The sequence below is a fragment of the Apium graveolens genome, chromosome 7 (assembly GCF_009905375.1).
Source record: "Apium graveolens cultivar Ventura chromosome 7, ASM990537v1, whole genome shotgun sequence".
Lineage (NCBI taxonomy): Eukaryota > Viridiplantae > Streptophyta > Magnoliopsida > Apiales > Apiaceae > Apium > Apium graveolens.
This window is the reverse complement of record NC_133653.1, coordinates 109,693,897-109,765,985: the sequence shown is the minus strand read 5'-3', so window position 1 is coordinate 109,765,985 and position 72,089 is coordinate 109,693,897.

Here is a 72,089-nt window from a genome sequence, read left to right as displayed (position 1 = left end):
CCCAGAATTAAGGGAACAATTCCTGGGAATTAAGAATAAATCCCAGAATTAAGGGAAAAATCCAGAAAATTAAGGAAAAATCCCAGAATTAAGGGGAAAATTTCTGGAAATTAAGGATAAATCCCAGAATTGAGGGAAAAATTCTGGAATTAAGGGAAAAATCCAAAAAATTAAGGGAAAAATCCAGATTATCAAGGAAAAAATCCTAGAATTTAGGGAAAATTCCTGGAAATTAAGATAATTCCTAAATAAAAGGGATAAAAGTAAATCGTTGTAAATGTGTAGGTCCCTCCACACTTTACGCAAAAACGATACCATGTAAGGGAACGAATCAACGTAACTTCTGCGAAACCTAGTCACTGTTTCCCAAAAGTTGGGGGGCAAATGATAGGGAGGAAAATAAATCCTGATTACATAGTTAATATTGCATTAATTACACATGATTTGGGCTACAAGGCCCAATGAGAAGATGTATGACATTCAGACCAAAAAGGTTAACACATTGATCAGGCCTGATGGAACAAAAAAGGCCCAAAACCCTGAATATTAATTAATTTTGTAATTAATTAATAAGGGAGAAAAACAGTTATTAAGATAAGTCCTAATGGGGATATAAATCATTGTAGATTGGCATCCAAGGAACCTCATGGGATAAGGAATCAGCTTCCTACTTCCTAGGACTCCAAAGTCCATTCTAATTTAGAGACTTGTCCACCAAGTCTCCAAACCCAAGTCCAATTCAAGGACTCCCAACATCTATATAAGGGGCCTCAACCCACAAATCAGAACTACGTTTTTTGACTTGATCCTTGGCAATCAGCAAGGTACGTAGGCATCTTGTTAAGGCAGATTGAGTCACGAAATACAAGAGCAGTCAAATCGAGTCTCGAAGCTCACATTCCTTAGTAATAAATACAGCAGTTATATACCTTAGTTTTACATCCATAACAGTTTTGAATCACTTGTTATGTGGTTCGGAGCTTTGATGTGGGCTGATCACCCCTCATTGCTCATAGTGCCATGAATATTTCCAATTCCATTCACTTATTAAAGACTTGAGCTTTTATTTGAGATTTCATATTGTTGATTTACCTTCTGATATTGTTATCAATCATATAATTGATTCCCAGGGTTGAATAGATTCTTGTTTTCCACTTGAAAGATCCTTTGAGACCCAGTTAATGATTTGTGATAAATATCGACTTTCACCCTATCTTGAGCCTTGATTCCTGAAATTCCAAACCTTTTATCATAACCCTTTCATAGCCCAAGACAGAAATATGCCACCTAGAGATTTAAAAGTAGAATGCCTCAGATTTTTGCTATTGTTATTATTATTGCTTTATAGAACTGTTATGTAGTTACTTACTGAGCTTTCGACTCGTATATATTTGCTTTGATCAAACCATGGCAGTTAAGCAAGAGATGGCCAGACTTAAGCGTTCAGCTCGCATGAGTGTTCCTGGCAGTCCTTACCGTGTCATAGGGTTCTAGATGCCAGAGCAGGTAGCAGTGTGTGCGAGTAAGCTTAGTAGTTGAAAGGATTCTTTAAGTTGGTTCAGATACAGTGGGTTATCTGTCGATTCCATTTCAGAATCGAATAAATAAATTCATTAATATTTTGGGTTGTAAATTATTTATTTTGGTTGGTAGTTGTAATCTTATCTCAAACTTAATCCTGTTTGGATCCTGTTAGTATTTAATCGGGGTTTATTATATATGTTGATATTATTAGTTTACTGGTGCGTGTGTCCTCATTTCCTAACCCCGAGATTGAGGTCGTCACAGGTTTGGTATTGGAGCTACAGGATCTAGCCCCTAAGGCAAGTTAGGATAAAGGGTATTTGGGAAATTATATTTCGAGAGTGTTCAACTCATATAGAGTTGAGTTAGACTATTAGGTATAGTCTAAGTGAATAGGATAAGAGCGTGAATAGAGTTAGGGCTTTGAGTCAGTTGGAGGTTTATTTAACCCTAATGTTGTTTCGTGGCTGCTATTTTATGTCTTCTCTCAGGACCCTAGTTCAGATGATAGCAGTTCTAATTCAGTTTCTGATTGATGTTGATACTTAGGTTGCTATTAAATATCAAAAGTGGTATTAATATAGATGATTGATGTTGACTTCAGTATGGGATGTTGTGAGTATCAAAGTTCATATTGATATCTACTTTGATATGACATCAAAATGAGTATTAATATCAAGAGTTGAGAGCTTTGGTGGATAGATTAGCTCGTAAGTCTAGGCAGCAGACTTCAGTGTTGGACAGAAAGTGGATAGTTCGTGTTAAGATGGTGGAGCAGTTTACCGGAGGAGATTGGACGAGTGACCGTCCACTAGTGATGTAGATGCTGAGGCCCGAAGGGTTTATAAGATCATTCGTTGGATGTAGTCCGTATTGAGAGAGATCTTGGATAGTTAGATGGTGATGACCATATAGGACCTTTGGTGGAGCAGTAGTTGTCAATGTTGTTGTATTATGTTTGGTTTTCTATGGTTGTTGTCAGTAGAGGCTAGGTAGAAGTTGAGGGTAGGAAGGGGGATGTTTTCCAGTTTTTCCTCTATTTTATCCTACTGTATCATTGTACCTTACGCCCGAACTTATTATACCTAAATTTCTTTATTATGCATTGTTGAAGCCTTCTATAAATCTTTGCCTTGTAAACCCTGGAAATCTTTATCAACTCTTTTACACACCATCTTTCTAAATACCTTGTAAATCATATCTTTTACCATGTGGGGATAATAATTGAGGAGCGAATTATGTAGTAAAAGGATTGCATGTGTAAGTGGGAAAAGCTTAAAATAAAATATGGTTTTAAAAAGAATCTTTATTGTTATGTATGCCATGCTATCGTATTACCAAATAATTGCTCAATCAGGATTGTAAAGAATGGTCACATCACCAAACCACCAATCAAAAACTCAAACCCAAGACCAAGAACTAAACCAAGATACTCCTATGATGAACCGACTTGTTCAACTTTTGTAACAACATGTAGCCCTTAAAGTCAGAAATTTCAAACATTTTAAGTCTGTGCATCCCCCATAGTTTGCAGGATTGCCAGAACCGATTAAAGCTCAGTCGTGGTTGAGAGAAATGGAAAAATGTTTGAGTTAGCGGAAGTTAAGGATGAGAAAAAGGCGCAGTACGCAAGTTATTACCTTTAGGTTGAGGCAAGTTATAGGTAGAAATCTTCAAAGGCGCTGCTTGAAGGAAAAGTTATAATCTGGGAGAAGTTTATGGAGATTTTTTAGAGAAGTATTTTCCAAATTATATGGAGGACCAGTTGGAGATGAGGTTTCTAAATCTGAGACAAGAAGACGTGATTTATTTTAAGTACAATCAAGAAGGTCACTATTCGACGGAATGCCCAAGTGAAGCAGGGAAGCTGAAATTGAATTATTTTAAATATGGAAAGCTGGGCCATATGGCAAGGAACTGTGAGGAGCCTGTTCAGAAGGCGAATGTGTTTAGGATTACTGGACCAGCGCTCTCTGCAGCACCAGCAGCTCAACCAAGGGCAAGAATGTTCTATATGACAATAAAAGATGTTGTGCAGAATGCGAATGTGGAGGCAGGTATGCTTGATATAAACTTAGTAGAAGTTAAAGTGTTAATGGATTCTGGAGCAACTAGATCCTTTATTGTTGAAAGTGTTATTGCTAGATTAAAGTGTATTGCATACCCTCTCGAACTTAATTTGATTAGAGAAGTAGCGAATCAAGAAAGAGTTACTTCCAAGAGAATCTGTCCCATTTGCGATAGGATTATGGAAGGTCGGCAGTTTTCTGCTGACTTAATTCTTTTTAAGTTAGGAGAATTCGACGTTCTATTAGGGATGGATTGTTTTCAAACCACTATGTGCAAATTGAATGTAGAAGCAAGAAATTGAATTTAGAGACCAAGGATGGTATTGAAGTGATATTCAAAGGAAAGAAGCAAGAGAAAAAGTTTTTAATAGCTATCCAAATGAAGAGACTGTTACGACATGGGTTTGAAGCGTATTTAACACATCTGAAGGATGTAGAAAAGGAGTCCTTAAGGATTGAAGATATTCCAGTAGTTAAATATTTTCCCGATGAGTTTCCAGATGAATTACCTGGACTACCTCCAGATCGAGAGGTCGAGTTTACGATTGATTTGGCTCCTGGAACGGAATCAATATCGAAAGCTCCTGATCGAATGGCGCTTGTTGATATAAAAGAGTTAGCAACATAGTTGCAAGAATTGCTGGACAAAGGAGTTATTTTCCTGAGTGTATCCCTAAGGGGTGCACCAGTTCTATTTATAAATAAGAAAGATGAAAGTATCAGGTTGTGTATCAATTATCGCGAATTGAATGAGTTGAGGAATAAGAATAAGTATCCTCTACTGTGAATCGATGACCTGCTTTGATAAATTAGAAGGAGCTACTTGTTTCTCAAATATTGAATTATGATCTGGGTATCATCACATAAAGATTAAGTGGACGATATGCCCAAGATGGCGTTTCGAACAAGATATGGACATTATGAGTTCCTGCAATAGCGTTTGGATTGACAAATGCGCCAGCTGCATTTATGGATCTCAGGAATAGAGAATTCAAGGAATATTTGGATAAGTTCATGGTCATATTATTTATTGACGATATCTTGATATACTCCAAGACGGAGGAAGAATACATGGAACATTTGAGGATTTCTTTGGAGATTTTGAGGAAAGAGAAGTTATATGCAAAGTTCTGAAGTGTGACTTTTGGTTAAAGAAAGTTCAATTTCTTGGACATGTAGTTAACAGTGAAGGTATTAAAAGTAGATCCAGCCAAAATAGAAGCTGTGACGAATTGGGATAGGCCTAAGACTCCCATAGAAGTCATAAGCTCTCTTGGATTAGTAGGGTATTACAAGAGATAGTACAAGATTTTTCTAAGATTGTTATCCCATTGAGTAAGTTGATAAGGAAGAATGAAAAGTTTATTTGGACGGATAAGTGCGAAGGAAGCTTTCAAAAGTTAAAAAAAGGTTGGTAACCGCATCAGTGTAGGTTTCACCCGACGAAAAGGTAAGTTTGTGATCTACAATGATCCTTTGTATAAAGGTCTAGGTTGTGTGTTGATGCAACACGGGAAAGTGATAGTATCTGTGACAAGGAAATTAAAGCCACACGAGCAGAAATATCTTACACATGATCTAGAATTAGCAGCGATTATATTTACCCTTAAGATTTGGAGGCATTATTCGTATGGTGTAAAGTGTGAGATTTATACGGACCACAAAACCTTAAAGTATATTATTATGTAGAAATAATTTACTATATGGCGAAGGAGATGGTTAGAATTGATCAAAGATTATGACAGTATTATCAGTTATCCTCCCAGACAGGCGAATGTTGTAGAAGATACGCTAAGCCGTAAAGAAGGGTTGAATGTGTTAAACTTCATCTGAGGAATTAATCAAGGATTTTGAGAAGTTGGAAATAGAAGTGCGAATTCCAGAAGTGGGAAGTGAGGTAATGTATGCAATGACTTTTCAGCCGGAAATTTTAGAAAAGATTTGACGTCATAAAGACCAAATGATGAACCACGAGAAGGATAAGTTGTCTGGAAAAGAAATTAAGGCTCAAAAGGATAATAAAGGAATATACCAAGTTGTTCGCGTATCTAAAATTTTTTGTGTTATGGAATTGAAACACGAGATTCTTTATGAAGCGCATAACTCAAGATTATCGATACACCATGGAAGTACAAGAATGTAAAAGGATTTAAAAGAAAGTTATTGGTGGCCAAATAAAATAAAGAAAGAAGGAAGATTGCAAAATGGATAAGTAAATGTTATACGTGCCAGAAAGTAAAAGCAGAACATCAGCGACCGAGCGGATTGCTTCAACCACTAGACATACCTGAACGGAAATGAGAGCTTATAGCGATGAATTTCGTGGTAAGATGACCAAAGACTAAGTATAATTATGATGCAATATGGGTAATAATTGATTGATTGACAAAGTCAGCACGTTTCTTGCATATCAGTGAAAGATTCTCATTGGAAAATTTTAGTTAAGATGTATGTAGATGAAATCGTTATGCGTCATGGAGTTCCAGTGTCTATCGTATCCAGTAGAGATCCGAAATTTAACTCGAGAGCTTGGCGATAATTTCATGATCATTTGGAAGCTAAATTGAAAAATGTGTACGGCATATCATCCGCAGAACATCGGACAAAGCGAAAGGACTATTCAAACAATCAAAGGTACGTTGCGAACTTGTGCATTGGATTTCAAAGGGAATTGAGATGGCCTTTTTCCTTTGGTTGAATTTTCTTATAACAATAGTTATCACGCAATTATCGACATGCCACCTTACGAGGCATTATATGGAAGAAAGTGCAGATCCCCTACCTACTGGGACAAAGTCGGCGAACGCAAATTATTAGCCCATAGTTATTGCAACGGATGAAAGAGAAAATGGATGTGATTCGCAAATGGATGATTGCTGCTCAAGATCAACAGAAGAATGATATAGATCAAAACAAGAAAGGATGTGATGTTCGCACCCGCAATCAAAGTATTTTTAAAGATCCCTCCATGGAAAGGTCTATCCGGATTCGGGAAGAACGGCAAGCTTAGTCCTAAATATACTGGACCATTCGAAGTGCTAAGGAAAATTGGAAAAGTAGCATATAAGTTAGCGTTACCTCTGCAGATGCAACATCTTCATAACGTGTTTCACGTTTCTCTTCTGAAGAAGTATAATGCTGATACTAGTCATGTGATTGAGCTAGGACCGGTGGAAATTCAATGAGATCTATCATATGTGGAGCATCCAGTGTAAATTCTAGATCGTAAAGAAAAAGCACTTCGAAATAAAGTGGTGCCTTTAGTAAAAGTTTTGTGGAGAAATCCCAGGATAGAAGAGTCAGCTTGGAAATTTGAAAGTAAATTGCGGGAGAAATATCCCCATTCTATTTGTTTAAATTAGATTCTGAGGACAAAATCCTTTTAAAGGGGGTAGAATGTAACGACTGGAAATTTTCGTGAATTAATTATGCGATTAAAGTGTAATTATATGAATTATGTGAGAATATTTAAATAAATATTATATTCCAGTTTGACGTGACAGCTGGTATAAAGAGAATGATTATGAAGCGTAGTTGAAAATGTTCAACATCGGGTCGTCAGTCAGGACGCGACCCGTTACGCGAAGAATGAATATTAGTAAAAAGGAAAATTTTATGGTTAAGAATATATCATTACGGTGCGTGATATGTGAATCTATGTTAAGGTGCATGATTATGTGATTATATGCTTGTATGATATTATTTGGAATTTTAAAAGATAAGAAGTGCATTAATTGCTATTTATATAGGTTATAAATGCATTTTTATTCTTTAAGAAAAATAGTTTTTTAAATTATTTTATTTATAAATTTCGAATTTGATTTTATTAAATTCTTAAAATTCTAAGTTATTTTATGATGTCACTCTTGTAATTTATAGATTTATGGTTTTATTTATAAAATATATTCTTTGTAATTAATTGGATTAATAATTATTAGATTACCTGATAGGGAATAAAATAAGGCATGAGTATGTAATTAATGTTGCATTAAATTTTATCAGAGTTAGGCTGAAAGTTAGGCCCATTTGAAAAGGCCCAAAACCCTGAATATTAATTAATTTCATAATTAATTAATAAGGGGTAAGTCAGCTGATAAGATGAGTCCTAGTGGGGAAATAAATCATTGTAGATTGGCCTCCAAGGAACCTCGTGGGATAAGGAATCAGTTTCCTACCTTTTAGGACTCCAAAGTCCATTCTAATTCCGAGACTTGCCCACCAAGTCTCCTAACCCAAGTCCAGTTCGAGGACTCCCAACATCTATATAAGGGGCCTCACCCCACAAATTAGAACTACATTTTTTGACTTGATCTTTGGTGGCATACAGCAAGGTACATAGGCATCTTGTTAAGGCAGATCGAGTCACGAAACACAAGAGTATTCAAATCGAGCCTCGAAGCTCACGTTCCCTAGTAATCAACACAACAATTATTATACCTTGGTTTTTGATCCATAACATTACCTAATTGCCCTTGTATGCATTTTTACTCACAATATAAGAGAAGGGTAGTTGTGTCATTAACCACCCCACTATCTCATTTCAACTTAGCCAAATTACCACTCTATCATTGCATGCATTTTGTGCTAGTAGTAGGAGAAGGATAGATTGGTAAATTCCAAAATCCACAAACTTTGCACATGGGAGAATCAATTTAAAAGCTTGTCATTTCACTCACCACTTCACTCTTCTCATTTCTTTTCCTTTTCTCTCTCTCTCGGCTCTCTCCCTCTCTTCTTTTATCTCTCACCCGAACTCTCTCTCTCTTTCTCTATCCTACATGCAACACCAAAATCTACTTGGAATTCAAAGATCTTGCTATTAATCTTTATCATTTTCAATTCTCTATCCATATACTCTTTTCATGTAAGCGTTTAAGGAAGTTTTTGCATCAAAATCTCTTGGTTATATCTAAGAAAATATAATTTCTTAGTGTATGACCTTAAGAGAGAGTATACAGTACACCATAAAATCCCTACTGTAACACCAAAAAACGTTGTATTAGGGGGTAAATATGTTGCTCTTGCCCCACTTTTAAGCTAAGGTAACATTTTCTTAAAGATAGGTTTTTTAATGTTGCCTTAGGGGTCTAAGGTAACATATGATCCCGCTTCTGTAACATATATATTTATGTTACCCTAGACCCCTAAGGTAACATAAAACATGTCTATTGTAACTTAAATATATGTTACCTTGAGTGGCACAATTTTTTTTTAAAAATAGGACCCAATGTGGGCCCCACACTGTAGTGACGTGACATTATGACATGGCATGCTGACGTGGCATTTATGGGGCCCACAATGCTGACTTGGCTTGCAGCCTCTGTACTGACATGGCATGTGGGCCCACAGTGGTAATGTGGCATGTGAGTCCCACTTTTTGTTTATATCAATTATGTACTAGGGTAACACTTTAGTAGCTTTTATAACATATGTGCCTTGGCTATTGAAACATTTTAACAAGCTATTGTAACACTTTAATAAACTACTGTAACATTTTACAAGAAACAAAATGAAAAACTGTTATCTAAAAGTATGAAACGACAACCACAATATTCTTATCTAAACAAACTAATTCACGTTCTTTACATTACATTAGCATAATATTATAAACTTAAAAAATAATACTAGAAGCTACTGCTCATCAACTTATGCTTGGATTTGCTGCACTTTCTCATCAAATTCAACATCAAGGCTTTCCCTTATTTGTCTATGTCCCCGTCTTTTCTGTTCCCTGAAAAATATCCACAACATGCTCAGACTACTTCTAGCTTTAGACAATATCCAGAGAACAATTTAAATGCAAGCAAAAGAGTGTAGCATTTTAAAAAATTAAGATCATAAACACTTCTGTGCGCAGAACATTTTTAGACAAGAGCATATATATACCATTAATTTCTCAAGAAATGCAAGATAGATAATACTGGTGACACAATCACTTAGTTGCACAAGTATAAGACAAGACAAACCATCAAAATAGATCAGAGGCTTGTAATCCTGAATATACAAATGAAATAACAGCCACATGATGAGCAACGAGCGTCAAGGGAAATTATACATTAACAAGTATATAAGAACAGATACTTGAAATCTTTAAAAGATTCAAGAAGAAACTTTCAAGATTGCCTACATTGGACAAATCCCTAATACAGTGTACACAAGTTGGAGCTGGAGGCCCTGCTTCAATATTGATATAAATCAATGAAGGTGCAACCATGAGAACAAACGCGTATTCTATTTACACACAAGGAAACTGACTTGGTCGACCATCACCTAATTTAAGCAATTGACAGATTAAAAAAAAGTAACGTTGGCCTCCCAATCTGCCTAAAAAGCGACACTGCATTCACATGAATATATTTACAAAAACTGTTTCTTTTATCTTTTACCTTCCTACAAAAGACCCTTAGTAAATCAAATTCCTCGCACATGGATACCACAAACCAAAGCATAATTTTGAACCCGTTGAAGAAAGAAGTCAGGTTAAACTTCTGGCAATTGATTAAAAGTAAGTTCACAACAAAAAGAACAATGATATACCACCATGCCATCAGATGTTCATAGCTAAACATCAGTTTCAACTTTCAACTAAGTCTGATTCTATAACTATTTTAAAGGACAATATTGACCAATATCTCTGCAAGATTCAAATAACTTAATAAGCTTCTAAACATTTGAAGTTACATGTGTTCTTTCTCTCATTTGGGTTCACTATAAGGACTGTCTAGATCCCAACCTCCATACACAAAGGAACAAAGGACAGACTCTATTCTTTGCTTCTGGTCTAAAAATTTATACTTTAAACTAATGTGATCTTCTAACTCCTTGGTCTATACCTATAAATTAAGTTTTAACTAAATAAATATTAAGTTTGATGCATGGCATGTCCATCAGTTGACATCTAACAGAGTCATAAAACTAGGATTTAACCAGGTGTTGTCAAGCACAAACTTGTGTATATAAACTGGACATCGTGTGAATGCATACCAACATCCTTTTAGTGTAAAACATATTGTGAATACTCCCTTCTTCTGCCATTTTTTCTTCCAGCTTATGAACTCTAAAAAATTTGTGTTGCCTCCCAGCTTTTCAACTCTACCAACTTACCCGTGAAATAGTTTTGGAATATGTAGCAACAGCCACCAGGAGACACATGAACTACATGCATTAAGACTTTTAGTAATCAATCTTAATGTTGTGTGTACTACTGTGCTTCCTCTCTCATAAGCATCAAAAGAATTGCAAGCATTATTTACAGGATATTTACATGATATTGTATAACAAGTACTTCTAATATCAGTATTCATGACCAAAATAACTATTTGCATTATCGTTTAACATGATTTAAAAGAGTGGTTCCTACAGATAATTATGTTGTTATTCCGCACAGGTGGATTTAAATCAGTGAAATTGTTGTAGAAATATAAGGTGATAAAGTGTAGAAGATAAAGTGTACTATCTAATAGGCCAAGTCTTATGAGGTCTAAGAACTGCTTCTCATTTGATATCTTTGTTAACTTATTTACATATATCTTAAAAGTGATTCAAAATTAAAGAAAGAGAACATTGCACATATGCAAATATCTATTGGTTTACCTTCAAATGGATACAACCAACTTTGTGAGCATAGCAGGGCTTCTATTTCCTCTATATTCTCTGGAGTAATTAAGTTGTAGTACTTGTTAATAGTCTGTTCTCCAGAGCCAAAAGTTATTCTGAAGTCCTTCAGACCTACAAGTGAGTAAATCAAAGTACTTTAATTACCTAGGAGTTTCACAAGGATGCAGTGCTTAAAGAATGTACCAGTTTACAGAGTATTGTGTGCATGTAATCGATAAAGCTGCCTAGATATCTTCAGCAACAAACAAAAAATCTTCAGCACACCGAACTAAAAAGCAATAAAAATTCCCAGGCCAACAAACATTGTTGTCTGTGACTATAGTTGTGTCTGAAAATGCCCGAACTAAACTAAAGTCTTCAAATGTAACTATTCTCACATCACACTGGAAGATGGTATGCTTTCTAACAAATCAACATACCAGAGTATTACACACAGTTCACAACCGAACTATATGAACTTAAACCAGGACAAAAAAACTCCCTCACATTTGTTAACAGTTGATAGATCTGCTCAGTTCAATCTATTAAGTGACTACATCAAAAGCTCCAAACACATAATAAAATAATCATCAGATATTATATAGCAATCATCACCACAGCCCGCTTGGTTCTATCACTTATATAACAAAAGAAAATCGATATAAAGATGCTAATTCTACCATTCCTAATGAAGCAGTTAACATTGACACAAATTAATAGGAAAAAAAATTAAGAGCCTGACTAAAACATCACAAAATCAACACACCATCATCACTAAAATTCAGCACAATTCATCACAACTATCCAAAAAGCTACAACCCTTACCTCAAAATTAGCATCAGAAGCATCACCCAATCAATCCTCATCCCCACTCTCATCACAAAAATACGCAACCTTCTTCCACTTCCCCATCTTCCCAATCCCCCTCTCCTCTTCATTTCTCAACAACCTCTCATCCGCATCCGTATCCACAACTGACGCCCAATTGTTGGATTTGCTTTCCTAGAGGTACTACCTCGACCTGTCATTCATTTCAATAACCAATTCGATATTAGTAAATTAAAAACAAGATCTAAATTAAAAAATAAACAAAACAAATACTTGTTGACATATCTCCCGAGTAGGAACAACAATAAAAGAAGCCGGAAACTTCGGAAAAAAGACCCAGTAGAACATAAACATAAAAATAAAGCCCAAAAATCGAAATCACCTTAAATCTAAGCCTTCAAAGCCTCAAAATACAAGCCCTAATTTGAAGAACATCTGAAATTAAAAAAGAGAAAGAGATTAGATGAGGTTTAATGGAACATAAATATTAACAAAATAAAGAACTGAAACCATAAAGTCTTCACCCCTCAAATCGATTGAGCCCTAACTTAACATGTAGATCAATTGAGCCCTAAATAGAAATTTAAATCCTAATTACGTACTGAGACTGAAAATGGTGTGTGAGAGAGTCAGAGTGATAGTGAGAGAGATTAGGTGGAGACAATAGAGAGCATGAAAGACAGAAGAGAGAAAGTAAAAGTGCCGAGAGTGAAAGTCGATTGAGGTGGTGTAAAGAGGGAGAGAAAGTGGTCGAGAGAGGTTATACGAAATTTTTTAAACCGGTTGAAAATTTGGGCGGCATTAGCCCCGAAAAGTGCCCGCTCTGGCCCAAAAAAATTTATGGGTTTGTCCAAAATTGCTATAAATATTTATCTTTTTTTAAAAATCTTAAAATTATTATTATATAATAAAATTTATTTTTTAATATATGTATTATATTTTTTTATAAATTACTATATTTACATTTTTACACATCTTTATTTTTATAAGTTTAATATCATTTTACTCATATTAATATGAGGATTTGTACTATTTATTTTGTTATTAGTTTTAATATTTTATTTTAAATTTTTAAATTTATTATTTTATATAATTATTTTATTTTATTTTTAAATTTTGTTATGTATAAAGTTCTTATTTCATCATGTATCTTATGTATTCCATTAGTAAGTTATCTTAGATTCATGAAAAAAAATTAAAGTAAAATTTAATTACAAAAATTATTATATTTATGTTTTAATACTCTAATGTAACACTTTGACAAGAATGTTGCAAGCTGTAACACTTTCTACCTATTGCAACATCACATTTTTGGCTAACGTAACACAAAAAACACAATGTTAACATATTAGGTAACATTCTTTAGGAGGGCCGTTGCGATAGGCCATCTATGGTGTAGTGATAGTACATAAGTTATATGATTTTTTTGGTTTGTTTTGGAGATAGATTCGACTTTTGCTATTTTAAAGGTGGGTTTTGATTTTGATTCAAAGTTTACAAAGGGTTTTGGTTCAAAGATTTGGTTTTTGGTTCGAATGAATAAGTTTTGCAAATGGGTTTTAATGTTCGATTAGTTTTGATGATATATATATAAACCTTTGTTTTTTATTTCTTTTCCTTGTATGCATGTAAAGTCCTAAGTATAATCAAGTTATATTATGTTTGGTTTGGAAAGCAGATGGGTTAAATGATTAGATCATGGGTTTAATTAAGTTGGATTTGTGATTTAGAGTATTGCATATTGAGTTGATTGATTGCATGTCGATTCTACAAGTTGTTTTGTTGTTAATTGGGTTATTGTTTAATTCGTAAATAGAATTTGGTTTATATTGGATATGTGAGTAAATAAGTATGAATAGGTTAAATTTTTATTATTAAAAGCATGGATTTCATTCGATTTTTGATTTAAAAGAAATGATTTCAAGAAGTGTTCTTGTTTAGAATGGATTTAAATAGGTTTAAATTGTAAATGGAACCTTGCATGTCAATATTTGATAAATTGTTTGTGTTTTATTGAAAAAGCCGAATGGTATATGGTGGTAAAAAGTGTTAATTCAAGTTGTTTGGTCAATTTGATTTTAGAGTTTAATTATTTGGTTTGTGTAAGATTGATTTGGTGTTTAAAAGATGTTTGGTTAGTTGCATGTCAAGTTAAGTGCTTGCATGTTGATTTCTTGGCTTGGTACCATTTGTTTTGGTTCGGATTTTATAGTTAAAAATGAAAGAATAGTTGTTTGGTTGTCGAGTTATTTAGATCGTGATTATTTTGTTAAGATAGAGATTTAAGTATACAAGTGTATACTTGCTATGTGTTATATGACTACTCTATGATTAGGCTTGAATATACGAGTTAAGTATATAAGTATATACTACTAAGTGCTATGTGAAAATTCTGTGATAATACTCGTGCATATAAGTTAAGCTTTAATGCGAGTTGGGATAATCATTAGACGTTCAGGGAACGTTGAGTGCGAATAAGTATCTAATTAAGGATTATGTTTTGGATTGTAGATTCAGATAGCAGAGGCATTCAGGATTGTAGATTTAAATAGTGGAGGCATTCAGGCTAGAAAAGGGAAAGGAAACTTGGGTGGCAATAGTTCAGCTTTAGTAGTTCAATTTCAATTTCAGTAAAGCAGGAAAGCGATTTAAGGCAAGTAACTATGCCTTGTCTTATGAATTGATATTGCTAATGTCATGATAAAGTAGTGATTCTTTCTTTTTATACTTGTGATAAACCTGTTATTGATTTTTGAGAAACCCTAATATTGATTCTTGTGATAACTTCTTCTTGAATCCTGCTCGACCGTTTACAACCACTTGATTGATTCATACCCGATTACACCGCTTGTTTCCTTTGTCGCCCTATGATCTCGTAAATCCTAAGAGAACCTTTATGAATTCCCTTACAAAATGTCTTGAGTAACCTGAATTCATTAACATGAATTCCCTGCAATAGTCCTTTAATATATCAAATAAATCCTAAACCCCTCATAAATTTGAATTATTTCTTTTGGGAACCCTAATCTTAATAACATTCCTTCATTTTAGACAACCTGTCACTTGAACATTGACAATGCATACACTTGTTATCTTATCCTTGATCAAGAACTCTTTGAATTAAAATGAATTGATTAAAAAGGAATTGGATGGTATTTTTCTAATAAGACTGAGGCGCCAGTCACAGTGATGATTTTTAAACCTCAGTAGCGGGCAGCCTGATGATTTTATATGGCCAATGTGTGCCGAGGATCCTCAAAGGTTATGAATCACTTGTTATGTGGTTCGGAGCTTGGATGTGAGCTGATCACCCCTTATTGCTCATAGCGTCGTGCAGATTTCCAATTCCATTCACTTATTAAAGACTTGAGCTTTTATTTGAGATTTCATATTGTTGATTTACCTTCTGATATTGTTATCAATCATATAATTGATTCCCATAGTTGAATAGATTCTTGTTTTCCACTTGAAATATCCTTTGAGACCCAATTAATGATTTGTAATGAATGTCGGCTTTAACCCTATCTTGAGCCTTGATTCCTGAAAGCCCAAACCTTTCCTCATAACCCTTTCATAGCCCAAAGAGAGAAATCTGCCACCTAAAGATTTAAAAGTAGAATGCCTCAAATTTTTGCTATTTTTATTATTATTGCTTAATAGAACTGTTATGTAGTTACTTGCTGAGTTTTAGGCTCATATATATTTGCTTTGATCTAACCATGGCAGTTAAGCAAGAGATAGCCAGACTTAGGCGTTCAGCTCGCATGAGTGTTGCTGGCAGTCCCTACTATGTCATAGGGTTCCAGATGCCAGAGCAGGTAGCAGTGTGTATGAGCAAGCGTAGTAGTTGGAAGGATTTTTTAAGTTGGTTCAGATACAGTGGGTTATCTGTCGATTCCATTTCAGAAATGAATAAATTTAATTCATTAATATTTTGGGTTGTAATTATTTATTTTGGTTGGTAGTTGTAATCTTGTCTCAAACTTAATCCTGTTTAGATCCTGTTAGTATTTAATCGGGGTTTATTATATCTATTGATATTATTAGTTTACTGGTGCGTGAGTCCTCATTTCCTAACCCTAAAATTGAGGTCGTCACATATGATCTCAGTGGGATTGATAAGAGCGTAAATCAGCTCAAAGAATCCTTTATAGCCTTGCACAATATAGTTCAAGGTCACATCACTAAATCCAATAACACAAGGTGGAAGTTGGATCAAATGCACACTGCAAGATACACTCCTTCACCTCTAGTCATGATGAAATTCAGAAAGTTGTGCAAGCTACATTTGGACCATCTACTGCGCTCTCTACTACAAGCTCCTCTCCACAAGACCTTCAAGCACTCAAGACACAGGTAACTTCTCTGGAAACATCCAATGCATCCCTTAATGCTCAAGTTCAGGATTTGACTTCTCTGGTCAAGAGTCAACAGACAGACATCAAGACCCTGGCGGACTCTCACAAGCATCTTCAAATGCAAAATGTTGTTGCTTTGGGAGCCATCATGGGGAAGCTCAACATCCCTCTAACATCACTTCCTGAACAGATAAGGCCTAAAATTCCTACTCCCCTACTAGTGCCTGCCAACAAGACTAAGGGGGATATAGAGGCTAGGCTAGAAAAATCAAGATCATCTACTCAATATGTCCAAGGTGCTGAAAAGAGCTTAAGTCAAGAAGTAGATATTGATATGGAGAGGCTCCTTAGGGCTGCTGAAGAACCAAGTCTGAGCAGGGAATTTGATGAATTGCTCAAAGCTCTAAGGGCTTGTGACGGCCTCAACCCCGGGGTCAGGAGTTGACGTCATCCACAACACAACAACCAGCATAATAAAATTCATTTCACTGATAAAACATAATCACGACCCCTCTTACCAAGATCTTTACCAGGTTTAAGTATGATTTAGGTTATAATTTATCATAAAACTAATTCATTACAACCACCTTGACACTACTATCTTAATATAGCAACTCAACAGACCATTTCTGGTCCGTCATAACCACCTCAGAGGAGCCTGACACGGAAGGAACTGGAACTATGCCCCGACTATTGCGGAAGAATCCTCTAGACATCTGCAATACATATTTAAAATATTCTGCAAGGGTGAGCAATCAATTGCTCAGCAGTACCACTATATGAATAACAAGTAAAACAGTTTAAAGTAAAGCAGTTATAGGAACAGAATTAATAACTTGCTAGAAAATAAGTAAAATATGTATAAACTGGATATCAAAACTAGCATACTCCATAAAACCAAATCAACGGTTGTGTGCTGTGCATAAATACCAGAGTTCAATTTTAGCATGTTACTTTCATTTTCAAATCTTCTGTCCCATTGCAGGACCCATAAAACCATTTATCCCATTACGGGGACCCAAAGTCAATTGTTCCGTTACGGGAACCATAAAACTTGTCCCATCACAGGACCTATAAAACTTGTTCCTCTCCGGGAACCTCACAATCACTTGCTCAGATATAAAAGTATTGGATGATCCCTGGTGAGACAGCTGATCGGGCTATCTCCATAGGATAACTCTATCTTGGCTATCCAATGAAAACTTGTTCCGGAACTCAGAGACTAGCTAGGTCCCTGCCACGCTGGGCTGGTGGTTATAATAGGGTGCGCAACCACTTCGCCTCTTACGCTATCTTCCAGGCCGTTACGGGCCTCCTGCGCACACTCATCCAATTATCTGATCATTTTTATCCAGTTTTCCAAATCACTTACCTATCTCTTGTCAAAGCAAATATATCACAACACACTTCCAAAACATTTTCATTTTATTCAAAATTTAGAGATAGGTATTTTCAGAAGTTACTTTTCCCCCAAAACACAATTTAAGAAAACAATTTGAACCCAGGGGGTACGCAACTTAAAACGTTTTGTTCCAGTACGTAAATTTAAATCAACAATTATTTATATATTACTGAACCATAAAGATATGGTCAGGGGTACTTGCCTTGCAGAGCTTTACAAATATTATCAATTGACCTTGAGCTGACACGGACACACAGGCTTTAACGTCTAGCCACTAGATTACCCTGGATTGGACTTCAACACTCAGGTCCTTCGATTGGAACCTTCCTGAGCTCGTCTACTGTCCACTAGGCTATCCAATGCCAACTCTTGGGCCTTCCGACTAGCACCTACAAAGTCGAAACACCCTAACTTAGACCTTCGATTATGCTTGACATATCCTCGCTAACAATCTACCCGAACGTTAACAAAACCCGACTTGTAACATACTTCATATAATAATACACGTATCAATTGGGGTTCATATTCTCAAAAATCGGTTCGGTGTTCGTTACCAGAAAATACGTATACTCGTAATTTTACGAAATCAGGGTTATTGATTTTGGCAAAATAATTCATCACATCGTGCAATCAAGTTTCGTATAAAACACACACATATATATATACATATGGCACATTATATAGCATATAACAAGTAGCACACATTATAGTTTAAAACTTACTACCAACTCAGAATATTATTTAACACGAGAACGCGCAACTTATGATAATATTTCTACAGAAAATTCGGCATGACCTATTCGTAATATGGACAATACCCTGAATAACCACACCACAAATACAACCCACAAGTCATTTCAATGTTCTTAGCCAGACATATCATATACGTGTTACAGCTAACAATCATAACATGCTTTCAAATCATTGAAATCAAATAAGTCAAATAGATTTAGATACAGGGGAAGTTTAGAAAATTTTGGCATGAAATATTCATAATTAGGACTATCCACCTGTTTTTCAATTCCACAATTTAACCTTATAACCATACAAAAATAAAGTTGCCTCAACTTGCAGCAACATAAAAGTAAACAAGTAAGAAAAGTACCCGCCCAGACTTGCGGCACCTAAACAATTAAGGAAAATTACCCGCCCAGACTTGCGGCACCTAAACAATTAAGTATACTTAATAATTTATAATATTTGAACTTATAGTTATATAATTTAGCATCACCAATTCAACTCGAGTAAACACTTAAATAAATCACCTTGCACATATATCACATACACTAGTAACTATACACATATTCAAATCACACTCTAATAATTAGCAACGAAACTCAATCTCAAATAGGCATATACTAACATGTATTTCCATAAAACACATCATTGCTATCACAATACTAAATTATAGTAGTATAATACTACTATATAAACTTTATGACCACTTGCCACATTCTAAAAGTAATACAAAAGTAAGTCATTGTATAGTATTAAAGTAAAACACATTGTCATATAGGCATTTTCCGTGCTAGTATATATCCAGATACAAGCCAAGTATCCACACATTTGTCATCATAAATTTTTTATCAAAAGAAGTCATTATCAATCATGGCATCTTATAACCATTAACAAAAGTTGCACACCCAAAATATCTTACATATAGACTATTAATATTTAAAATTTAAATTAATCAGTCCCCAAAGAATACTAATTTACTCTATTATAATCAAGTCAAATGAAACATCATAAAACATGAAAGTTGTAGATACTTCTGAGACCTTTCCAAAATGGTAAGATTCATTAAAAACGGATAAATAACGAATTCAGAAATTGAATAAATGTGGGCTGCCTGAACACAGTCAGGCCCTGATCACAGAAGTAATTTGACATTTTAGACCTCTAAATCACAGAATACGACTCTGAGTTGTGAACACAAAATGTAGTGTTTGAAAAGATCTTTCCAGAATGGTATTGTTCAAAATTTTCTGATAAATTTTCAATTTACTATAAAATTTCAAAATCTGCCTGTTACTTTGAAAAATATTCTGCTAGGTTACAAAGAACTGCAGAAATCACCTACTTATAAACTGAATTTCGAAAAACTTAAAGCCCAAAAGTTGTAGATAATTAAATTATCTTTCTAGAGACTGTAAAATCATAATAATCCGATAATAATGAATTTTATAGGAATTTAGCAAGAAAAAAGATCCTAAGACTTTAAAAAAACTCAAACCTAAACAAGTTTAATACCATTCGAATTCTTGTACCAAATTCTAACATGATTCTAGAAATGCTTCAAACAACAATTACTCCTCATTTTAGTAATTAGAACAATTTAGACTCTATACTCCTACTCAGAAATAACAAATAAGCAACATGTAACCATAAAATAGATATGAAATTGATTTCTAAGAAAGATACTATCATAACAAGCATGGTGATGCTACTATCATTCTCAAATCAAAGCTAAAACACCAACCGAATCTTCTTCACTCCATAAACACAAACACGCATACCGCATAACACATATATATATACACTCGCACACACACATAAGCATAATCGCACAAACAGAGCCGAAGAAGAAGTAGGGAAAAATAAGGAAAATGAGAAGAAAAGAGAGAAAGGGAAAAGAGACAGGGGAGAGAAAGGGTACGGATCGGGCGGAAGAATGGAGCAGGAGAAACGGAGGTGTGGCGGCCGGCGGAGAGGAGGCGAATGGAGAGAAAGAGAAAGAGAGATGGAGAGGGAGAGACGGAAGAGAAGAGAGAGATGTGAGGGAGAGAGATTGAGAGAAACAGAGAGAGATTTGAGAGAAAAGAGAGAGCGAAGAGAGAGAGACGAGAGTGTAGGAGGGAGAGAGGAGTGAAATGAGAGATTAATTAAAATAAAATGAAATGCTAAGCTGCTGCCACGTTTTGGTTATAAACAAACACGTATCCCCTTATTTGGGGGCTGGTTCCAGACTAAATTGATAAAATAACAAACAATTGTGCGGGCAACGGTTTATCGGAAAAATGCGAAACTAATTTTAAAAATCATAAAATAATTAATTATATAAGACAAAAAAATTTCTTAATTTTTGAATCATTTTTGAAATTTATAAAAATACCCCACATTAATTCCCACAGAAAATCATTTAAAACAAAATAATTAATGAAATATTGATTTCTCAATTTTATAAACTCATAAAAATAATAAATAAAATTATAAACTAATAAAAATGATTTCAGAGATAAGCCAAGTATTTCCTAAAAATAAATCTTAAATATAATCACTTTTTAAAATACAAACAAAATAACACAACTCAGCAATTAACTACACAATTGATTGTCGAACACGGGTAATCTCATATAAGTAATAACAGAGCAATAGTCCGCTGACAGAACCCATATACATATTTTATTTATTTACTTATTCAATAATTACACGTTTAAATAATAATAAAAATATACGAGTCGTTATATCCTTTCCCCCTTAAAAAGATTCTGTCCTCGAAATCTTAACTAATTAAACAAGTGAGATTATTTGTCAAGCATATCCGACTCTAACTCCCAAGTGGACTCTTCTACTCAAGGATTTATTCAAAGCTTACTTATTATAAACATAAACTCATTCCTGATGCCCTGCCTTTTACAGTCTAGTATCTAGATTGACTCGTACACCCTATCATGAATCAAATCAAGGATATATTCTTTTGGCCTAAAGACATAAAATATACTATGAGTATGCTGCAGCCATGACAACATTGCTAACTCATGGACGACTCTACCTGATTATCTCAGTATCTCAAACGGTCCAATATATTTAGGACTCAGCTGCCTCGTGGTTCACACCTAATCAACTTTTCAAAGTAACACCTTTAATAATACCATCGATCCTTCTTCTATCCTTCAGACTTTTTCGATATAAGTTTGCGTTCTTTCTCTAAATCAACACCACTTTGTCATTGGGTTGCTGCACTGACTGAAGACTTAACAACTTATTTTCTCTTACCTTATTCCAGTAAAACGGGGTTCTATGCTCTCGTCAAAACAAAGCTTCGTAGGGTATTATTCCCACACTAGCATGATAACTTCCCTTATCTGAATCGTCCTCTCACCTTGACCATTTGTATAGGGATGGTAAGCGGTACTCATTTTTCACTCAATCCCCAAGCATTCCTGGAACTTTGTCCAAAACCTTAAGTTAAACCTCGGGTCTCAATCAGTCACAATTAAAAGAGGGACTTCATGCTTTGTCACGATTTCATTCAAATACATCTTGCCAACTTATTCAAGGGTAGCTTTCATTAATTGGAAGGAAATATGCAGACTTCGTCAATTTATCAACAATTACCCAAAAGTTTTTTTATCATGTTTTGATACACCCGAGTGCTTCCAGGTGGATAGAATCCTAGAATTATGGGCTTCTCCTTCCACGATCTGGTGGACTTCCGCCAATAATTCGCTTTATTTTTTTTCAAAAAATAGCTTGTATAATCAGTCTTAAAATCATCGCTTACTTGGACAAGGTTGAAAGCTTTCTCTATCTCTTCTAACCCTGTTTCAGCAGTCATTGGATTAGGTTCGCCTTTAAACTCAAGGGGTTTAACACTATGGAAAGATTTGGAATTAACACTGTAGTTCACTTCTTGGTGTTGATGTTGCAACAGTAGTTGATGCTGCAACAGTAGTTGCTGCTGCTGAACCTGTCGGATTAACTGCTGCTGTTGTTGTTACTGCTGGCGGAACAAATCCAGAATTTAATTTATAACTGGACCCTCAGCAACACGACTACTATTTTCTTTAGACTGAGTAGCTTTCGTGGGTGGCAATTTCCTGTATCAGGGAAATGCTGCCCAATCAAAATACCCATGTCCTTAATATCAGGGTTCATTTATAATAGAGATCTAGATTAACAACACTAGCAACAATATCAACGATGACAGTAGCACAATCAACAACAGTAAAGGAAAACTGAATTATAAAGAAACTAAACACCATAGCATGGCTCCTTAATAAAACAGCAACTGGCTAACTTCCCGTCCCTACTCAATTACCACATCAACACTAATCTGGTATACTACAAGACTTGGCTGGCTACATCAACCACCAATTACATAGAGCAAACTGGTAAATCAGGTCAACTTAGGGAAAGCTGGACTCTTCTAGACACCATAGTCAAAATTTCAACCGACCATTCCTCTAAGGATAATTTCTTATCACCCATAAGTGATTTATCAACCACTGAGTTACTTTCCCCGAGGCTATAATTGCACCATTAGATCCTGAACCCTTGCTCCTACCTTTATTCTTAAATAGCATCTTGATATAAGACTTTCATTTCTCCTGGCAGTCAATTCTCATTTACTCCCATAACCAAGGTTGTTTACTACAGAGATTACTAATGAATTCAATGCCATGGAGTTTCGAAATCAAGGAATCAATTATAAAGGGAGGAAAAGCAAAGAAGATATAGATATGACTGAGAGCAACCATATAAGTACATAAGATGGCCAGTCTTAGTACTGCATAGCTCACAACACATAATTCAGTGGCGTCCCATGATAAGTGGCATTTTATACCACTTAGAACGTCTTATAATGGCTTGAATTGATGTCTTGAAATTAAGAATTTTGTGTATTTGATGTGTTTTTCTAGTGTTTTTGCATTTCAGGGTATAACTTGCGTATGTAGGAAGAATTCATCATAATAAGCCTAGGGAAGTACATGGAATCAGTTGCGGGAAGTTGTGCGATGAAATCAGCAAAATCAGGACCAGAAAGAAGAATTTTCCAGAAGCATGCCAAGCGCCCGCCTGGGATCTGGGGCGGCCGCTTGGGAGCTGAGGCGCCCGCCTGGAGATCTGGGGCGGCCGCTTGGGGTCATAAATTCAGAATCTTCTTTTTATAATTCGACTTCTACTGGACTTCTGAGACGGTTGATTCTTGTGGACTTCTATATAAGTAATATTCAGAGACGTTTCATAATAAGAAGTAACAAGCAAGAAGTATCAATCAAGCAAGGAGCAAGGAGAGAAGATTAAGAAGACCGTTTTAGCATACCGCAACGAAGAAGAGGAAGCATAAGTTATCTTGTGATTCTTTTATTCATTGTAACAGTGGATGCTAGTATTCTTTACTTTGAACCTTAATACTCTTGTGACGTACTCTGGTTTTAATAAGTATTTTATTAGTTTATATTGTCGTGTTATTATCATATTTTCATATGAACCCATGGTGACGATGAGTTCTATCATGGGCTAATCGTGATCATGGGGTCGTAGCGGATTTACTATGGATTTCTTTAGTTAATTGTTTAATACCTTGGTATGTGATGATTATATGATATCTAGTATAGGTTGTGCTTATTTGTCTTATGTGCGTCGTGAACATATAAGATAGTCTGTTAATCTCTTGTGAAGCGACAGTGAATCTTGAGATTTAGAACTTGTCGTGCTAGCATAGGTTCATGTATTTGTATGCATGATTAGTGGGTAACTCTAACCGTTTTACTTGCCCTGTGTAATCATAATTGATAGGGAAGAAAATAAATCCTGATTACGTAGTTAATATTGCATTAATTACACATGATTCGGGCTACAAGGCCCAATTAGAAGATGTATGATATTCAGACCAAAAAGGTTAACACATTGATCAGGCCTGATGGACCTGATCAGGCCTGATGGAACAAAGAAGGCCCAAAACCCTGAATATTAATTAATTTCATAATTAATTAATAACTGAGAAAAATAGCTATTAAGATGAGTCCTGGGGGGATATAAATCCTTGTAGATTGGCCTCCAAGGAACCCCATGGGATAAGGAATCCGCTTCCTACTTCCTAGGACTCCAAAGTCCATTCTAATTCAGAGACTTGACCACCAAGTCTCCTATGCCAAGTCCAATACAAGGACCACCAACATCTATATAAGGGGTCTCACCCCACAAATCAGAACTACGTTTTTTGACTTGATCCTTGGCAATCAGAAAGGTACGTAGGCAACTTGTTAAGGCAGATTGAGTCACGAAACACAATAACAGTCAAATCGAGCCTCGAAGCTCACGTTCCTTAGTAATAAATACAGTAGTTATATACCTTAGTTTTTAATCCATAACATTTGCCGCCGTCTGTGGGAAAGCACAACAACAACCATGGCGAGAACACGGAGAACAATTTGAGCTCTTGAGGAAGGAACACCATCGGGGACAACCCAAGTGATTTCGTCAACCGTGGAGGTACCTCCTCATTCAACTTATGTAGTCACCCAAGAAGAAGCCCAGATAGGGGTAACTGAACCTCATCCACAAGGGACGATTCCTTCGGCTGTTTAAGGTATGAATCCCCAAGTTCAACAACTACATGCACCTGTGAATTCTCGACCCATCGGGTACGAGTATTCAACTGTTGTGACTACTAACCCCCTTATGGGATGCCCCTTTACCCCGAGGTTGGAGGAAGTGGACATGCTGGACGGAGTGAAGCACGAGGGCGATCACCCCCTACATACGAGGTTTGGCTCCTATCCCTGAGGATCAGGAAAGGTCCTTACACTGAGAGAGACTTCGAATCTTTGGATGATGAAGTAGCCCCAAGAAGGAGACGTGCTGACAAAGAGCCGATGGCTGATGGTAGCCAACGTCCTAGAAGCACCCAAGGGAAGAATCCCCAAGAAGTGCAAGAAAGGATCAGGGCTCACAAGGCTGAGATTCAAAGGCTGAGGCGTGACTTGGAGGCACACCAGACCACCAGACCCCCACTACCCCATAGGGGAGGAAATCATCCTCCTATCATAGACCTAGATGGTCTAATACAAAGAAGGGCTGTTGTCTCAATGGCTGATCCAAGTAATCTTCTTCCCCTTGGAGATCCTGATGATCCTACTCCGCCCTCACTGAAGAAATAGTGAATGCCCATATCTCAAGGAAGTTCAAGATGCCAACTATCAAAGCTTATGATGGCACGGGAGATCCCGCTAATCATGTTAGGACATTCTCTAATGCACTGTTGTTGCAGCCCGTGAATGATGCTATTAAGTGTCAGGCCTTTCCTCAAACCCTATCGGGTATGGCTCAAAGGTGGTATAGTCGTTTGCCCCCAAACTCTATTGGGTCATTCAGAGAATTAAGTCAGGCTTTTATTAAGTAGTTCATCAGCGAGAGAGTGCATGAGAAAAGTTCAGCATCTCTTATGAGTATTGTGCAGGGAACAAAGGAATCCTTGAGAGACTACCTGAATCGTTTCACAGAGGAGGCTTTAAAAGTCCCGGACCTTGATGATAAGGTAGCCATGATAGCACTGCAACAAGGAACTAGGGATGAGTTCTTCAAGATGTCCTTGGCCAATCACCCCCCTGAAAGCATGTTGCAGCTCCAAGATAGGGTCGGGAAGTACATCAAGGTAGAAGAGAGCATGAGGAAGACCTTAGTGAGTAATGAGCCCACTAGAGGCAAGAAGCGGAAATCTGACCTGGAATATATCGCTAAGGATAAGTATCCTAGAACCGAGCAAAACCCTGATTCAACCCCCAAGAAGGGAGGACCTGGGCAAAAGTTCACTGAATACGCTAAGCTGAATGCTCCTAGAAGCCAGATCTTGATGGAAATCGAGAAAGATCGAGATATTCGTTGGCCTAAACCCTTGAAGGCTGATCCTGCCAAGCTAGATAAGAGAAAGTATTATAGATTTCACAAGGATGTTGGTCATGACACCGATGAGTGTAGGCAACTGAAAGATGAAATTAAGTTCTATATTAGAAAAGGGAGGTTTAACAAGTACACTGGAGATGGAGGGGATAGGAATAACAATGGAAGAAAGAACTTTGAAGATCGTAGGAGGGACCAAGACAATCAGGGGCGGAATCCCCAGCCTAGGGGACCGGTGATAAATACAATCTTCGGAGGACCACGACCCTGAGGGCCTGTGACAAACACAATTTTTGGAGGACCAACTTGTTGGATTTTAATCACAACGGGGTCATGGCAAAACACTTTTACACATATAAAATCCAAATAAAAGCATATAAATCATGAATAAAAATTAGAGGGATCGAATCTAACCTTTTAAAATAATTCGGAGACAACGATCAGAGATCCTTAGCAGTTGCTCCTCAAGTGTGAAGCACTCCACCGGTATCCACCAAGAAAACGATGTTAAGGAGGAGGAAGGAGGTGGAGAAAATTGGGTTTTCCAAACTTTTTGGGTTTTCGGGTTCGATGTGGGTTAGAATAAAATAGGGTCTATAATAGTGTATTTATAGGCAAAAAAATTCAGCTGAAATTTTCCCATAAATATTATTATTATTATCCCATTTATTATTCTCATTAATAATTAAAACACCTTTTAATCATTAATCCTTTTTCTAAACACTTTAGAAATAATTATCTCTCTTGATTTAATTTCCAAAAATTAAATCCTTTAATTAATAATATTAAGAACTTTTCTTAATTAATTTATAATCAATTAAATCTCATTTAATCAATTATTAAATTTGCCAATTAATTATTTATTTCATAAATAAATAATTATTAGCCATTATTAATTAATTCCTCCACCATTAAATCATTCTCTTTTTATGGTGTGACCCTGTAGGTTCAATATTAAGCCGGTAGTAGAAATAAATAATAATAAAACTATTTTATCATTATTTATATAAATTCTCTAATTTATTAAATATGATTAATTAATTAATCACATTTATTCTACATCGTGAGGGATACTTCTCAGCATATCGCGACTATCCGAATAATATGAATTCACTGCTTAGAATACCAAGAACCTATTCAGTGAATAGTTACCGTACAATAAACTCCTTCTACCCTACAATGTCCCGATTAAATACAAGGCATGGATCTCGTGTCAAGCCTATCTAATTCAATCACTTTGCTTACCATTTACTATGCGTAGTTCTATGCAAATTAGAAACTCCTTTCTAATTTCATTTACTCTGGCCAGAGATTCCTAAACTAGCATAAGTGGATCAGCCTTGAACATTCGCTTCCTTCCCTGGAAGGGGTAGATCCTTTATTGATCATACACTATCTTCGTGTACAAATTCCTATACCCAGAAGAGCCCTAATAATTGTCCCTGGAGACTAAGAACTAAACCAAAGCATAGTTCAGTGTACACAAGATGACTATGATGACCTCAAGTCTAAGGATAGTTGTACAACTATCACTATGTGAACAACTGTTGACACGTAAGTGAACTCCATCAGTTGTTCAGCTGTGCGAGTCATGTTCAGTGAACTTATTCCATAATAAGCACCTACATACTAGCTATAGTGTCACCACACAAATATCTATGAGAACAGACATCCTTCATAATGAAGCAAGCATAGTATGTACCGATCTTTGCGGATTATTAATTACCAGTTAGTAATCCTATGACCAGGAACTATTTAAGTTTAGAGTTATCATCTTTTTAGGTCTCACTATTATGATCTCATCATAATCCATAAAAAGCTTTACTCTAAACTATGGTATATCTTATTTAAACACTTAAATAGATAAAGCCCGTAATAAAAACAAAACAAGTCTTTATTAATATCAATGAAATCAAAATAGATTACATAAAAGTTATTCCTAAATCCTAATACATGATTGGACTTAGGACATATTCCTTTCAATCTCTCACTTGTACTAAAGCCAATCACTCTGGTATCTAATACCCATCTTGTCTTTATGACGATCAAAGTGACTTTCATAAAGTAGCTTTGTGAGTGGGTCTGCTATGTTGTTATGTGTGTCAATTCTAATTCAATACAATACAAGAAATGTTACCGCGCTCCCACTAACCCTTTTGTAGACGCATGGTTCATCTACGTTTTTGATGAAATCAAACTCTTTGATTGTCTCATCAAAACGAATGTTCCATCTTTCGAGAAGCTTGCTTTAAACCACATATGGTTCGCAGTAGCTTACACACTAGGTTTTCATTTCCCTTGGAAAGAAAACCATCTGGCCATCTGCCAGATTTCATAGTCGTAGTAAGCAGCATTCGCAAGCAAAATCCGAACTGATTTTAACAGGGCTACAGGTAAAAGGTTTCATCAAAGTCAATCCATTGCCTTTGTTTAAATCCTTTTGCCACAAGCCTGGCCTTATAGGTCTCCACTTGGCCATCTGCTATAATCTATCTTTTGTATACCGTATACATAGATTCCATTCTGGATTTCATGGCACTATGCCATTTCTCTGAGTCAACACTACTCATAGCCTCATTATAGGTCACAGGGTCGTCATCATCAATGATCGACAACTCATTGTCATTCTCATTGACAAGGCCATATTACCTCTCAGGTTGGCGAGACACTCTCCCTGATCTATGAATGGGCTATTCCACAAAAGGTTGTTCAGTCAGAATAGGTGTTTCCACTTGATCCGTAGTAGTTTGTGCTTCTTGAACTTCATCAAGTTCAATTTTGCTCCCACTGTTTCCTTCAAGGATAAACTCCTTTTCCAAGAAGGTAGCATGTCTGGAGACAAACACCCGATGATCGGTGCAAAAGTAATACCCTAAAGTCTCTTTAGGATATCCCACAAAACTACATTTTCCGGATCGATATTCCAGCTTATCTGGGTCAACTTTCTTGACATAAGCTGGACATCCCCAAATCTTAACGTGTTTAAGACTCGGTTTCCTTTCTTTCCATATCTCATACGAAGTTTGAGGAACAGATTTTGGAAGGCACCTTATTCAGTAAATTTGCTGAGGTTTCCAATGCATAACCCCATAGGAATACTGGAAGATTTGCATAGCTCATCATGGACCCAACTATGTCTAACAAAGTTCAATTTCTCCTTTCAGATACTAATCTGGAGGAGTCCACTGGGAGACTATACCATTTACTTTGAGATAATCTAGAAACACTTCATTAAAGTATTCACCACCTCGATCTGATCGAAGAGTCATAATACTATGTTTGGTTGTTTCTCCACTTCATACTTATATTCTTTGAACTTTTCAAAGGCCTCAGACTTGTGTTTCATCAAACACATATCCGAATCCAGATCTATCATCTATGTACGTAATGAAGTATGAAAATCCACCCATGGCTTGCGTAGATATTGGTCCACATACAACTGTGTGTACCATTCCTAGCGAATCTGCAGCCCTCTCTCCATGTCCACTAAATGGAGACTGCAGTGCCACTATAAAGTGAGATTTTCATCATCCCTTTTCTTTTATTAGTTTGTTCAATCTGAAGTAAATTATGTCACATATATACAGACCATTATTTAAAGTACCACGTCCATAAAGAATATTATCTCTAAGAATAGAACATTCATTATTCTCAATAATAAATGAAAAATCCACCCAAGTCTAACATGGGAATAATATTCCTCACAATCGAGGGAACAAAATAACAATTATTTCAAATAATAGTCTTGCCCGTAGGCCTATGTAAATGAAACGATTCTACATCTACAGCAGCAACTCTTGCTTCATTTCCATCAGTAGAATCACCTCCTCTTCCTCAAGAGTCCGATTTCTCCTTGGTCCCTGCAACAAATTGCAGATATGAGAACCACAGGCGGTATCTAATACCCAAGTAGAAATGACATATTCACTTCTATCATGAACATACCTGAATCAGAAGCGGTAGTCTCACTACCCTTCTTCTTCTTCAATTCTGCAAGGTAAACCTTGCAGTTCCTCTTCCAGTGCCCCACCTTATTACAGTGAAAGAAAACAACTTTGCTCTTGGGGTCTTCAGCTTTTGGTGGAACCGGCGTTTTCTCACCTACTTTCTTCTTCTTGGAAGAGTTCCTCTTCCTTTTCTTAGGATTGGAACCTTCACCAATTAGAAGAACAGAACTCTTCTTAAGGGGAAAATTCGATTCCGCAGTCTTCAACATGTTGTGGAGTTCAGGCAGGCTGACTTCCAACTTATTCATGTGAAAGTTCACAACAAACTGCGAGAACGAACTCGGAAGGGATTGCAAAACCCAGTCTTGGCTCAGCTCCCCATCCATGGCAAAACCAAGTTGTCCAAGACGTTCAATCAAATTGATCATCTTAAGTACATGGTCATTCACAGATGATCCCTTACACATCCTACACCCGAACAGCTCCTTCGATATCTCATATCGAGCTATCCTCCCTGCCACATCATACAACTCTTGTAGATGCATGAGGATAGTGTGAGCATCCATATGCTCATGTTGCTTCTGTAGCTCAATGTTCATGGAAGCTAGCATGATGCATTGAGCAACATTTGCATCATCTATCCACTTACGATACACAACATGTTCATCATTATGTGCATTACTAGCAGGTTCAGTAGGCTTAGGTGAGTCAATCACGTATTCCAGCTTCTCAATCCTGAGAATAATTCTCAAGTTTCGAAGCCAGTCAGCATAATTAGGACCAGTCAATTTGTGAGCATCTAGTATGCTCCTGAGTGATAGTGCAGAAGACATAATGTATATTGTAAATCTGTAAATGATAAACACATAACAACACTTAGCAAATATTCGATTTCTTTTTAAAACACTATATGAATCGGGTCTTTATTCATAAGTGGCTCCCACTAGTTTTCCTAATTTATTCAACCCCCTACGTGAAAAATTAAGCAATCATAATGCTAGTGGGAATAGGGATCCTACATTCCATTACACGACCCCGGCTGTAGCACGAACCGCCATGTAATGTTCAATAGGCAGACAACTCTTATCAATTACATCTCATGTTATTCCCTAATCAAACTTTAGCCTCTTGAATAATTGAGTCTCGGCTGTAGCACGACAAACTCAATATTCTAAGTCAAGTCTAACCCAACATTCCGTACAGTTGAATCAGTCCCCAAAGGCCCACGGCTGTAGCACGTACCGACCTTTAGATTCTTATTGAATGTACACATCTCTATGTAATAGACAAGTATTTCTTATTTCGAAATCAAAGCCCTCGGCTGTAGCACGAACCGAAAATGATTCAAAAATAAGAACTACTTTTCTATCATGTTGGAAGGCTATGACCGACACAAGCCCGTTTTGTCATTGGCCAATTACTACTTGATATTATTTAATTTTAGAGAGATTATATTACGTTACAATCATAATCATATTATAAAGAAATTCTTCCCTTTAAATTAAATATTTCAAATCAATAATCAATAATCAGATGATTCCCAGATCGGGTGGAGCATTGTCAAGAGGTGTCACTTAATAACCCTTTCTTACAGATAGAAATCTGTTGTTGACAGAATCATCCTTTCTCTCATATCGAAAATTCATATTCAATTACGTGTTTCACAAACACAAGAATCTCATGATTGTATTCATAATATTGTTATTAAGGTTATGAAACAATTTCACTATACTAGGTTGTCTAACAAATGCCTTATGTCCATTTAAGTTCACCTAAATCTATCATCGCATGATAAACTAAGCATATATCACATATATCAACATGAATAAACATCAAGGTAGGCATGTTATATCATCTAGCACATTAGTCTAAGCATTATACATCTCTATGTATCACATGAAGCATTTAAAAGTAATTAAAAATAGTCAAAAACAGCTTTAAAACACTTCATGGAAATATAAACAGTTCAAAACTTTTATATAAACTAAAATTGATCACTCCATTAGATCCGTCTCGGAAAAACAAATCCAACGGTATATTGCACGCCTAAAACGGAGTTACGAAACTCCCAGAAAATTAATTTTAAAATCAACAGACGGGCTGTAACGCATTACAGGAATGCGTTACAAGCCCTGTAACGCATTCAGGTGATGCGTTACAACCTTTTTAAGCCATTTAAAAGGTGTAACGCATTCCGTTAATGCGCCACAGGTGTGTAACGCATTCCCGGAATGCGCGACACCCTTTTATTTTATTATTATTTTTTATTATTTTCAGCAGCCATTAACAACTTCTCGAACAGCGTGCATGACAGCTGTTTTCTCTGTACCTGTTCCCTTTGTCTTTTCCGCGTGCAGCACAGACAGCAGCAGTATATATACAAATATATAAACATACTTACAATTCATATGTATATATATTTGATTTATTTAATTACGAATTTAATTACAAGAACTTAAAAAATTCATAATAAAAAATCTATACATCATAAAATTATGAAAAAAAATACCCAGACGATCTACAACACTTGTAGAATCTAGATCAACATTCAAAATTATTCTGAGAATTGATTTCTCATTAGACAAAATTAATCCATGATATAACTTATAAAAATCATAATTAATTCATACAAGCACATAAAATTCTGAAATTTTTACCACAGATCTATATGCATACAACCTATGCTCTGATACCATTGTTGGATTTTAATCGCAGCGGGGTCATGGCAAAACACTTTACATATACAAAATCCAAATAAAAGCATATAAATCGTGAATAAAAATTCGAGGGATCGAATCTAACCTTTTAAAATAATTCGGAGACAACGATAAGAGATCCTTAGCAGTTGCTCCTCAAGTGTGAAGCACTCCACCGGTATCCACCAAGAAAACGATGTTAAGGAGGAGGAAGGAGGTGGAGAAAATTGGGTTTTCCAAACTTTTTGGGTTTTCGGGTTCGATGTGGGTTAGAATAAAATAGGGTCTATAATAGTGTATTTATAGGCAAAAAATTTCAGCTGAAATTTTCCCATAAATATTATTATTATTATCCCATTTATTATTCTCATTAATAATTAAAACACCTTTTAATCATTAATCCTTTTTCTAAACACTTTAGAAATAATTATCTCTCTTGATTTAATTTCCAAAAATTAAATCCTTTAATTAATAATATTAAGAACTTTTCTTAATTAATTTATAATCAATTAAATCTCATTTAATCAATTATTAAATTTGCCAATTAATTATTTATTTCATAAATAAATAATTATTAGCCATTATTAATTAATTCCTCCACCATTAAATCATTCTCTTTTTATGGTGTGACCCTGTATGTTCAATATTAAGCCGGTAGTAGAAATAAATAATAATAAAACTATTTTATCATTATTTATATAAATTCTCTAATTTATTAAATATGATTAATTAATTAATCACATTTATTCTACATCGTGAGGGATACTTCTCAGCATATCGCGACTATCCGGATAATATGAATTCACTGCTTAGAATACCAAGAACCTATTCAGTGAATAGTTACCGTACAATAAACTCCTTCTACCCTACAATGTCCCGATTAAATACAAGGCATGGATCTCGTGTCAAGCCTATCTAATTCAATCACTTTGCTTACCATTTACTATGCGTAGTTCTATACAAATTAGAAACTCCTTTCTAATTTCATTTACTCTGGCCAGAGATTCCTAAACTAGCATAAGTGGATCAGCCTTGAACATTCGTTTCCTTCACTGGAAGGGGTAGATCCTTTATTGATCATACACTATCTTCGTGTACAAATTCCTATACCCAGAAGAGCCCTAATAATTGTCCCTGGAGACTAAGAACTAAACCAAAGCATAGTTCAGTGTACACAAGATGACTATGATGACCTCAAGTCTAAGGATACTTGTACAACTATCACTATGTGAATAACTGCTGACACGTGAGTGAACTCCATCAGTTGTTCAGCTGTGCGAGTCATGTTCAGTGAACTTATTCCATAATAAGCACCTACATACTAGATATAGTGTCACCACACAAATGTCTATGAGAACAGACATCCTTCATAATGAAGCAAGCATAGTATGTACCGATCTTTGCGGATTATCAATTACCAGTTAGTAATCCTATGACCAGGAACTATTTAAGTTTAGAGTTATCATCTTTTTAGGTCTCACTATTATGATCTCATCATAATCCATAAAAAGCTTTACTCTAAACTATGGTATATCTTATTTAAACACTTAAATAGATAAAGCCCGTAATAAAAACAAAACAAGTCTTTATTAATATCAATGAAATCAAAACAGATTACATAAAAGTTATTCCTAAATCCTAATACATGATTGGACTTAGGACATATTCCTTTCACAACTGCTGCTGGGTTATCCAAGCACTCCAGGAAAGCGTATGCCCGAGAAGTTATGCATATTGTTGGGGAAGCCTCAAAGAGGGCCAGGACAGGAGTAACAATGTCTTTTGATGTTTCTGATCTGGAGGGTGTGAAATTTCCCCATGACGACCTTTTGGTTATAACCCGGATAATAGGGAACAGCCCAGTGAGAAGGGTCCTTGTGGATAATGGTGCTTCGGTGGATATCTTGCTCCATGACACCTTTTTGAGAATGGGATATAACGACTCCCAATTGACCCCAACCGACATGCCTATATATAGATTTGCGGGAGTGGAGTGCCCCGTAGAAGGGATAATCAAGTTGCCAACAACCATAGGATAGGAATCAAGGTAAGCAACTCAGATGTTGGACTTCGTGGTGGTGAAGGCTTGTTCGACTTACAACGCTATCATGGAAAGAATAGGGATACACGCCTTCAAGTCAGTCCCTTCTTCCTACCATTCAGTTATGAAGTTTCCCACCCGGGATGGGATCGGAGAAGAGAGGGGAGATCAAAAAATGGCTAGAAGCTGTTATGTGGCCTCTTTGAGGGCAGATGGAGTTGGGGGCAGGTTCTTCCTATTGAAGATCTGGATATCCGAGAGAATGATGAGAAAAGAGGAAAGCCAACAGAAGACTTGGTTTCAATTCCTTTAGCCCCCGAAGATCCTGAGAAGGTGACCTTTATTGGAGCCATGCTCGAGGAGCCCCTTAGAGGGAAGTTGGTGAAATTTTTGCAAGAAAATAGTGACGTATTTGCATGGTCAGCAGCTGATATGCCAGGCATAGACCTGGAACTGATTACTCACAAGCTGAATGTGGACCCAAATCGGAAGACAGTGAAACAGAAGAAAAGAAGTTTTGCTCCAGAAAGGCAAGAAGCTATAAAACAGGAAGTGGAGAAGCTCTTAGAGGCTGGTTTCATTGAGGTGATTCAATTTCCGGAGTGGTTAGCAAACCCTGTAATGGTGAAGAAGGCCAATGGAAAATGGAGGATGTGTGTGGACTTCACTGATCTAAATGATGCCTGTCCTAAGGACTGTTTCCCGTTACTAAGGATCGATACTTTAATAGATTCCACTGTTGGGCATGAGATGCTGAGCTTCATGGATGGATTTAGTGGATATAATCAGATCAAGATGCATAAGGACGACATTCCAAAGGTATCATTCATCACTAACTTTGGTATTTATTGTTATCTTGTTATGGCATTTGGTCTCAAGAATGCAGGAGCCACCTATCAAAGGTTGGTAAATAAACTTTTAAGGATCTTATTGGCAAGACTATGGAAGTCTATGTTGATGACATGTTAGTCAAGAGTCTAGTAAAGACTGATCATATAACCCATTTAAGGGAAGCTTTTGAGGTCCTGAGGTGCCACAAGATGATGTTAAATCCTACGAAGTGTGCTTTCGGAGTAGGATCTGGAAATTTTTTGGGATTGATGGTCTCCAAGAGAGGGATCGAGGCCAACCCCGGAAAAATAAAGGCAATCCTGGACATGGAGCCACCAAAAACTGTTAAAGATGTTCAAAAGCTCACATGAAGGGTTGCTGTATTGGGATGATTCATCTCAAAGTCCGGGGACAAGTGTTTGTCGTTCTTCAAGTCCTTAAAGAAGGTTAAGGATTTTGTATGGAGTGAGGAAAGCCAGAAGCCATTCGAGCAATTAAAGAAATATATGGCGCAGGCCCCGTTGTTGGCCAAGCCAGCTTTGAATGAAGTTTTATACTTGTACTTGGCCATTTCAGAGAGTGCCTTGAGCGCTGTATTGGTTAAGGAGAAAATGAAAATCCAGAACCCCGTATATTATGTCAGCAAAATTCTGCATGGAGCTGAGTTGAATTATTTAACTATTGAGAAGTTTCCTTAAGTTTGGTGACGGCTTCAAGAAAGTTACGTCCTTACTTTCAGGCTCATCAAATTGAGGTGCTAACAAATCAGCCCCTGAGAAATATCATTCATAGTCCCAAGGCTAGTGGGAGGTTGATCAAGTGGGCAATAGAGTTGGGAGAATTCGACATCAAGTATAAGCCATGAATGGCAATAAAAGCCCAGGTATTGGCTGAGTTCATGATGGAATGTACCATACCCAACCAAGAAGTCGGGGGGCAGGAAGATACCATGCCTCAAGACAAGGAAGTCGATAAGTGGGACAAAGAAAAGGATGATAAGGAGAAAGAATATTGGAGCATCAAAAACAAATTCAAGTGGAGCAAGTTTGGTTTTACAAAGCCCTGATGGGTTCTTGATTGAGTATGCCATGAAGTTAGACTTCCCGACCACAAACAATGAGGCAGAATATGAAGCTCTGATAGCTGGCCTCGGCCTAGCAGGAATACTGAGAGTCAAGAACTTGAACATCTGCGGAGACTCGAAGTTGGTTATATCCCAGGTAAAGGGAGAGTTTGAGGCAAGGGATGATACGATGGCTAAATATGTCCGCCTAGTAAGGGCTGTGATGACCCAATTCGATGAATGCCATATTGAGCACATTCCAAGGGAGGAAAATGCTAAGGCAGATGCACTATCAAATTTTCCTTCATCCGAGATAGAGGAAAGCTCAGGAAGTGTATACTTACATGTTCTGAAGACACGGAGCATTGATGTTAAGCTTGTAGCTCTTGTAGGACTGGGGACTTCATGGATAGATCCTATTAAGACTCATATTCAAACCGGATGGTTTCCAAATGATGCTACTGAAGCAAGGAAGTTGGTTGTTCGAGCACTAAGATACTCCTTGATAAATGGGATTTTATATAAAAGATCTTTTGTGGTTCCTTACTTAAGGGGTCTCAGGCCCGATGAGGCACGTTTGGCTCTTAAAGAAGTACATGAAGGTATTTGTGGGCAACACTTGGGGGGCAGAGCATTAGCTCATAGGATAACCCGTTTAGGCTTCTGTTGGCCAGAAATGATGGCTGATGCCAAAGAATATGTGAAGAACTATGACCACTGTCAAAAGTATACACCTGTCGTCAGACAACCCCTTGCGATGCTGACCTCCATCAACTCACCTATCATATTTGCTATGTGGGGAATGGATATACTTGGGCCTTTCCCCATGGCCACAGAACAAAGGAAGTTTTTGATTGTAGCCATCGATTATTTTACTAAGTGGATTGAAGCCAAACCCTTGGCCAAAATCACAACTAAGCAGGTTGCACAATTCCTGTAGGAAAATATCATGTGCCGGTATGGAATTCCCCGCATCCTAGTCACTGACAATGGGACACAATTCAACAATGAAGAGTTCAAGAAGTATTGTGAGGAGAATGAAATTGAATTACGATTCACCTCTATGGCTCATCCGCAAGCCAATGGGCAAGCGGAAGTGGCAAATCGGATAATCCTGGATGGACTAAAGAAGAGGATTGAGAAATCGAGGAATAATTGGGTGGATGAGATACTCCCAATACTATGGGCCTATAGGACTACCTGTAGATTCACGACTGGAGCAACCCCCTTCATGTTAGCATATGGGGCAGAAGCAGTTGTTCCCGTGGAGATATCACATTCCTCTCACAGGATTCAAGCTTTCAATGCTGAGGAGAATGAGGAAGGGCAAAGATTAGCTCTGGATCTAATTGACGAAGTGCGAGATGAGGCACATGCGAAGATAGTGGAATATCAGAAAAAGGCTTCCTTCTACTACAACCTAAGGGTTAAAGAAAGGTTCTTCAAACAAGGTGACTTAGTCTTGAGGAAGGTGGAAGCTTCTGGTATAGGGCAGAAAGGGAAGCTTGCCCCAAATTGGGAAGGGCCATACAAGGTCAAGAGTGTTCAAGGTAGAGGAACCTACAAGCTGGAGACTATGGATGGTTTTGAAGTCCCGAGAACTTGGCATGCACAAAACCTGAAGGTTTACTATGTGTGAAGCAATTAAACATGATTCTCACTTGTTAAGGTGACAAGTACGTTGAAAAGCACCTTGAAGCTTTGCTTGCTTAGGATTTGCATGTTTTAGCTTTATTTTGAGGTTTATTAAGACTTGTTTATGGGATGAATCCCAATAATTTATGAAGTTCAGAAAGTTTTCGAAATATGTTTGAATCTCTATGGCAAGAAAAGTAAACTAAGTGCATGAAAGGCAAGCATAAAATTAGATAAATAGAAATGGATCAAGTAAATATTACAAAGTTTCATACATAAAGTCTCAAAAATAAGATAAAATAAGCCACACAGAGCTGGAAAAGCTCTAAGGAGCTGAGGTGCCCTCGCAATCCATATCACCATCCCCTCCGCTCTCGCTAGAAGTCTCTGTCTTCTCGGAGGAGGAGGAGGAGCTATCATCCGCAACAGGCCTGGAAGAAGACTCGGGAGGAGGAAGAAGCGGGTCCTGAGGTATATGATCCGAGACAACTACTCGGGTACGAAACCTCTGCAGCAAAGTCTCGTCATCAGGACAGACATAGTCCACCGGGTTAATATTAGGACAAGCCTCGTTCACGGTCCCAAGGGCCGTGTCCCAGCCAGTCCTAAAAAACCCAGGGAAGACTGAGTCGTCCCTCACTCTCATGGATTGAGTAAACTCATCCGAGTCCAGATAGTTATCAATCGTTTTGTCTTTCTCAGCCCGCAGCACCACTACCTCAGCGTTGGACTCCTCGAGCTCTTCCTCCTTATGCTTGAACTTCTTCTCTAGAGCAACATACTTCTTTTGCTGCCTCCTGAGGGCATTGTCGGCTTTGTCAGAAACCCTCTTCCATGATTCAGCTTGCCTCACAGTTCCTTGAAAATAGGCGTTAGACTGAAATGAAACAATAAACAAAGGTGTAAGGCAAGTGAATACTACAAGTAAGAAAGATAAATTTAAGAAAAGGTCATACCGAAGCCAGAGACTGAGCTCCCATGAGCTTTATCCTCTCAAGATCAGGGGTGGCAACCACATCGGTAAAATCTTTGGGAGTCATGTCGTGGTAGGACCAATCCCAAGCATGCTTCGTGGATCCAACCACGGTATCCCCTCGACGGAATCCCCAGAGAGGCTGGAAGGCGTCTGTAGCAGCAGAAGCAGGAGTAGCAGCAGTAATAGGAGCACTGTGGCCCTCAGTTCCCTAGGCTCCGTAGCCTTTCCTCGAGTATCTAGGCCTGCGAGACGAGCCTTCTTCATTCTAGCAGTTTCCTCGACGAGGGGCACATTATCCTCGTTAATCTCCTTAACAGCTACAAAACAAGATAAAAAATAAAATAAGTGGTGTCAATAATGCATGAAATAAAATTGAGAAGGGAAGAAAAATACCCTATTGAGAAACAGAGGATAGCCCCACATGGATGAGGGAGAACTCCTCTAAAAGAGTCCAGCTGGTAGTAGTGCCGTCATCCCGAGTAAGCTTATTATAAATAATAGTTTCCTTGGGAGTTAAGTGAATGGATTTAAGGCTACCATCACTAACCTTCCCGAAGGAAGATCTGAAGAGTGTGCCCCAATCGCCATTCTCCCACCGTAACCCGACAAAACTATTCCTCCAATTTTGGTTATTATCGGGAATGGAGGCGCTGTTAAAGATATGCTTACACTTGGGCTTTTGTTTAACATAGACCCAACCACAAATACTGGAAGAGCTGTTATAACACTGAAAAATATTCCTAAAAACAGCTACGGATTGGGGAAAACCTTCCCTAAGGCAGCAAACCATAAAACATAAAATGTTCCTCCAAGCATTTGGAGGAAGCTGACATTGGTTAATTTGTAAATCGGCTAGAAGATGAGGAATGAAGGGATAAAAAGGGAACCTAAGCCCAGCATCGAGGGCATCTATGTAGATAAAAAGAGTGTCGGGTTTCCAGTGGCAAGTATGATCGCCACCAGAAACTGGAACTAATCTAAGGGGAGGAAGAACATTATAACGTGCATTTAATTTATCATAATCTATGTTGTGCCAAGTGTTACAATGATTAAAAGAGTCGAGATGTGCAGTGGAGGGATACTCGCCCCCCCTAGTGTTAATCATATCAATTAAAGACATGTAGGAAGAGCGGATCTCGATATCCTTACCTCGTTTTGAAGCCGAGGCTATCTTGGCCGCTCTCTCGGAATTCTTATCAGCCATTGATAGAACTTGAAAACTTGGGAAGAAGGCCGGAAAATCTCTAAAGAGGATTTTTGAAGGTTGGAAAGAGAAGAGTAGAAAGGAGGAAACTTTTGGAGAGAAGAGATAAGAAATGTGAAAGTGAAGTATATGACTTCACCTCACTTCCCCTCCCCTTTTATAGCCATTATTATCCCTTGAATGGGCCTGAAAAAAGCCCATTAGGCCCAAATTTAGAATATTCCAGAAGATCTAGAGAATTCTGGAGAGGGAATATATATATAAAAATATATAAAATAAAAGAATTAAGGGGACTCTAGAACATTCTGGAAAACCCCAAAAAAAACTTGATTTTAGGATGAAAAGGAGGCCCAGCCCAATTCCTATTGGGCCTAGAGATAAAACAAGCCCAGCACAGGGCCCAAGCTTAAACTTTTAAGAGAAAATAGAAAAAAAAGAGGGGTGGAAGGGAAGCCCAGTTAAAAGCAATGGGCCCAAAGTAAAATCCCAATACAAGGTTCAATAAAACCAGCCCAGGTTTAGGGCAAAGATCAGCCCAATAAGATGTAAGCCCGGAAAAAGGGCCTAATTAATTGGGGAATAAGGGCCCAAATACAAAACTCGGATAAGCCCAGAAAAATAGGCCCAAAAAAGGGATTGGCCCAAAAATAAATACCAAGATAAAGGCCCAGGAATAAAATGTTGATATCCTAACCCAATTCAATCCGGACTTACATTACGTTCCTAATCGAATGAGCTGAGGTCGAAATCCTGTCGATTAGGGCTGAATAAAAGGCTTAATTTGACCAGAATTAAGACCCATTCAACCAGGAACTGTAAAGAAATCCTGATCGAAATTCTTGAGGTCGAAATTTCTTCGATCAGGGCTTAAAAGGATGGCTAATTCGGTCAAGGCAAGAAATTCTAACCCAAAATCCTGACCGAAAATTTCCTGCTAGAAAAAAAAAATATATATATATATAATATAAAATCCTGGTCGAAATTCGACCAGGAAGTGAGGTCGAATGGATCTTGCTCAAATTTCTGTCGACCAGGGCAAGTAGAGGCCTAATTCGACCAGGATCTTGGTCGAACAGGATTCCTGGTCGAAGCAGGTATATATAAAAAAAGAGAGAAGAAAAAGAAAAAAAAGAAGAAAAAAGAGGGAAGAAAAATTCTGGGAAAAAAATAATATTAAAGGAAATTCCTTAAAATATTTCCTGAAAATAAAAATATTTTCAGAAATTAAGGGAAAAATTCCTGAAAATTAAGGAAAATCCCAGAATTAAGGGAAAAATTCCTGAAAATTAAGGAAAAATCCCAGAATTAAGGGAAAAATTCCTGAAAATTAAGGAAAAATCCCAGAATTAAGGGAAAAATTCCTGAAAATTAAGGGAAAATCCCATAATTAAGGGAAAATTTCCTGGAAATTAAGTTAATTCCTAAATAAAAGGGATTAAATTAAATCATTGTAAATGTGTAGGTCGCTCCATACTTTACGCAAAATAATACCCTGCAAGGGAATAAATGAACGTAACTTCTGCGAAACCTAGTCACTGTTTCCCAAAAGTTGGGGGGCAAATGATAGGGAAGAAAATAAATCATGATTATGTAGTTAATATTGCATTAATTACACATGATTTGGGCTACAAGGCCCAATTAGAAGATGTATGATATTCAGACCAAAAAGGTTAACACATTGATCAGGCCTGATGGACCAGATCAGGCCTGATGGAACAAAAACGGCCTAAAACCCTGAATATTAATTAAATTCGTAATTAATTAATAAGGGAGAAAAAAAGCTATTAAGATGAGTCATGGTGGGGATATAAATCCTTGTAAATTGGCCTTCAAGGAACCCCATGGGATAAGGAATCTGCTTCCTACTTCCTAGGACTCCAAAGTCCATTCTAATTCAGAGACTTGACCACCAAGTCTCCTATACCAAGTCCAATTCAAGGACCACCAACATCTATATAAGGGGTCTCACCCCACAAATCAGAACTACATTTTTTGACTTGATCCTTGGTAATCAGCAAGGTACGCAGGCATCTTGTTAAGGCACATTGAGTCACGCAACACAAGAGCAGTCAAATCGAGCCTCGAAGCTCACGTTCCTTAGTAATAAATACAGCAGTTATATACCTTAGTTTTTAATCCATAACAATAATGAATAACTTGCGCTTAAATCGTTATGTTGTCAAATTCTGTAGATATATAGGGTCTACACATAATTGATGCCTATTCAACTTCTATCTTAATTGTGGATGTTTGGTAGAATGGTACTTGTACAATGAAAGTTGGCTTTTATCAGTTTCGTGTTGTTCGATTAATATCATCACCATTATATGCTAAGGGTAATAACAATAACTATTGAATGAAGTAGTAATGAATTTATAATCTCATGTGTGTTTAATATTGTTAATTCAAGTGTTATTTAAGTGTTTTATTCTCGTAGTTAATTGTAGTTAATAATTAGTTAATCAACCTTTAGTGTTATTGTCTTGACATTGAGAAGTAATCATACATTGGTGAGTGAGTGTTAATTAAATATAATTAGTCTGAGTTTCTATGGGAATGAACTAGAAATCATTCTATATTACTTGTGAACGCGTATACTTGTGTGAATTTTTAGCGCATGCTTTGTGCCTAACAAGTTTTTGGCACCGCTGTCGTGGACTCGGTGTTAATTTGTTTAGTTTATGTACTTGCCATTAGTGGTCATTAGGACTCATTAATTAAGATTTGTTACTTATTGTTTCCGGTTGTGTTTTAGGTACTCTAGCGAGCGTTTATGCAAACACTTTCTCGCACTCGCAAGAGGATTCTAGATACGGCTGAGGAGACAGACTCAGTTCTTGATATTCCGGAGAAGATAGATTTTGAAGATTCGGATAAAGAGAGTGAGCAGAAAGAACCGGTAATCATGGGTGATCGTATAGTTCCAGCAGATCCAGCTCTTATGGACTTTTCTTTGCCTAAAATTGATGATATTCAGTCAAGCATCCTTCATCCGTCTATTCAGGCTAATACTTTTGAAATCAAGCCGGGCACTATTCAGATGGTGCAGAATTCTGTTTCTTTCGGAGGTGCTGCGACTGAAGATCAAAACATGCATATCAGGAATTTTGTAGAGATCTGTAGTACTTTCAAATATAATGGTGTTACTGATGAGGCTATCAAGCTGAGTCTTTTCCCATTTTCTCTGAGGGATAAAGCTAAGGACTAGTTACATTCTGAACTAGCTGGGTCCATCACTACGTGCGAAGATCTTACGCAAAAGTTTCTGGTGAAGTTCTATCCAATGGCCAAGACTACAGCTATAAGGAGTGCTCTTACTCAGTTTGCGCAGCAACCAACAGAATCTATGTGCGAAGCTTGGGAGTGCTATAAGGAGATGTTGAGAAAGTGTCCATATCATGGTATGCCTGACTCGATGGTGATCACTGGGTTCTACAATGGTTTGGGGGCCCAATCTCGGCCCATGCTCGATGCAGAAGCTGGAGGCGCCTTGTGGGCCAAAAGCTATACTGAAGCCTATAATCTTATTGAAACTATGGTTGCAAATGAGCATCAAAACCCAACTCAAAGGATGATGCCTGGGAAAGTAACAGGTATACTGGAAGTTGATGCAGCTACAGCTATTGCAGCACAGCTCCAAGCGCTGTCTATGAAGGTCAATTCTTTAGCCAACTATGGAGTAAATCAGATAGCTTTGGTCTGTGAGCTTTATGCAGGATCTCATGCTACAGATCAGTGTTCTCTTGTTAATGAATCTGTTCAGTATGTGAATAATTATCAGCGACCGCAGCAGCCTGTGCCAGCTACTTATCATCCTAATAACAGAAATCATCCCAATTTCAGCTGGAGTAATACTCAGAATGTTGTTCAGCAACCATATCAGCAAGGTGTAAGTAAACAGTTTAATCCACTTGGATTCTCGCAACCTCAACAATATGCTCAAAGGTAATCATATCCTCAACAAGGAGGTGCTGCTCCACCTTCTAGTGCTGATTTCGAGGAGCTAAAGCTGTTGTGTAAAAGTCAGGCTATTTCTATCAAGACCTTCAAGAATCAAATTGGTCAAATAGCCAATATTGTGCTCAATCATCAACCTGGCACACTTCCCAGCAATACTGAAGTGTCAGGTAGAAAGGAAGCTAAAGAGCCAGTCAAAGCTATTACCTTAAGGTCTGGAAAAGTTGCTGATGCTGAAAAAGCAAAAGATGGAGTAGCTGAAGTTGTAGATGAAGAAGAGAAGCAAAAGGAGAAAGCGGCGGAACCAAGGAAGACTATTGTTGAACACACTCTATCTGAGGGTAATACAGGGGAGAAACAACTTTATCCTCCACCACCTTTTCCTAAGAGATTGCAAAAATAAAAGATGGATAAGCAATTTGGTAAGTTTCTGGAGGTGTTCAAGAAACTTCACATCAACATACGCTTTGCTGAGGCTCTGGAGCAAATGCCTAGTTATGCAAAATTCATGAAGGTTATTCTTTCAAGGAAGGTGAAGCTGGATGATCTTGATACCATTGCTCTAACGGAAGAGTGCAGTGTTGTGTTGCAACAAAAATTACCTCCAAAGCTTAAAGATCCAGGTAGCTTCACCATTCCTTGTACCATTGGCAAGTAATCATTCGACAAGTGCCTTTGCGATTTAGGAGCAAGCATCAATCTGATGCCGTTATCTATCTTCAAAAGGTGGAATTTGGCTGATCCAAAGCTCACCTATATGTCTCTACAGTTGGCTGATCATTCTACTACATACCCACGAGGCATCATGGAGGACGTGTTAGTAAAGGTGGATAAGCTCATCTTTCCTGCAGATTTTGTCATTCTGGATTTCGAGGAAGATAAGAAGATTCCCATAATCTTGGGAAGACCTTTCTTGGCTACAGGCCGTACCTTGATATATGTGCAAAAAGGTGAACTTACTATGAGGTTACAAGATCAGGATGTGACATTCAATGTATTCAATGCAATGAAATTCCCTACAAAAGATGAGGAGTGCTTCAAGGTGGATTTGATTGATTCGGCGGTAACTTCAGAACTTGATCATGTGCTAAGGTCTGATGCCTTAGAAAAAGCCTTATTGGGGGAATTTAACAGTGAAGATGAGGAAGGCAACGAGCAACTACAATATCTAAATGCTTCTCCTTGGAAGCGAAAGCTAGACATGCCATTTGAATCTCTTGGTACCACTGATCTCAAGAATGCTGAGGGAAAGCTCAAACCATCTATTGAGAAAGCACCTACTTTGGAGCTTAAACCATTTCCTGAACACCTGAGGTATGCTTTTTTAGGTGATGCATCTACTTTGCCTGTTATTATTGCATCTGACCTTTCAGGTAGTGATGAGGACAAGCTCTTGAGGATCTTGAGAGAGTTCAAATCGGCCATCAGATAGACTATAGCAGATATAAAAGGGATCAGCCCTTCGTATTGCATGCATAAAATTCTGCTAGAGAAAGGTAGCAAGCCGACTGTTGAACAACAGTGAAGACTTAATCCTATCATGAAAGAAGTGGTGAAGAAAGAAATTCTAAAGTGGCTGGATGCAGGAATCATATATCCTATTTCTGACAGTTCTTGGGTGAGCCCCGTGCAATGTGTACCTAAGAAAGGAGGTATTACTGTGGTAGCAAATGAGAAGAACGAGCTCATCCCCACTCAAATAGTCACAGGATGGAGGGTATGCATGGACTACAGAAAGTTGAACAAAGCCACAAGGAAGGATCACTTCCCTCTTCCATTTGTTGATCAGATGCTTGACAGGTTGGCTGGTCATGAGTATTATTGTCTTCTGGATGGCTATTCGGGTTATAATCAGATTTGCATTGCACCAGAAGATCAAGAAAAGACTAGTTTCACTTGTCCATTTGGCATGTTTGCTTTTTGCAGAGTTTCTTTCAGCTTATGTGGTGCACCGACCACTTTTCAGAGATGTATGATGGTTATATTCTCTAATATGATTGGAAATAATGTCGAAGTGTTCATGGACGACTTCTCCATATTTGGACATTCGTTTGATGAATGTTTGAATAATCTTCTTTCGGTGCTTAAAATGTGTGTGGAAACTAATTTGGTGCTCAATTGGGAAAAATATCACTTCATGGTGCAACAAGGCATCATTTTTGGGCATTAGGTCTCTAGTAAAGGTCTTGAGGTGGATAAAGCCAAGGTGGGAGTCATTGAAAATCTTCCGCCACCTATTTCGGTGAAAGGAATCCGTAGTTTTCTTGGTCATCAAGGACTTCTCTAAGATATCTAAACCGTTGTGCAACTTGCTCGAGAAAGATGTGCCAGTCAAATTTGATGATGAATGCTTGGAAGCATTCGAGACTCTCAAGAAGAGTTTGATAACTGCACCAGTTATTACGGCACCTGATTGGACAGAACCTTTTGAGATGATGTGCGATGAAAATGATTATGCAGTGGGAGCAGTTCTTGGGCAGCGCAAGAATAATATCTTTCATGTGGTCTACTATGCTAGTAAGACGCTTAATGGAGCTCAAATGAACTACACCACTAATGAGAAGGAGCTCTTGGCTATAGTCTTTGGTTTCGAAAAATTTTAATCTTATTTGCTTGGGACAAAGGTGACAATTTTCACTGATCACGCTGCCATTCGCTGTCTGGTCTCAAAGAAGGATTCGAAGCCTAGACTTATTCGTTGGGTGCTCTTTCTACAGGAATTTGAGTTAGAGATCAAGGATCGTAAAGGTACTGAAAATCAAGTTGCTGACTATCTCTCTAGATTGGAGAATCCCAATTCTACTTCGCATGATAAGACATTGATCAACGAATCTTTTCCGGATGAGTAGTTGTTCGCAGTTCAGGAGGAAGAGCCATGGTTCGCAGATATTGTGAACTATCTTGTCAGCAATATAATGCCTCCTAATATGAATGCGGCTCAAAAGAAGAAGTTTCTACATGAGGTGAAGTGGTACATGTGGGATGAACCATATTTGTTTAGACAAGGAGCTGACCAGATCATCAGGAGATGTATCCCATTCTATGAGACGGAGGGGATATTACGAGACTGTCATTCCACAGTTTATGGTGGACATTATGGTGGTGAAAAGACGGCAGCTCGTATTCTTCAAGCAGGTTTATTCTTGCCTACGTTGTTTAAGGATGCACATCAGTTCGTTTTAAGGTATGATCATTGCCGAAGAGTTGGGAATCTTACAAGAAAGGATGAGATGCCTTTAAATGTGATGCTTGAAGTGGAGGTCTTCGATGTTTGGGGAATCGATTTCTTGGAACCATTTATCTCGTCCTGCAATAATCAGTACATCTTGCTGGCAGTCGATTATGTCTCGAAATGGGTAGAAGTCAAGGCTCTACCGACAAATGATGCAAAGGTGGTGTTGAGTTTTCTTCATAAGTAGATATTCACAAGGTTTGGAACGCCACGAGTAATCATAAGTGATGAGGGGTCACATTTCTGCAATCGTAAGTTCACTTCTATGATGCAGCGCTACAACATGAATCATCGTATTGCTACTTCCTATCATCCGTAAACTAATGGTCAAGCTGAAGTGTCTAATAGAGAGATCAAGCGCATTCTAGAGAAAGTTGTTTGTCCGTCAAGGAAAGATTGGTCTTTAAAGCTCGATGAAGTTGTTTGGGCCTATAGAACAGCATACATGACTCCACTTGGGATGTCCCCATTTCAACTTGTCTATGGTAAGGGATGTCATTTACCTGCGGAGCTTAAGCATAAGGCTTATTGGGCATTGAAGAAGTTAAACCTTGATCTAGATGCAGCTGGGAAGAAGCGAATGCTTTAGTTAAATGAACTTGATGAATTTCGACTTCAAGCGTACGAGCAACAAAATGTACAAGGAAAAAGTAAAAAGGTGGCACGACAGGAAGCTATCTTCTAAGTCATTCGTGCCAGGGCAACAAGTTCTTTTATTCAACTCTCATCTCCGACTTTTTCCTGGAAAGTTGAAATCAAGGTGGTCTGGACCATTTATCGTCAAAACTGTGTTTCCACATGGAGCGGTGAAGATTTTTGAGAACGATTCGGGCCAAGCATTCAAGGTTAATGGTCAGAGATTGAAGCACTATTATGGGGACACGGAAAACCGGGAAATGGTTAGTGCCGTTTTATTGTCAACTTGATCGAACTACTCTACGTCAAGCTAATGACGTAAAAGAAGCACTTCTTGGGAGGCAACCCAAGATTTGAGACTATAGGAACCTTTAGAAGTTAGTACTCTATCCAAAAACCCAAAAAAAATTAGAAAAAACAAAGGCAAAAACTTTTTTCCAGAAACCTCCCAGGCGGCCGCTTGGGATCTGGGGCGGCCGCTTGGGAGCTGAGGCGCCCGCTTGGAAAGCTGGGGCGACCGCTTGGAACCCGACTGCCAGAATTTTTTTTCCAGCCTTATAAAAAAATAGAAAAAACATTAATCTACTGCAAAACATTAGCTGAGTTCTTTCCTTAGGATGAAGAATTAAGCATTCCAATTTCACCTACAAATCTAGTGAAAGTTGCTTCATCCAAAGGTTTAGTAAAAATTTCAGCTAATTGTTTTTCTGTTGGTACAAAAATGAGCTCAATGGTACGGTTTGTAGCATGTTCTCTAATAAAATGGTACCTTATATCAATGTGCTTCGTCCTAGAATGATTAACTGGATTAGCTACTATAGATATAGCACTAGTATTGTCACACATAATAGGAATTTTGTGTAACACTAGGCCATAATCCATTAGTTGATTTCTAATCCAAAGCACTTGAACACAACAACTTCCTGCAGCTATGTATTCAGCTTCAGCTGTAGAAGTTGATACAGATTGTTGTTTCTTGCTATACCAGGATACAAGTCTTTGTCTGAGAAATCGACAGCTTTCACTGGTACTCTTTCTGTCAAACCTGCATCCAGCAAAATCTGCATCTGTGTAACCAACAGCTTCAAAACCAGTTCCCTTAGGATACCATAATCCCAAGTTTGGAGTCCCCTTCAAGTATCTGAAAATCCTCTTTACAACCATCAAATATGATTCTTTTGGATTGGCTTGAAATCTTTCATATAGACATGTTGCAAACATGATGTCTGGTCTACTTGCTGTTAAGTAGAGCAATGATCCAATCATCCCTACCAATCCAACTTGAGTTATCTCAAGCCTGTAGCTTGAGATATCTACACTTTTGCCCTTTTTATCTTCATCCAACTTTGATGCAGTGGACATAGGTGTAGATGCAAGTGAATAATCAACCATACCAAACTTCTTCAATAGATCCTTGACATACTTAGTTTGGCTGATGAAGATACCATCACTTCTTTGACTGACTTGAAGTCTAAGGAAGTAACTCAGTTCCTCCATCATACTCATTTCATATTCACTTTCCATAAGCTTGGAGATTCTTTGGCAAAGCTTCTCATTAGTAGAACCAAAGATGATATCATCCATATAAATCTGAATTAGGATCACATCTTCACCATGTTTCTTGTAGAAGAGAGTCTTGTCTATGGTTCCTCTAGTAAAACCATGCTTCAGTAGAAAATCTGATAGTATGTCATACCAAGCTCTAGGTTCTTATTTTAGTCATATAGATACTTGAGTAACTTGTACACAAAATATGGAAATTTTGGATTCTGAAAGCCAGGAGGTTGTTGCACATAAACTTCTTCTTCTAGCGCACCATTCAGAAAGGCACTTTTGACATCCATTTGATACACTTTAAAGTTTGAATGTGCAGCAAATGGTAGGAAAATTCTTATAGCTTCAACTCTTGCAACTGGAGCAAAAGTTTCATCATAATCAATTCCTTCTTTTGTGAGTAGCCTTTTGCAACCAACCTTGCTTTATTTCTGGTAACTATACCATTTTTATCCATTTTATTCCTGAACGCCCATTTTGTTCCAATAATGCTTCTATTCTTTGGTGCAGGAACTAACTTCCAGACTTTGGTTCTTTCAAATTGATTCGTTCTTCCTGCATGGCAGATATCCAGTCAGGATCCAGAAGAGCTTCATCAATTTTCTTAGGTTCTACTTGAGACAGAAAACATGCATGTAGGCACTCATTAGCAGTTGCACTTCTAGTCCTCACACCAGCAGTAGGATCACCAATAATTGTATCTCTAGTGTGACTTCTATCCCACTTCCTTGTATGAGTTTGTTGACTTGTGCCTTCGTTATTTTCTCCATTATTGGTATGACTGTTGGATCCTTCTTCTCTTTCTCCCCCTGAGTTTGTGCTCTCAGATTCAGGTGTTTGAGATGAGTTTCCATTTTCATGATTTTCCTGTTGAGTAGTCTCTTCATTTAATGTCTGTTGTGCATCAACTTCATCTTCCCCATCAGAGTCACTATCAATGTTGAGGTTTTCAAATGCCAGGGCTTCAGCTTCATTATCATCAAGGCATTTCAAGCCTGGACATTTGTCATCATCAAAGGTCACATATGTGCTCTCCATAATCTTCTTTTGATTAATCACATAAACTTTGTAGGCTGTTCTATCTAGTGAATATCCCAGAAAAATTGCTTCAAAAACCTTTGAGTCAAATTTTCCCACATATTCAAAGTTGTCTTTCAAAATGTAACACTTGCTTCCAAACACATGAAGATGTTTTACAATAGGCTTTTTCTTAGACATGATTGAGTAGGGTGACTTGCCATGTGCCTTGTTAATGAGATATCTATTCTAATTATAACATGCAGTGTTAACAGCCTCTTCCCAGAAACTTGTTGGCAACTTGGCATCTTGCAGTATTGTCATGGCAGCTTCAACCAATGTTGTGTTCTTTCTCTCAACTACTCCATTTTTTAGAGGTGTCCTGGCAGCTGAGAATTCTTGAACAATGCCTTTGCCTTTGCAGAATTCACTTAATGTAGCATTTCTGAATTATGTTCCATTGTCACTTCTCAATCTTTTCACACAATTGTAATCTTCATCCTATTTTTCTATCTTCTTGATGTGCTTAATTATTATGTGTGGAGTTTCATCTTTAGAGTACATGAACTCTACCCAAGTGTATCTTGAGAAATCATCCACCATCACAAGTGCATATTTGTTCCTTAAAATTGATAAGACATTCACTGGCCCAAATAAGTCCATGTGTATAAGTTGCAAGGGTGCACTTATAGAGTTCACAGTTTTTGACTTGTGACCAGATCTTTTCATTGACAAGCTTCACAAACTTCAAGTTGAGCAAATTCCAGTTTGGGCATGTCTCTTACTAACTCCTTTTTGACTAAGGTGTTAATTGCCTTGAAATTCAAGTGAGCCAGCTTCTTATGCCATAGCTTGCTTTGTTCTTCTAATGCCTTGGTCTAGAAGCAGCAAGTACCATCATTATATGTTGAGTCCAAGTCTACAACAAGCAAGCTTCCCTTCCTTGCTCTTTTAGAGGAACTTCACCAGTTCTCTTGCTGATAAAAGTGCATTCTTCTTTGTTGAATAAAACTTCAAAGCCTTTGTTTGTAAATTGGATAACACTGAGAAGATTCACTTCAAGACCAGCTACTATTACTACATCATCAATAAAAACATTTTCATAAACAATATTACCATATCCCATTGTGAATCCTTTGCTATTATCTCCAAACGTCACCAATGGGCCAGCTTTCTCCTCAAACTATGATAGCAGGGCCTTATCACCTGTCATATGTCTGTAACATCCACTGTCAATGATCCATATGACTTTCTTCACTTTGCCCTGCACACAATAAGATTCAGGTATGTTTAGTGACCCAAGCAGTGTTGGGTACTTTCTTCTTATTAACTGATTTAGCAGAAGTAGAGTGAGTTGTTTCAGATAAAATAGAGTTCAATGATTGTTGTGCATTTTCGCTTTCTGATGTAGACTCAATTTTATTTCTTTATGGTCTACTCTCATTTTGTGGCAACTCTTCATCACTTTCAAGTTGCAAGGGATGCAGTCAAACTTATCATAGAATGAGTAGGGATCATTTAAATCTGCTTCATTGTATTTGTAAGCTCCTTCAGTTGGCTTACTAACAACCTTTTTACAAAGGTGAGTTAGATGATTTATAGAGCCATATTTTTCACACTTCTTACCAGGAGCATCTGCAACATAAGCCAGATTATTGCTTTCGTTAATCCTTATTCTCCCATTTCTATTTTTCTTCTTCTTTCTTGCATCTTCAATCTTTATTTCTTTGACATAAGTCTTGGTGCTTTGATTGTCCATGAGATTTTCTTCAATCATGGAAGATTGAGTTGAATTTGCATTTTTCTTTTCATTATCCTCATCTGTAATTTCTTGCTTGATGATCAATTCTTCTTCACTGAAGTTTACTTCACAAGCCTTGAACACAGGTGACCCAACCTTTTTCAGCATTGCTGGAACATTTTCATTCTCTGTTGCTTTTCCTTCATCCCTTATGATTTTCTTTTTTATGTTCAAGGCATCATAATCAAGACCAATAGCAATGTTTGCACATGGTTTATTTTTCTCATGGTACTGACCTGTGACGTCCTCAACCCCGGGGTCAGGAGTTGACGTCATCAACAATCACCATAACAAACATTATATAATCAATTCCGAGATAGAATATAAATACGACCCCTTTTTCCAAGATCTTTTATAGGTTTAAGTATGACTTAGGTTACAACTATTACAACTCAACTAATTATAAACAATCCTGACATAACTAACCTAATGCAGCAACGCAACAGACCATCTTTGGTCCAGCACAACTACCTCAGAGGAGCCTAACACGAAAGGAGCTGGAACTCTACCCTGACTACCACGCAAGAATCTCTTAGGCCTCTGTAATACATATAAAATATTCTGCAAGGTGAGCAATTGCTTGCTCAGCAGCACCACTATATGAATAACAAGTAAAACAGTTTAAAGTAAGGCAGTTATAGAAACAGAATTCATAACTCGTTAGAAACATGTAAAACAGGTGTAAACTGGATACAAAAACTAGCATGCTCTGTAAAACAATATCATCAGTAGTGTGATGTATATAAATACCAGAGTTTAATTCTAGCATGCTATCTTCATTTCCAAATCCACTGTATAAATCACTTGTTCCATTACGGAACCGCAAAACCCAAAATAGATACTTAGTGGATATTTGAAGATAGTTGATCAGGCTATCAACACCGGACAGCTCCCACTGCCATCCTATATACCTGTTTCGGAACTTAGAGACTAGCTAGGTCTCTGACCTGCTGGACTAATCGATTATACAGTGCGCGCAACCGAATTAGCCTCTTACGCCACCTCAATAGGCCTACTCTGGCCCAAATGTATCCCATATCTGATCATTTTATCCAGTTTTCTAAATCACTTTTACCTATCTCTCTTTTCAAAATCAATTTTGTCACAACACACTATTCAAATCCTCTTTTCATTTAAATCACGTTTAGAGATAGGTGTTTTCAGAAGTTATATTTCCCCAAAACATAATTTTAAACAACATTTTCAAATACAGGGGATACGTAACCTAAAACATTTCTGTTTCATTACGAAAAAAAAATTAGCAATCCATACGTACTGAACCATAAAAGAATGGTCAGGGGTACTTTCCTTGCAGAGCTTTACGACTATCTCTGACTGATTTTGATAGACTTGAACGTCCGGGCCCTCATGGAAAAATGACTGTCTCACTAGAAGACATCCCTGCTTCGCAGCAATCTATCTCAAGGTAGCATTCAAGACTTTCAGGGTTCTTCACTTGGAAACCTCGAGGCACTTGCCAACTGATCACTAGACTATCTTAGTTCGACATCAATTCTTGAGTCTTTCGACTAGAACCTATAGTGCCGAAATACCCTATGTTAGACGTCTAGGTATGCTTGACATATCCTCGATACCGATTCTACCCAACGATATTCAAACCCGACTCGTAATTATGTATATTATAATAAGACACGCAACAATTAGGGTTCACAATCTCGAAGATTAGTTCTTTGTTCATTTTCAGAAAAATACATATACTCATCATTTTATAAAACTAGGGTTATTACTTTTGGCAAAACAGTTCATCATACCATATAATCAGATTTCGTATAAAACATATTTATGTGTTTATATATATACTCATTCGACAACCCGATAATTGTTGGATACGCTCCCGTATTTCCGTAGTTTGATTCCTCGGAAATTGGGCAGCACCTCCTTTATTTATCGGACTAACCCATCGAACAATTCAACGTCAATCAACAACACGATTACCACAATCCAATTTACAAGTCCCAACCACCAATTTGAACCAACAAAAACTATTGCACTCCACTAATTCCCAAACGCCAACAGTTATTAATTATTATCCGTATTTTTTTTTATTTGTTTATTTTAAAATATTAGGACTCAGATATACATCATTATCGTCCACCGTCGGCTCGCTCGCCGAGGCTCATCGCTGACGGCGATAAAATTCGCGGGTTCCCGATTACATCGGACATCCTTCGCGAATTTCCTCAATTAGTTAATAATTATTCCCGCACAATATATTATTTTCATTCACAAATATAATCAATTCCTTACTGCAGGAAATTAATTATAACTGATATAGAAAATAAAAGAAATTCTGCAAATCAGTTAACACAGGGCAACCAACACCGAATCAACACGCATAACACAAGACTCCGGCAGCCTTGCCGGAGAAGACTGGCGGCAACCGGAGAAAAATATAAAAAAGGCAGCCGCACAAGTACAAGACGGGACACACCAGGCAATCACAAAATTCCACACCCACTGTTATACATACACAGTACACATGTATATATATATCAGATAACAGGCACATAAACCAGCGATTAGCCAAAGAACAAACCGGAGAAAAGTATTCAGGCAACAACGGAACAGGGCGTCGGCACAACCGCCAGGAGCAGCCACGGGAAGAAAGAAGGAGCAACAGGAGAAATTGATTTCCCCTCCCCCCTTTCTTAATTCCAATGAAGCCGAAAGATACAGAGACAAATGGGATTGTAATTGCTATTATTATCAAACAACTGATAGCAACTGGGGATGGGACACGTGGTTTCCAACTTTCTGTTGTGCAAACACGTGTCGTATTACGACAAAAATCTGATTTCTAGTCTCGGTTATACCTTTTATTGAACAAAACTGCATGTAGAAACGAGTCGAAAAAGTTCCAATTAATTATCAAAATTCTCGAAATAATTAAAAGATAATAAAATAAAATTTTCATAATTTTTAAAGCATTTTTTTGAAATACAACCTGTACCCGCATTTCATAATTAACGAACCGAGCTGTACTTAAAACAAATTCAGAAAATTACGAAGATAGTCTTAAAATATTACAAATATCCTGAATTTTATAAAAACATAAATTTTGTAATTTTAAAATAATATCTGAAATGCAATTTATACCTGCTTTTATCAATTAAACGAATCGACGTGCGGGTGAAATTAATCTCAAAAATTCCCAAAATAATTTTAAAATTTCCGGAATATTCCCAACTTAAATAAATATGAATTTCATAATTTTTGAAGAATTCGGGAATTTTATACAGAATTTTTCAAATAAATGCAATCAGAAAATCATACAGAGCTAAATAATTGATGAAATATTGATTTTAAATTCTATAAAATCCCAAAAATAAATATTGAGATTATAAAGTCATGAAAACAATTTTAGAGATAATCCACATATTTACACAAATAAACTTGTATTAAATCCACTTTTAAAAGTGAAAACAATTCAATATAAGTCCGTAATTAATTACATGAACGACCCTATGCCTCATAAATTACACATAAATAATAATCAAACAACACATAGTGGTCAAAACCAATACGCATATTTTATTTATTTAATAATTTCCATAATTACACATTTAAATAATTCAAAATACACGAGTCATTATATCCTTCCCCCCTTAAAAAGATTCTGTCCTCAGAATCTAACTTAACTAAATAAGTGAGGATATTTGTCAAGCATATCTGACTTTAACTTCCAGGTAGACTCTTCTACTCAAGGATTTATTCAAAACATACTCACTATAGACATAAATTCATTACTAAAGACTCACTCTTAACGATCTAGCATCTGGATCGATCATTTCACGCAGAATAAATTTGGATAAGTGCCCATTGGCTCCTAATCAATGACTCGATTCGAATCAGATACATTACACCTTAATATTGATACGCAGAACACATTATATACATATACTGCAACTATAGCGGTAACACCAACTCATAGACAATTTTACCCATATTTCTTTATACCTCGAACGGTTTAATACATTTAGGACCCTACTTGACCCTTCTATTCAAACTTAACCAATCTCTTTCAAGGTGAAACTTTTGTCAACACCAATGATCCTATTTCTATATCCACACTCTTTTAATACACGTCCGTCTTCTTCCTTTGTATATCCCGAGTTGCTTCAACTCTTTTTCCAAATCAACCTCACTACGTCCTTGGTGTACTGAATTAATTCAAGACCTAACAGCATATCTATTCCCACTTTCTCTAAATAGTACGGGGAACCACGCTTATGTCCATACAAGGCTTCGCAAGGTAGCATTCCCCTACTAGCATGATAACTATTAGCATAGGGAAACTTAGTCAATAGTAAGTGATTACCTCAGTTTCCTTTTAAATTCCAAAATATATACTCTTAATATAACTTATATTGTCTGAATCATCTTTTCACTTTTCACTTTTACCATTTATCTGGGGATGGTAAGTGGTACTCATATTTCACTCAATCCCCAAACATTCCTGGAACTTCATCCAAACCTCAAGTAAATTCTCGGGTCTCAATCAGTCACAATAAGAACAGGGACTCCATGCTTTGTCACAATTTCATTTAAATACAACTATGTTAGCTTATCCAATGGTATCTTTCATTAATTGGAAGGAATTATGCAGACTTCGTCGACTTATCATCAATTTCCCAAAAGTTCTCTATCATGTCTTGGTACGCCCGAGTGCTTCCAGGTGAATAGGACCCTGGAAGTGTGGGCTTCTCTTTATATTTTACTCTTCAGCTTAGTCACATTGAAACTCATGCTCTAGCGGAAAAATCCAAACATACCTCTACTGTCCTTTTTGGGTGCAACTTTTCTTTCCATTTAAACTATCCAATTCTTGATTCATAACTTCTTCTTAACACTTCTTGATTCCTTCCATTCCTTCTGACTAAAAAGTGATCTCATACAATAACTCCCCATTACCTCCAGGTACTTGAATCTTTCAATTTCTCACTTCTTCCATTCATCCGCCAATTCTTCAATAATCTTAATAATATTCAATTTTCTTTTCTACTCAAGACATCTATCCCTAAATGGACCTTTCTTGGTTGGTAGTCACTTAAACAACCATGGCTTATAATCAATTTTGATCAAATTCTCAGACTTTTGAAACTTACTATACAATTGCTACTTTTCAACCCTTCGCAGACATTTCTTTAGGTGTTCAACTTGGCCTTCCTTAACCCTTAGATGGGCGAGGATGTTATCAATAAATACCTTCATACTATCCAAATACTCCGTATACACTATGTCCTTAATTCCTTATAGTTAGCTGATACACTTATTACTCCACATATTATCACCAGAACTTGTAACATTCATAACCCACTCTCATCGCAATCTTTGATATGTCCTCAGGCTGGATCTTATGTCAATCTTTGAGAAATAACACACTCTTTGAATTAAATCACATAAGTAATTAATTCTTAATAGGGGTTACTTATTCTTATTCGTCATTTTGTTAAACTCCCAATAATTGGTACACAACCTCATAATTCCATCCCTCTTCTCCAACAACATCACTGGTGCACCCCAATGGACTATATCTGGTATGCTCACATTCCTCCTTACAATAACTTTTACAATTATCGAACTAATTATTTCGTTCCACTGGCCTCCAAGACTCCAGGGAATTAATTCATCACTCAAATTCCCCCCAGCTTAGGTATTTTCTCCTTCGTATCTTTGCACCTGGTGGATCTACCTTATATTCTTAACTTATTACTCTTTTTCTCGCATGATTGGAGGAACTTCTTATATTGATTCTTCTGGTAATCAATCATCGCCCTGGTTCTTTATCATAGTTTTGGGCAGCTGAACTTTTAATCATATTACAAGTCTTAGTCTTGGTTGTACTGGATGTCAAACCTTTCGATGCACTACCTCCCATGCTATCTCGAGAAGCACTTCTACAGTTCTTGGCAACATGCCTCACCTTGCCACAGTGGTAATAGATGACTCCTGGTTTTCCACCTTACATTCTGACGTGTAGTGTCCTTTCTATCCACACCTGAAATATTTAGCATTTACCTTACACCTTCCATCATGCCTCTTACCACATTGCTTATACTCCGATATAGGCGACTTAACCGACTTGGCTTGATTAGAGCTGGCTGAGGTATTACTAATCATGGTTAAAGAAATACTTTTCCCTCTAAATTCTTTATTCTTACTTCTTCCAACCTTTTTCTGAGACTTTTGGCTGGATCCTTCTTGACCTAATGCTTCTTTCATATTATTAATCTTTCGCTTCTTATCTTCTTTTTCTCTAGCGTCTAACTTCTGATCAAATTCAATTACTAAGGCGGCCTGAACTACGGAAGGATACGTCTTGAGTTGCAATGCCACCACTCCACTACGAATTTCAGGCTTCAATCCTTGTTAAAACCTCCTTGCCTTCTGAGCTTCAGAGCACACATAATCTGGTACAAATCTAGTCAACTCTGTGAACTTAGCCTCATACTCAGCTACACTTCTGTCACCTTACTTCAGTTCTAGAAACTCAATCTCCATTCGATTCCTCACACAGTCAGGAAAATACTTTTCCAAAAATAACTCAGTAAACCTAGCCCATGGAACATGGCCTTTGCCTTCTAACGCTCGGGTTGACTCCCACCAATAACTCGCTTCATTTTCAAGAAATAACTTGCATATTCATTCTTAAAATGATCACTTACTCGGACAAGGTTGAAAGCTTTCTCTCTCTCTTCTAACCATGCTCCCGCAATCACTAGATTAAGTTCACCTTCAAACTCAGGGGTTTAACACTCTTGAAAGATTTAAAATTAACATTTGGGTCCACTCTTTACTGCTGCTGAACCTGTTGGATTAACTGCTGCTGTTGTCCTTACTGCTGGCACAATAAATCCATAATTTCATTTATAACTGGACCCACAACAACACTACTACTATTTTCTTTAGACCGGGTAGCTTTCTTGGGTGGCATCTTCCTGTATCAAAAAAATGCTGCCCAATCCAAATACCCATGTCCTTAATATCAGGGTCCATTTATAATAGAAATCTAGATTAACAATACTAGTAGCAATAGCAACGATGACAGTAGCAGAATCAACAACAGTACAGGAAAATTGAGTTATAAAGAAACTAATCACCGTACCATGGCTCCTCAATACAACAGCAACTAACTAACTTCCCGTCACTACTCAGTTACCATATCACGCTAACCTGATATACTACGAGACTTGGCTGGCTATATCAGCCACCAATTACATAGAACAAATTGATAAATCAAGTCAACTTAAGGAACGCTGGACTCTTCTAGGCACTCTAGTCCAAATTTCAATCAACCTTTCTCCAGGGATGATTTCTTATCACCCTCAAGGGATTCATCAATCACTGAATTACCTTTCCCGAGATTATAACTCCATCCTTAGGTCCTGAACTCTCACGGTTACCATTACTATTAAATAACATCCTGATATAGGACTCTCGTTCTTCTTAACAGTCGCTCTTACTTGCTTTCAATAACGAGGACCATCTAATCGCGGAAATTCATTACCATAAAAAATCCAATAAAATTTCCGGCTCAAGGGAATCGAATAAGAAGAAACAGTGAAGAAGATGTAGGTATGACTGAGAGCAACCATACAAGTACATAAGATGGCCAGTCTTAGTACCATACGGTCACAACACATAACACGGTGGCGTCCCACCAGACCCTTTTGTCACATAGATAAATGGTCAATTCATATGCATTGTTTGCCCCAATCAACCGAAAAGTCACCAAGGAAAGAAACAATATTCAGATAAGAAATTTACAAATAGAAAAGAAAGAATCTGATTTGTAAGGAGATCAACAGAACCCTAAGTAGCTTACCTCGGGTTCACAACCTTCTCACAAGAAAGATAAACAACTTATGGAATAAGAAACAATTACTCTGGAGATAAAATACATTTAAAGGAAGAAATAAAAGAGTTTAAAGATGTCACCTCCCGTTCTGATCAACATTCACTACCAAACTTAGTCGTCATAACAGCCCCTAACTATTATCATGCTATCCGAACTCACCAAGGTCACATAATCAGTCCAATAACATTTCTTGACACAGAAAATGCGATATTTAGAAATAATGGGGGCGTCTCTTTAGCTGACACATTACGGGTATGCTCAGAAGTTGACTTTTCTCAATCAGACTCGAATTCTCAAAAGGAAAACTAGGAATCTCTATCGGACATTACTTATAATACATATACGAAGGAGACGTACTCTAGGTTAGGGCAGTTCCAGTCAACCCCCAAAAAACGTCAGGGTTACACCTCTGAAACCCTTGACTGAACTCCTAGACTCGCTCCTCTGATTGAGTTGCTGACTCACACACATATATATAAACCATCCTGCACTCTTTTAACTCTACTCTTAACCTAAATCAGGGACTCAAACTTGTAGCTCTGATACCAACTGTGACGTCCTCAACCCCGGGGTCAGGAGTTGACGTCATCAACAATCACCATAACAAATATTATATTTCTTATCACCCTTTTTCCAAGATATTTTCCAGGTTTAAGTATGACTTAGGTTACAACTATTACAACTCAACTAATTATAAACAATCCTGACATAACTAACCTAACGCTGCAACTCAACAGACCATCTTTGGTCTAGCATAACTACCTCAGAGGAGCCTGACACGAAAGGAGCTGGAACTCTGCCCTGACTACCACGCAAGAATCTCCTAGGCCTCTGCAATACATATAAAATATTCTACAAGGGTGATCAATTGCTTGCTCAGCAACACCACTATATGAATAACAAGTAAAATAGTTTAAAGTAAGGCAGTTATAGGAACAGAATTCATAACTCGTTAGAAACATGTAAAACAGGTGTAAACTGGATACAAAAACTAGCATGCTCTGTAAAACAATATCATCAGTAGTATTTTGTGTATAAATACCGGAGTTTAATTCTAGCATGCTATCTTCATTTCCAAATCCACTGTATAAATCACTTGTTCCATTACGGAACCACGAAACCCAAATCAGATACTTAGTGGATATGTGAAGATAGTTGATCAGGCTATCAACACCGGACAGCTCCCACTGCCATCCTATATACCTGTTTCGGAACTCAGAGACTAGCTAGGTCTCTGACCTGCTGGACTAATCGGTTATACAGTGCGCGCAACCGAATTAGCCTCTTATGCCACCTCAATAAGCCTACTCTGGCCCCAACGTATCCCATATCTGATCGTTTTATCCAGTTTTCAAAATCACTTTTACCTATCTATCTTTTCAAAATCAATTCTGTCACAGCGCACTATTCAAATCCTCTTTTCATTTAAATCACGTTTAGAGATAGGTGTTTTCAGAAGTTACTTTTCCCCAAAACATAATGTTAAACAACATTTTCAGATACAGGGGATACGTAACTTAAAACGTTTCTGTTCCATTACGAAAATAAAACATTTAGCTATTCATACGTACTGAACCATAAAAGAATGGTTAGGGGTACTTGCCTTGCAGAGCTTTACGACTATCTTTGACTGATTTTGATAGACTTGAATGTTTGGGCCCTCATGGAAAAATGACTGTCTCACTAGAAGACATCCCTGCTTCGCAACAGTCTATCTCAAGATAGTATTCAAGACTTTCAGGGTTCTTCACTTGGAAACCTCGAGGCACTTGCCAACTGATCACTAGACTATCTTAGTGCGACATCAATTCTTGAGTCTTTCGACTAGAACTTACAGTGCCGAAATACCCTACGTTAGAAGTCTAGGTATGCTTGACATATCCTCGATACCAATTATACCCAACGATATTCAAACCCCACTCGTAATTATGTATATTATAATAACACATGCAACAATTAGGGTTCACAATCTCGAAGATCGGTTCGGTGTTCATTTTCGGAAAAATACATATACTCATCATTTTACAAAACTAGGGTTATTACATTTGGCAAAACAGTTCATCATAACATACAATCAGATTTCCTATAAAACATATATATATGTTTATATATATACTCATTCGACAACCCGATAATTGCTGAATACGCTCCCGTATTTCCGTAGTTCGATTCCTCTAAAATTGGGCAGCACCTCCTTTATTTATCGGACTAACCCGTTGAACAATTCGACGTCAATCAACAACACGATTACCACAATCCAATTTACAAGTCCCAACCACCAATTCGAACCAACAACAACTATTGCAATCCACTAATTCCCAAACGACAACAGTTATTAATTATTATCCGTATTTTTTTATTTGTTTATTTTAAAATATTAGGACTCAGATATACATCATCATCGTCCACCGTCGGCTCGCCGAGGCTCATCGTCGACGGCGATAAAATTCGCGGGTTCCCGATTACATCGGACATCCTTCGCGAATTTCCTCGATTAGTTAATAATTATTCATGCACAATATATTATTTTCATTCACAAATATAATAAATTCCTTACTGCAGGAAATTAATTATAACTGATATAGAAAATAAAAGAAATTCTGCAAATCAGTCAACACAGGGCAACCAACACCGAATCAACACGCATAACACAAGACTCCGGCCGCCTTGCCGGAGAAGACTGGCGGCAACCAGAGAAAAATATAGAACAGGCAGCCGCACAAGCACAAGATGGGAAACACCAGGCAATCACAAAATTCCACACCCACTGTTATACATACACAGTACACATGTATATATATATGTATCAGATAACAGGCATAGAAACCAGCGATTAGCCAAAGAACAAATCGGAGAAAAATATTCAGGCAACAACGGAACAGGGCGCCGGCACAACCGCCAGGAGCAGCCACGTGAAGAAAGAAGGAGCAACAGGAGAGATTGATTTCCCCTCCCCCCTTTCTTAATTCTAATGAAGCCGAAAGATACAGAGACAAATGGGATTGTAATTGCTATTATTATCAAACAACTGATACCAACTGGGGATGGGACACGTGGTTTCCAACTTTCTGTTGTGCAAACACGTGTCCTATTACGATAAAAATCTGATTTCTAGTCTCGGTTATACCTTTTATTGAACAAAACTGCGGGTAGAAACGAGTCGAAAAAGTTTCAATTAATTATCAAAATTCTCGAAATAATTAAAAGATAATAAAATAAAATTTTCATAATTTTTAAAGCATTTTTTTAAAATACAACCCGTACCCGCATTTCATAATTAACGAACCGAGCTGTACTTAAAACAAATTCAGAAAATCACGAAGATAGTCTTAAAATATTACAAATATCCTGAATTTTATAAAAACATAAATTTCATAATTTTAAAAGAATTTCTGAAATGCAATTTATACCCGCTTTTATCAATTAAACGAATCGACGTGCGGGTGAAATTAATCTCAAAAATTCCCAAAATAATTTTAAAATTTCAGGAATATTCCCAACTTAAATAAATATGAATTTCATATTTTTTGAAGAATTCAGGAATTAAATACAGATTTTTCAAATAAATGCAATCAGAAAATCATATAGAGCTAAATAATTGATGAAATATTGATTTTTAAATTCTATAAAATCCCAAAAATAAATATTGAGATTATAAAGTTATGAAAATAATTTTAGAGATAATCCACATATTTACACAAATAAACTTGTATTAAATCCACTTTTAAAAGTGAAAACAATTCAATACAAGTCCGTAATTAATTACACGAACGACCCTATGCCTCATAAATCACACATAAATAATAATTAAACAACACATAGTGGTCAAAACCAATACGCATATTTTATTTATTTAATAATTTCCATAATTACACATTTAAATAATACAAAATACACGAGTCGTTATATGACCAACTAATTCAGATACAATCTTGAAGGACTTCATCTTTACTTCATTTTTCTCCAGTTTTTCCCTTGAAACAACCTCAATCTCATTTGCACACTTGAGCTTTTTCTTCAGATAACCATTTTCTTGTTTTAGGTCTTCAAGCTCCACTATCAACAATTTAGTTCTTTGTTTTTCATTCTCAAGCTTCTCATTCAACTTTTTTAATCTGCTAACTTCTTCATTAGCAGTAACCATGCTTGTGTGGATGTGAAACATTTATGTGCTCATCTTCTCAACAGTTTCCTTATATTGATTCACATTTAAATCAGTGGTGGTAAGAGTTGGTACCTGTGATTTAGATGAGGATGATTATCCTTGCTCTAAGGCCATGAGTGCATAGTTTCCAAGTTCTTCATCTTCATCATTTTCAGAGTCATCCCAACTCTTACCTTCTGTAATATAAGCTTTGCTTTGTTGTTTCTTCAGAAGAGTTTCATACTTTGCTTCAAGTTCAAGATAAGCTTTATCTTTCGTTGCCTTCTTGGGTTTCCTGCATTCTTTGGCAAAGTGGCCTAGTTCATCACAATTGAAGCACCTTATCTTAGATCTGTCAACAGATCCAGTTTTGTAGCCATTCTTGATATCAGAATTGTACTTCCCTTTTTCCTTCCAGTTGCTGTCTTTGTTGAAAGACTGTCATTTATTCTTGAAGTATCTTGGCTTCTTTACTCTAATATTAGAGAATTTCTTAGCCAAATAGGCCTTTGACTACTCTAGCTCATCCAGTCTTCCAAGAGTATAGAACTCATCTTTTTCCAATTCCAGAATGACATGTTCCTGTGAATCATTTGTTCTTTGCTCACTTGTTGAGGCAAATGGAGTTTGAGATCTTGGTTTATCATTGGATGTTTGACTTTCATTTACAATTAAAGCACTTGAGCCATCCATAACCTATCCATGACCAGATCTCAATGATTTTCTTTGAATCATCTCTAGTTCATATGTTTTGAGAATTCCATATACAACTTCCAGTGTTATTTTGCTCAAGTCTCTCCCTTTCCTGATTGCTGAGATTTTCTTGTCCAAATGATCAGGAAAAGTAAGCAATAACTTTAGATTCACTTCTTCAGCTTCATAGTATTTGTCATGAAGTTGCAAGTCATTAATCAGCTTATTGAATCTTTCAAACACATCAGTAATGCTTTCCTTTGGCTTAGCCATGAAACCCTCATATTATGAAATCAGTATCCTTCCTTCATTTGATCTAACTTCCTCAGTTCCCTCACAGAGTATCTCAATCTTTTCCCATATTTGCTTGGTAGTGTCATAATTGACAATGTTATTGTACATTACATTGTCAAGTGACTCAATCAAAATTAATTGCAAGTTGCTATCCAGGGAAACTTTCTCTTTTTCATGATCAGTATACTCAGCAGGATCTTTTGGAGCATAAAGAGCTGGATAGTCCTGTCTCCATCTGTAGATTCCTCAATTCTAACCATAGGAATGAAAGGTCCATCCTTGAGGATCTTAATGTAGAGTGGATTGGCCATCCTGATAAACAGCATCATTTTCTTTTTTCAAAAAGTGTAGTTAGCTTTGTCAAATGTAGGAATTTTGATGCTACTGATTTTCTGCATATTCATTCTTCCAAGATCTTGAATCTGTTTACTTTCAGATTTTGCTCTGATACCACTTGTTAGGAAATGAATAACACACAGAGGCGGGGTGAATGTGTTTTACTATTTTTGTGCTTTTCTTGAATATTTATGGTTGAACAAAGTAAACTAAATCTTGTAATGAAATGTGTTCATGCAGATTTTAAGCTTGCAGAAAATAAAAAACACAGATCTTCAAAACTCACTTAATTTTATATTAAAAGTAAGACTGTTTTGCTACAAAATTTCTAGGCTCTTTGTTGATAAAGAGCTTAGCTTCTCCATGAGAATGTTACAAGAAATTTAATCTAAATTGTTACAACTAACTAACTTAGTTAACTGCTGGTTTACACAGTGTATAATAAGACATGTTATTAGCTTATAGAAAAGTAGATCTTCCATTTCTGGCTTAGCATATCTTTAGCATCCCGTGTTCACTATGATCTTCCTCTGTCAGTTAATCTTTACCATTGATCTTGCACATTCTTCACGCTTCTTTTTGTAGACTTGTCAATCCAGCTATTTGGATTGTTTGTTGATTGTTTATCTTGGATATTGAACTGATCTGCAAATATGTACTTTGAGATTGTACCTCGAGATCTCCAGTTTAAGCCTATAGAACACTTGACATCTCGATAAGTATATCGTCTTATCGAGATCTCTAGTACTCTATATTTAGTTTGGCTTGTAGAGCTCTTCAGTTCTCTATAAGAGAATTTTAGGCTTGTCAAGATCTCTAGTCTTCACATCTTCACTTTGACTTAGCGATAACTCTTAGTTCTCTAGTAGCTTCTTGACTTATCGATATCTCAAGGTTCTCTAGTCAAATTTAACTTGTCGATATCTCAGAGTCCTCTAATGAATTTTAACTTGTCGATATCTCTGAGTTCTCTAGTATATTTTGACTTATCGATATCTCTGAGTTCTCTAGTGGAACTTGACTTATCGATAACTCAGAGTTCTCTAATGAATGTAGACTTGTCGATAACTTTGAGTTCTCTAGTGAAGAAATGACTTGTCGATATCTCTAACCTTCATGACCTCTTGACTTGTCGATATCTCACTGAGTTCTCTAATAGCTTTCCTGACTTCTCGATAAGCCATTCTGGAGTTCTCGAATGACTTCTCTATAACATTAAATCTGTGACTTGTAGAGATCTTGACTTAGAGTATTTTTCTTCAAACAGATTTATTCAACTCCAAGCTTCTTCAAAATTCTTCTGAGGCATGATCTTCTTGATCTTCTTCCAGATAGAATCCTTAGGTTTTATACTGTTTCAGGAAAAAGACTCCACTCTGCTCCTTGCATTTTTACAGACTTTAAGTGTTACAAGTACAAAATACAGATTAAGATAACAATACAACTTACTTAGGGTTGGCCCCAAGCTTAGCTGATTACCAAAAATAACAGTTCATTAATCTCCTTAGATCAGATGTCCATTTGGCTTGCTTCATACTTTGATCAGGGACACTAATAATATTGTTATCTTCGGTGATATTTGACATCATCACTTATATATTACAATATCGACAAGTCAAATATCACTAGAGATCTCTGAGATATCGACAAGTCAAAATGTCACTAGAGATCTCAGAGATATCGACAAGTCAATTATCACTAGAGATCTCTGAGATATCGATAAGTCAAAATGTTAGGTCACACACACTATAGAAGGGGGTTGAATACAGTGTATAGCACAATCAAATCGAATTCAGATAACACAAGTAACAGAAAATAGACTTTATTCAATGCAATAAAATCTGTTACAATATGGAACCGTCCTCTCTCAATGATGAACAAATATCACGAGAGCTGCTAGGGTTACAATGAATAATATTCTCGATAATGATAACACTTATAGTGTAAACCTTATGTCTGTATTTATATACTACACAGTTACAAGATAATCGCTAATTGATATGGAATATAATTCTGCTTCCTAAGATATATCAATCAGTTATCTTTTCTTCCAAGTATTCCATTCTTCATAGAATTCCTTCTTCATGCATATCTCTTCTTACATTTGTCTCGATCTTCTTTCCTTTCAATCAGCCGCCTTCCTTATCTAAAAGTTTCCTTTAAGTCCTGATATTATCTCCTAATAAATATCTCCTGAACCTTAAGTACTGATAACTTAAGTTCTGACTTCAGTATAAGTGCTGATTTCAGTTAAGTACTGATTTGTCCTGTTTAAGTAAGATCTGAAAATTAAACATAAATCATATTAGACATGACATTATCAAATATATCTAACAATCTCCCCCAACTTGTAAATTAGCATAATATACAAATTTAACAGATATTTGATAATGTCAAAAACATTAAGTACAAATGCATGAGAAATCGACTAGATAACTACAACTTACAGTCCTTAAAGCTTTACCAACTTTAACTTCTGATAACAACTTCAGTCTGTATATATATCAGAATTTGAGCAGTTGTAGATCTTGACTTGGCTTCACTTTTTGATCTCTTTGATGTCAGGAGTTGTTTTGAGATAGTTCTTTAACAAACATCTTTCAGCATATCTGAGTTCATCAATCATCCCCCTTTTAGCATCTTTGAGTTCTGCAGAATCTTCACCAGTTTGGAAGATAGCAGCCCTGAGATCATTTATTCTAGCTTTCCTTATGTCCTAATCTAGTCTGATCAAATATGCCTTGTCAGACTCAAGATTGAATTCTACAGCCTTATAACCCAGAAAGGTAGTTATAATCTTAGCAGAGTTAGGCTTCATCTCAACAATATCACCCTTGTGATCTCTGTACTTTGGACAGTATGTGCTGTCAGACTTTACAGAATAAAGCCTTTTCTGTCTCTGAATTTGAGTCTTCAAATAGTTTGCAGCACTTTTTGTTATTCTGTCACTCACTTGAAGTAAGAATATAACATGTTCTAGTTCTTCAAAATACTTCAGTGGTATAGCATTTTCCCTTATATGATAAACCCTACCATCTGTCATGAAATATAACAAGATGTGTTCTTTCAAGTAGGTATGGTAGACCATCTGTACAGATTCTAGTTGATTCAATCTTTCAGGAGTTGCTCCAACACCTGGTTCACTTAAGGAAGTTGGATCATTGGTTGTGTTCTGCACTCTTCTTTCATCAGCACTACCCAATCCAGATTTATCTCTTGCTTCCTTTCCAGTAACCACCCTTGCTTCAAAACCATTTGCTACAGTCTTCAAGGGTTGAGTCTGTTTGGCTTTAGTGAAACCTGGTAGGAGTAACCTTGAGGATTTAACATGAACAATGTCAGAGGTTTCCTTTGATTTATCTTCTGATATCAAGTCAACTTGAGCTATGTCAGAGGTTGCTTGCTTCATGGTTATATCAGAATTAACTATATCTTGACTCTGAAGAACTTGAGCCATGTCAGAGGTTGTCTTAGAAATCTTTCTCGAAGTCAGAGTAAGATCAGCATCTTCAACAGAAATTTCTTCATCCATAGGAAGCACATAAAGCTTTATAGGTTCACCAACTTTTTCTTTGCCTTTGGACCTTGGATCTATCTGCAATTGTGATTTGGCCTTGGTTGCCACGGGATTTGTCCTTTCTTTTATCACAATGCCTTTAGCCGTAGGAAGTTTCTTTTTACCAACAGAAGCTTCAGATTTGGAGTTGACTTTTTCTGACTTAAGTCTAGCTTCTTCTTCCATTAGACTCTCAAAGTCCATTCCTGGATTTTCTTTCAGAAATAACTGTCTTGAAATTTCTTCATCAAGATCCAAAAGTTCATCAGAACTTATCCTTTTACCAGTATCAGAAGGTATTCTTCTCCCAGTATCAGAACTTGTTCTATGACTTGTAGTTCCAGCTCTTCTTGATGAGAGACCTCTACCTTGACCATGACCTCCACCCATTCCAGAGTTTCCCTGGTCATCTTTTTCATCATCCTTCCCCTTTAGTGTCTTAACAGTTTTGCATTTGGACTTAATTACTTTCTCCCCCTTTTTGGCATCAGCAAGTAAAAGAAGAGAGACAAGAAATTCCACTGAGGATTGGATTTCATCGAGTTGAGATTGCTGAGAAGCTTGATTTTTCAAAATTTCATCAATCTGAGATTGTTGCTTTTCTTGGGTTTTCTCAATGTAAGCAACTCTATCAAAGGTAGGTTGGAAAAAACTTTTCTTTTTCAAGTTTCATAGTCATTTCTTGCTTGAGTAAAGCTTCTTGAATTTTATGCACCTCGGCATGAGTTGTTGAGTGTTGACCTTGAAGGTGTCTAGTACTCAATGCAGTAACTCTCAGCTGTGTCTTGAAATCATCATTAACTAGCATCTCATCAGCTTTTGCCAAGTGCTCAGCAAGAATTCTTTCATTTGGAACAAAGGTAACTGTGTTCCACTCCTTAGTCCACTCCTGTCCTCTAGGAGTTTCAATCCAAGGTACTGGTGCATCTCCTCTAACAAACTTTTTAACTAGTTCAGCTTTTGAAGGAGCTTGTAGAGGTGCATGTCCAGAAGGACCAGCTTCATCAGCATCTGCATTTGTAGTAGCATCACCAGTATCATCAACATTTGTAGCATCAGAACTTACAGAGTCAATATCCTCTGATAAAAGAACAGTATGAGAGGCTATTGAGGCTTCAACATCATCCTCTAAGTGCTGATCTGCTTCCAAGTTCTGATCAACAGCCATATTTTGATGCTCACCTATAGTCTGATCTTCAATGTCTAGATGCAGAGAAGGTGTTTTAGATAATTCTGAAGTTTCATTAGCATCAGGAATTGGTGTTGTTGATGGATTGATTGGAGCTGGTGGAGCTTCTAAGTAGAGAACCTCAGGCACAATTAGGTTGTGAATATCAATCTCAGCACTTGTGCCTGGGTCTGCAGTAGATATTGGTTCATTTACAGGAGACACAGGTGGTGTAAATACTTTATCTTGAGAAGTTTCCTGAGTTGGTGACAATGGAGGTGTAGATGCAGTAGCTTCAGCAAATTCTGGCTCTTTTGAGATCAGAGATTCCTGCTCTCCTTCCTTAGCTGCTGCTTCCTCATCCTCTGAAACTGACTCAGTCCTGTACCTTTGTGCTCTCTGTTTCTTGTATCTCTTTGAAGGTGGAGATTCCTTGGGAGTTTCAGCAGAATACATCCTTCTAAGCCTTTTGAGAAGCTTAGAGCCCCCAATTCCATTATCCTTCTGAGAAGAGACCTTCTCAGCTTCTTTGACAACAGGTTCTGACACAGGAACCTATTCCTCACCATCTGTCTCATCTCTCAGAACAATCCTCCTTCTCTTCTGTGGTGTCTGAGGTACAGTCTTTGTCCACTTGGGCTTTGAAGATGAAGGCTTCACAGTATGTGTTAATGATGAAGGTTGAGATATCTGTGAAGGTTTGAGATATGTTCTGATAGAGGGTTGAGTAGGTTGAGGTGTAGATATGGTATGTTCTGATGGTTGTTGTGGTGTCTGGGATGTGTTGGTGGGTTGAACATCAGGGTAAACAGATCTGTAAGTTTGAGGATCAGCATTTACCAGGATCTGTTTTACAGACTGAAGTATCTGTAAGGGTCTAATCACCTTTTTCTTAAGGTCAGCATTTACCAAGTCATTAAAAGCCCGTTTTACAAGTTTAAAGGGTGGAATTAAGTCAGTAGTAGGTCGGGGTTCACCAGCATAATAGAAGTTATATATAAGCTGACAGAATCTAGCAAAGTACACT